Source organism: Miscanthus floridulus, chromosome 10 (genome assembly GCF_019320115.1).
Source record: "Miscanthus floridulus cultivar M001 chromosome 10, ASM1932011v1, whole genome shotgun sequence".
Lineage (NCBI taxonomy): Eukaryota > Viridiplantae > Streptophyta > Magnoliopsida > Poales > Poaceae > Miscanthus > Miscanthus floridulus.
The window spans coordinates 108,914,750-108,984,327 of NC_089589.1; the positions used below are offsets into that span (position 1 = coordinate 108,914,750).

General features: G+C 46.4%; 5 protein-coding genes and 2 pseudogenes across 21 annotated transcripts in view; 5 read left to right on the top strand and 2 right to left on the bottom strand.

The window, feature by feature from the left end:
• Positions 1 to 1,173: 1,173 nt before the first annotated feature.
• Positions 1,174 to 17,147, top strand: LOC136486951 (putative protein phosphatase 2C 76). 15 transcript variants are annotated; one of them, XM_066484044.1, is made up of 20 exons: positions 1,176 to 1,588; positions 2,500 to 2,749; positions 2,849 to 2,958; positions 3,045 to 3,179; positions 5,243 to 5,516; positions 5,974 to 6,344; positions 9,321 to 9,397; positions 9,601 to 9,748; positions 9,988 to 10,168; positions 10,891 to 11,116; positions 12,175 to 12,603; positions 12,784 to 12,841; positions 12,958 to 13,045; positions 14,178 to 14,249; positions 14,756 to 14,839; positions 14,951 to 15,094; positions 15,822 to 15,900; positions 16,200 to 16,282; positions 16,367 to 16,443; positions 16,663 to 17,147. In XM_066484044.1, exons 1-19 carry the CDS (start codon positions 1,267 to 1,269, stop codon positions 16,395 to 16,397), a joined length of 3,162 nt encoding a protein of 1,053 aa, XP_066340141.1. In that variant the 5' UTR covers positions 1,176 to 1,266; the 3' UTR covers positions 16,398 to 16,443; positions 16,663 to 17,147. The 15 variants fall into 15 exon arrangements, 7 of the variants coding, with proteins under 7 accessions (XP_066340142.1, XP_066340141.1, XP_066340137.1 ...); XM_066484040.1 differs by having other exon boundaries at positions 1,177 to 1,588; positions 16,389 to 16,443; positions 16,663 to 17,145; XM_066484041.1 differs by having other exon boundaries at positions 1,177 to 1,588; positions 9,324 to 9,397; positions 16,389 to 16,443; positions 16,663 to 17,144.
• A 972-nt stretch (positions 17,148 to 18,119) lies between these two features.
• On the bottom strand, positions 18,120 to 21,478 carry LOC136485290 (protein LIKE EARLY STARVATION, chloroplastic-like). 2 transcript variants are annotated; one of them, XM_066482198.1, is made up of 4 exons: positions 20,836 to 21,478; positions 19,229 to 19,878; positions 18,841 to 19,037; positions 18,120 to 18,706 (listed from the first exon to the last, which is right to left on the bottom strand). In XM_066482198.1, exons 1-4 carry the CDS (start codon positions 21,416 to 21,418, stop codon positions 18,328 to 18,330), a joined length of 1,809 nt encoding a protein of 602 aa, XP_066338295.1. In that variant the 5' UTR covers positions 21,419 to 21,478; the 3' UTR covers positions 18,120 to 18,327. The 2 variants fall into 2 exon arrangements, with proteins under 2 accessions (XP_066338295.1, XP_066338296.1); XM_066482199.1 differs by having other exon boundaries at positions 19,229 to 19,897; positions 20,836 to 21,455.
• Positions 21,479 to 22,630: 1,152 nt separating this feature from the next.
• LOC136489253 (protein FAR1-RELATED SEQUENCE 7-like) lies at positions 22,631 to 22,936 on the top strand. The gene has a single exon (XM_066485943.1). It carries the CDS (start codon positions 22,631 to 22,633, stop codon positions 22,934 to 22,936), a length of 306 nt encoding a protein of 101 aa, XP_066342040.1.
• Positions 22,937 to 27,956: 5,020 nt separating this feature from the next.
• LOC136487419 (protein FAR-RED IMPAIRED RESPONSE 1-like) lies at positions 27,957 to 29,358 on the top strand (annotated as a pseudogene).
• A 4,984-nt stretch (positions 29,359 to 34,342) lies between these two features.
• On the bottom strand, positions 34,343 to 55,337 carry LOC136489254 (protein Rf1, mitochondrial-like; annotated as a pseudogene).
• Positions 55,338 to 57,120: 1,783 nt separating this feature from the next.
• On the top strand, positions 57,121 to 59,893 carry LOC136485291 (uncharacterized). Its single transcript, XM_066482200.1, has 2 exons — positions 57,121 to 57,607; positions 59,307 to 59,893. The coding sequence occupies exons 1-2, from the start codon at positions 57,416 to 57,418 to the stop codon at positions 59,667 to 59,669; spliced, it is 555 nt and encodes a 184-aa protein (XP_066338297.1). The 5' UTR covers positions 57,121 to 57,415; the 3' UTR covers positions 59,670 to 59,893.
• A 3,236-nt stretch (positions 59,894 to 63,129) lies between these two features.
• The window catches only part of LOC136485292 (beta-carotene isomerase D27, chloroplastic-like), a 6,562-nt gene continuing 113 nt past the window's right edge, over positions 63,130 to 69,578 (top strand). Inside the window, exons 1-9 of one of the 2 annotated variants that reach the window (XM_066482202.1) lie at positions 63,130 to 63,256; positions 63,468 to 63,882; positions 63,965 to 64,330; positions 66,478 to 66,617; positions 66,800 to 66,892; positions 67,165 to 67,226; positions 67,796 to 67,902; positions 69,127 to 69,216; positions 69,300 to 69,578. The exon at positions 69,300 to 69,578 is cut by the window's right edge and continues 113 nt beyond it. In XM_066482202.1, coding sequence (XP_066338299.1) covers positions 63,985 to 64,330; positions 66,478 to 66,617; positions 66,800 to 66,892; positions 67,165 to 67,226; positions 67,796 to 67,902; positions 69,127 to 69,216; positions 69,300 to 69,340 — 879 coding nt within the window. In that variant the 5' untranslated portion in view covers positions 63,130 to 63,256; positions 63,468 to 63,882; positions 63,965 to 63,984 and the 3' untranslated portion in view covers positions 69,341 to 69,578. The other variant, XM_066482201.1, reaches the window with a different exon arrangement.

Below are 69,578 nucleotides of genomic sequence, written 5' to 3' on the forward strand. Positions count from 1 at the left end.
ATTTCTATATCTTTGCATTTTTCAACAGCTTTTCTATATCCCGTGTGCAGTCTAGAGAGCTATCCTCGCTCTCCATCTTTAGCTAACGAGAAATTCGAAATAGAGAATATCTATATTTGGATATTCAAATAAAGAGACTGTTGAAGGATATTTTTCATTAAAATCTTTATTTCTGTAAATTAGAAAAAATATAAAGAATTTCTTGGAGATGCTTTAAAATTCCTATATGTTCTAGAGTCTGTAATAAAGTGACTGTTTTATGGTGCATGGGCGTGTTTCGTATGTGAATTAGTCCCGGAGACAAACATGGCGTTGGTTTTTAAAGAAAAGAGGGTTTCCAAGATTAAAAAAAATCCTTTAGGCCTTTATCAATTATAAAATTCCCTTAACTCCCTTCAATTTTCTTTGATTTTAGGATCAAACGAACAGGTCCTTACTAGATTTTAAGATGCTCTTAATTCACCAATTCTTGGCCCAATACCTTGAATCAAAACGGGGCGCAGAAGGATCTCGCATAGAAGTAAGGTTGGATAACGGGCCGGCTCGGCTCGTTTTGACTCGGCTCGTTCTGGCTCGTTAAGATAACGAGCTAGCTCGGCTTGGCTCGTTATCCTAACGAGCCAGAAAACCAGTTCGGTTCGGCTCGTTAAAAGCTCGAACTGGCTCGTTAAACTCACGAGCCAGGTATAAAAAAATACACAAAATATAATATTTGCATTTATCTAAAGTTTGAGAATAATAATAATACAAAAGAAATGCATCTAACAACCTTAAATTGAATAAAAAATTTAAAATGTGCTAATATATATAAAAGTATAATAAAATACTACAGTATTCATGCATCTAACAATCTTAAATGATACTTTTTTCCCTGAAAGCTTGGCTCGTTTAGCTCGCGAGCGGCTCGCGAGCTGGTTCGAGTTGGCTCGTTATAGCTAACGAGCTAAAATCTTGGCTCGGCTCGACTCGTTACGATAACGAGCCGAGCCGAGCCGAGTCAAGCCAGCCACGAGCCAAGCGAGCTAACGAGCTTCGAGTTTTTCGTCCAGACTCACCAAAACGTAAAGAGACGGAGAAATATCACGTGCGGCCTGGGTGCTGAACGAACAACGAAGCAAGAACAGTGCAAAGTTGTCAAAAAAAAAGAGAGAGAGAGTGCAAGATATAACCTCTCTCAAAAAAAAAAATCACAAATTAAGAAGCAAAACACCGTTCTGAGCTCGGCCCCACCATTTCTCCTCCTCCGCCGGCGACTCTCCGTCGCCGATGCCCTTGCCCGTCTCCGGCCGCCGCGGCCTCCCCATCCTACCGCTCCTCCTCCTCCTCATCCTCTACGCGCTCCCCGCGCGGCTCCCGCGGTGCGCGGCCGAGTCGGCGACGTGCCTCGCCGTGTACCGGGAGGGGGGCGCCCCCGCGGTGTTCCAGTCCGCGCACTGCCCGCGCTGGACCCTCCCCCCGCACGACGACCAGGGGGATGGCGGGGGCAAGAGCTCCCCGATGGGGTGCCACGTGGCGGCCGACCGCGGCCGCCGCCGGTCCCAGGAGGACCGCGCCGTCTGTGCCCTCGGCATCCGCATCCCCTTCGTAGGTACTGTACTTACTCCCAACTTCACAACGTGAACTGGATGCTTCAGTTTGTAGTGCTCAAATCAGCCAGTGACTTGGAGGGATTCTGTGAACTTAATTGAATTAGATTTCTGGGTCGTTGCTTTAGCCTAGTAGTATACTGCAGCACCACACAGTTATTTGCCATTAGCACCAAGCTAGAGATATAGGCCGAAATGATCTTCTAGAGCTCAAATTTAGGCTGTAGTTCAGTGTGCTTGTATTTGCCTTATGTTGCTTGACATCTTATTCGAAGGGGTTGATAAGATGGAAAGCACTGAAGTCCAAATTGGATGCTGATTTCCAGATAGTAACACTAAAAGCGTTCTGGAGGTTTACTGTTCAAAGACACACATGGTAGCTGGGTGTCAAATTGTAACACTGAATTTGTCGGAGGCATTGTAGAGCAATGCACCATAGATTTTATTTCATCATTCTGAATTTGTTAAAACATCTTATGCCTACCAGTCACATAGTTTACGTACTTCTGGTTGTGCAATGGTAATGACTGATGAGTGCCTCATGCAGTCATCCCTTGGGATGACATATAGCTGCTGTTGTTTTTTGCTGGAATACGCAAGAGAGCTACATAAGTATGTCATTATATTAAGAAAGAAAGGAGTTTAGAACCTGTACACACACACACAAAAAAAAACACATTACCTCAACCTAGAGATACCAGACTCCAAGGACTAGCCTCCAATTGGCGCAAGGGCAGCTAGGTGAGACACACCTCAAACCCTGGCCATGCTACATATGGCTGTTGCACGCTCAATTGATAGTTCAATAGAATGTTATTTCTCAAAAGCATTTTAGTTACTCTAGTTCAATGTTTGGCTCCATGCACTCTATTTGTTTTTAATTTATCTTAGCTAACCCACTAACATATTACAGAGCAGATGAGGATTAAGGAAGTTGATGTGGGAGTGGTGGCAATATTTGATGGTCATAATGGAGCTGAGGCTAGTGAGATGGCTTCTAAGCTTTTTATGGATTACTTCCTGCTCCATGTTTATTTTCTTCTCGATGGAATATACTCCATGCTGTTCAGAAAATCTACTGGGAAACTGACATATCGGGAAGTTACTATTCTTAATAATGTATTTAATCTGTACAAGGATGACCAATCCAACCATGGAGAGAGGTATGTTTTTCTTTTCATACGCCAGTTTTCGTTGATATGTAGCATAATTGTTCAAATGATTCATGGTAACCAAACTTTTGAACTGATGAAAAATTGCAGGTCATGTTGGACATCGCCAGCTATTCTAGACCGGTCATTTCACATGGAAATCCTGAAGGAATCACTAATGAGGGCAGTTCATGATATTGATTTAACATTCTCCAAGGAAGGTCTCATGTTTCATCTGTATAGTTAAATTTTGTAATAAAGCTTCATATGTCAGAAAAGGATTCTTCTTCGTGTACAATGCAGGAAGCTTTACAGAACAATTTTGAGTCTGGTTCAACAGCGACCGTGGTCTTGATAGCTGATGGACAAATTATAGCAGCCAATGTCGGAGATTCAAAAGCTTTTCTGTGCTCACAAGGATATGATTCGCACCATCGAAATAGTTAAGTTTCATTCTTCAGTTTTTTAAATTTCAGATGTACCAGCCGAGTTGAATATTGACTCACCTTGACTAGATGGTTCTTGTTTTATTTTTGTCGATGTTATTCCTTCCCTCCCTTGACCCTTCCCCTTCATCTCTAGATGTCATATTCCTTTCAACAATATATAGGTTATAAAAGGGTACTGTTGGCCCTTGCCTGCATTGTAAATATTAGCCCATTCTTAAGAGTCTTAGTCTAAGAATATGATATGGTTTTCATGGCTGGGTCCAGATTGCCTGTTTAGTCAGCCAGAGCCCTTTGTGTTGTGGTCTGGTTAGCTTCTCATGGTTAGTAGGTGGTAAGTAGGTATGAGATTGATAAACAAGGACTCTATAATTTTATTTCTTAGGTAATGAAATTCAGGTCCACCTGTTGTGGAAAAAGATTGCCCATGTTTAGGATTTGATATTCCTGTTCAAGATGCCACTGTGCTCTAGCAACATGGGGAAAATGTGCATAAGAGCTTTGATGTAAAGTCAACCATCATAAGCCATCGAAGATAAATCACACTACTATTTACTTATTAATTCTGGTAACTGTGCATATCCAAGTCATTGTATAGGGTATTTCTGGGCACTGTGACGTCATCTGCATTTTTTTGTCGGCATGACCTTATTCCTGTGCAAGATTCTCTCCAACACTGCACCATATTCTATCATAAGGCCTAAAGGTCACATCCTTTTATGTTATCAGCTGCACTTGCACCGATTTATGGTGAAATGGTCCATGACGTGACACTGCTTAGCTGCCTTTATTGGATACCTAGTTTGTTCTTGGCTTAGATGCTTTACAACAACAACAACAACAACAACAAAGCCTTTAAGTCCCAAACAAGTTGGGGTAGGCTAGAGTTGAAACCCAACAGAAGCAATCAAGGTTCAGGCACGTGAATAGCTGTCTTCCAAGCACTCCTATCTAAGGCTAAGTCTTTGGGTATATTCCATCCTTTCAAGTCTCCTTTTATTGTCTCTACCCAAGTCAACTTCGGTCTTCCTCTGCCTCTCTTCACGTTACTATCCTGACTTAGGATTCCACTACGCACCGGTGCATCTGGAGGTCTCCGTTGCACATGTCCAAACCATCTCAACCGGTGTTGGACAAGCTTTTCTTCAATTGGCGCTACCCCTAATCTCTCACGTATATCATCGTTCCGAACTCGATCCCTTCTTGTATGACCGCAAATCCAACGCAACATACGCATTTCCGCGACACTTAGCTGTTGAATATGTCGTCTTTTCGTAGGCCAACATTCTGCACCATACAACATAACAGGTCTAATCGCCGTCCTATAAAACTTGCCTTTTAGCTTCTGTGGTACCCTTTTGTCACATAGGACACCAGACGCTTGCCGCCACTTCATCCACCCTGCTTTGATTCTATGGCTAACATCTTCATCAATATCCCCGTCCCTCTGTAACATTGATCCTAAATATCGAAAGGTATCCTTCCTAGGCACCACTTGACCTTCCAAACTAACATCTTCCTCCTCCCGAGTAGTAGTGCCGAAGTCACATCTCATATACTCAGTTTTAGTTTATGGTGGAATAATTTCAGCTTGGTCATGGATAACAATTTGCACTCCCTCCGTTTGAAATTACAAGGCGCATTTTCTTTCATTAGGACAAGCCTTTGGCCAACAATATCTTTGTCAATATATGATTTTTGTAATACAAAGTTGATGTTATTATATTTGTATTGAAAAAATACTTACAATTATGATTTTGTATCACATATTGGTAGAGATTGTCGATCAAGGTCTTGTCCTAATGAAGCAAACGAATTGTTTCTTGTAATTTCAAACAGAGGGATTAGGTTGCAATCACCAATCACCCAGAACCAATACTGGCTTGTGCATGAATTGGATATAAGACATAGCAGTATGCTCAATATTTTTTCATTAATTATAGATTTAGGGAAGGAGAAATGATCCGAAGTCATATTTTTTTGTGATCATGATCACATATAGGTTATGCATTTTTCTTTGTATATTTCATTTTCCTTATTTTATTAGCCTGTGTTGTAGGGATTTGGGTGAATAATAATATGAAGGCTTGCATTGTATCAGGGAAACGGAGAAGAAAGAGAAACTCAATCAATCATGAGGAATTTGCTTTGGCAAATTATGATGGACCATTGTATCATGCAAGGGAGTTGACCAAGGACCATCATCCTGATAGAGAAGACGAGAGAAGCCGCGTGGAGGCTGCTGGTGGTTATGTTCTTGAGTGGGCTGGTGTATACCGAGTTAATGGTGAGCTAGCGCTATCAAGAGCTATTGGTGACATTCCATACAAAAGGTTAACATGCAATCTATTGACCTTCTCTCCATCTCTGTCTCACTTGGCTGCTTCCCCAGTTTTGTTCATGTATTACAGTTTGCTTGTTGAGAAATCTGTATATAATAAAATTACATGGGGCTAAAGCTGCCATCCTTCCTCAAGAGTACTACAATGAAACTGTTGAGTAATAACTTGCATGGGGGGATGGAATAGAGATTAAGACTCTTTATAATATCTGAAGTTCTAAATTCCACGACAGCCAAAATGGAACATATTTCAATACCGAGGAGCATCTGCATGTTAACCGTTATATATAATGTGGTATTGATTGAAAACAGATATAAGTCGCCCCTGAGGCAGAGTGCTAGTCCCATGCTAAGATGGAATTTCTTAAAATGTTGATATAATATGCTATTTCTCCATTCAGTAGAGTTAGATGGACAGGCTGACGTGATCCTTCTAATTGTTTTTGCAGGTATGGTGTAATATCAACACCTGAATTGACAGGGTGGCAGATTCTGTCAGAAAATGACACTTTTCTTATTGCATCATCTGATGGGGTCTTTGAGAAAATGACTATGCAAGATGTTTGTGACCTGATGTTGCATGCTAAATTTCGTGTTAAACATGATTTTGGATCTTCTGCTATGACACAACATAATTTGGCAGATTATTTAGTTCATGTTGCTTTACAGAAAGGCACAACAGACAATGTGGCTGCTGTAATTGTTCCATTGGGATCACCTGGTAGCACTGGTACTACATTAAAAGATTGGTCCCAGTTTGAAGAAGATCTCAAGACATCTATTTCTCCAGTGTTGAATATTCCATATGGACTGAAGCCTGGTAGTCTCACTGATCATTGACTGTATTTTGTTAATTGTATTTGTAACCACTCCATAAATTCGTGCATTTCCATATTATTTAATTATATAATAATTGAATTTGTTTATAATTTGGTTTTTACTTGTTGCAAATGACCCTAACAATTTGTTAATATTGCGCATTGCTTTTTTCTGCTATCCAAAGTCACATTGTAGTCAGTTGACCCAATTCCCTGTTGTTAGCAATATAGGGGCAATCTTTATAGGAATGCCATATTTCACAGGAGAGCATTCATGCCCCTTCTATGATAATTCTGTGTTGGTATCCTCTTCGCTCTTCTGTTGCTGCCATGCTGCTGTATTTTTCTATTTTCTTTCCATGTCTGTAAATCCTTGCTCCTTAGTTTACCCGTTTGACTATGTCATTATACATAGTACACCTTAAGTTGAGGTCAAACTCCCCTCTGAGCTCATTGTCCTTTATTTACATGTATTTTATTTTATTTTATTTTATTTTATTTTGTGGCTAGATAACACTTTCTTTAGAAAGAGAGAATCTCATCTAGTGACCTTCAGTAGCGGACAACACTCTAGCCAGATTGACTTTGTCCTCACAAGAAGAAAGGACAAACGAGCATGCTTGGGTTGCAAGGTGATACCAGGGGAGTGTGTTGTTTCTCAACATAAGCTTTTGGTGGCAGACTTTCGTTTTCAGGTGCGTGCCCGTAGGGATAAACAAGTTAAGATTGAAAGAACAAAGTGGTGGAAACTGAAAGGGGAGACGCCAGAGGTATTCAGGGAAAGGGTTATCAAAGAGGGCTCTTGGAAGGAAGAAGAGGACATAAACAACATGTGGGAGAAGATGGCAACCAACATTCGGAAGGTGACCTCAGAGGTGTGTGGAGTAACCAAAGGAAGTGGAGGCGAGGCTAAAGATACTTGGTGGTGGAACGAGGAAGTCCAAAGGGCTATTAAGGAGAAGAAAGAGTGCTATAGACGTTTGTACCATGACAGGAGTGTGGACAACATAGAGAAGTACAAGGTGGCAAAGAAGACTGCAAAGCGAGCTGTTAGTGTGGCAAATGGTAGAGCGTACGAGGATCTTGACGAACATTTGAGTACGAAGGAAGGAGAGAAGGACATTTATAGGATGGCTAGGGTTCGTGAGAGAAAGACAAGGGACTTCAACCAAGTTAAGTGCATTAAGGATGAAAGGGAGCATCTCTTGGTGAAGGAGGATGAGATCCGACATCGATGGCAAGCGTATTTTGACAAATTGTTCAATGGTGAGAATACGGACACAACCTTTCAGTTGGATGACTCTTTTGATGACACCAATAGGCGCTTTGTGCGGAGAATCCAAGAATCTGGTGTCAGAGAGGCGTTGAAAAGGATGAAAGGAGGTAAGGCGATGGGACCGGATGGTATCCCAATCGAGGTGTGGAGATGCCTCGGGGATATAGCTATAGTATGGCTAACCAAGCTGTTTAACCATATTTTTCGATCGAACAAGATGTCTGATGAGTGGAGAAGTATATTGGTACCGATCTACAAGAATAAAGGGGATATTCAAAGTTGTACTAATTACCGGGGAATTAAGTTGATGAGTCATACTATGAAGCTATGGGAGAGAGTTATCGAGCATCGCTTGAGAGCAATAACGCGGGTCTCTATGAACCAATTTGGTTTCATGCCCGGAAGGTCAACCATGGAAGCCATTTTCTTAATAAGACAAGTTATGGAGCGGTATAGGGAGAAGAAGATGGACCTACACATGGTTTTTATTGACTTGGAGAAGGCTTATAATAAAATACCAAGGAATGTTATGTGGTGGGCTTTGGACAAACATAAAGTCCCAACGAATTACGTCGGGCTCATTAAGGACATGTACAACAATGTTGTGACTAGAGTTCGAACAAGTGATGGAGACACGGATGGCTTCCCGATTAGGATAGGACTACATCAAGGGTCAGCTTTGAGCCCTTATTTGTTTGCCTTAGTGATGGATGAGGTCACAAGGGACATACAAGGGGACATCCCTTGGTGTATGCTTTTCGCGGACAATGTAGTGCTAGTTGATGAAAGCCGAACAGGAGTGAATCAGAAACTGGAGTTATGGCGGGAGACTTTGGAGTCCAAAGGTTTTAGACTCAGTAGAACTAAAACTGAGTATATGAGATGTGACTTTGGCACTACTATTCGGGAGGAGGAAGATATTAGTTTGGAAGGTCAAGTGGTGCCTAGGAAGGATACCTTTCGATATTTAGGATCAATGCTACAGAGAGACGGGGATATTGATGAAGATGTTAGCCATAGAATCAAAGCAGGGTGGATGAAGTGGCGGCAAGCATCTGGTGTCCTATGTGACAAAAGGGTACCACAGAAGCTAAAAGGCAAGTTTTATAGGACGGCGATTAGACCTGCTATGTTGTATGGTGCAGAATGTTGGCCCCACGAAAAGACGACATGTTCAACAGATAAGTGTCGCGGAAATGCGTATGTTGCGTTGGATTTGCGGTCATACAAGAAGGGATCGAGTTCGGAACGATGATATACGTGATAGATTAGGGGTAGCACCAATTGAAGAAAAGCTTGTCCAACACCGGTTGAGATGGTTTGGACATGTCCCACGGAGACCTCCAGAGGCACCGGTGCGTAGTGGAATCCTAAGCCAGGATAGTAACGTTAAGAGAGGCAGAGGAAGACCGAAGTTGACTTGGGTAGAGGCAATAAAAGGAGATTTGAAAGGATGGAATATACCCAAAGACTTAGCCTTAGATAGGAGTGCTTGGAAGATAGCTATTCACGTGCCTGAACCTTGATTGCTTCTGCTGGGTTTCAACTCTAGCCTACCCCAACTTGTTTGGGACTTAAAGGCTTTGTTGTTGTTGTTGTTGTTGTTGTTGTTATTTTGTGGCTAGATGATGGCAAGGAGTTATTCAGTTGTTCATGAACTCCTTATACTTGGTTTTACTTACGTGTATTTTCATATGGCTAGCAGATGATGGCACTAGTTCAGCTGTCATTGACATGGGATATTTCAAGCGTTCATCAATAAAGTTCCAGAGGTTCTTGGTAAGTGAGGAATATAGTTATCTTTTATCTTGGGAGTTAGATTTACCAATCGATACAAATGCATTATACAATTTTATGCCATGTGAGTTCATCTTTGTTGTTATTACCTGTTTCATTTAGTATATAATTTCTTGTTCAGTTTCTGTTTTTTTGTGACGAGTTGGATGATGCTATTTGGGTTCCTTTGCTTACTTTAAAATTAGGTTGAAGCAAAACCTAAGAAGCTTGGTTGTTTCTATTTATCCGAGAGTCTGGATGAAGATATGGACTACATATTTAGGGTACCGGAAGCATACCAGCGTGAAGAAGACTTCAATCACATGCCAGCTGAGACTGTCTTATATTCTGATGGTTAGTTGCCTGTTTTATATACTCATGGGTGGGTCTTTTTAGAAATAAGTCCTTTCTTTTGTGTGTGTCTGTGTGTAGTGGTGCTGTGGTGGTGGTGGTGGTGGGGAGGGGGGTGTCCAACACCGCTGAGCACCTTTTAGAAACAGTCAATTGCCAAATTCTGATGTGATGATTGACTTGTTTGATAGTGTCTTTATCTTGTTCATGACTTTGGTTGTTCTCTTCTACATTGTATACAGGTAATCTTGAAAAATACAAGGACAGACACTTTTGCTTGTACCTTGGTCATCAAGATGGCGAAATGGGGCGGTGCAATGGTCCTGAAGCTTTTGCAAATTTTTTTGGTCTACTTGACTCCCTTCCGCATAATGGAAGCAAATCAAATGGTTCACACTCCTTTGGCAACACAATAGATTTCAGGTACCTTTCCATTTCTCAAGGAACATTCTGAATACTTATTTTGAGGGAAACTTCCTGGGTAGTTGCTATGTTTTCAATTGGATAGCCTTTTGTACCTTGTTTTATCATGATTTGTACTTAGCATACCTGGATATCACCAATTTATGTTGAAGTTTGGATTCTTTATTTTAGTTGTTTTCTATTCATTGGACTTTTCACTTGCTTAAATTGATGTTAAATGAATGTCAAACTTGGTTCCATGTCAAGCAACCTTGAGCCATTTTGACATTTCTCTAGTTCCATTAAACATAGCAATAATTTCTTGTCAGATGATATGCAAAACATTAGCTACATATCCAAATGGAGGGGCATGTTTAAGGGGTAAACTGCAAGGCAGAAAATTTGTTGTTGTCTCAGTGTAACATACTAACATTTGTGAAATGACTATCCTTGAGTAAAGTGGAAGAGTTATTGCATGGACTACTTCTGATGAGCTTTATTGGTCTCATGAGTTGTAAGCATTAGGATATAGACATATAGTTGATATGTGCTGTGGGATAATGATTTGGTCCTTTGCAGCAACTTACCTGGAATGTGCTTGATGTTCTCCTGTATTTAATAGTGCATGTGCAATTGTGCATTACATTATTCAACTACATTGCTCGGCATAATGTACAGTGTCATGATAATAGTACAAGTCTTTTATTCACTAAAAGGAGATTTCCTTTTTTAACCATGTCCAGATACAAGCTTAAGAGAAGATTTGATCGTGGGTCATACGGTGAAGTCTGGTTGGCATTTCACTGGAATTGCTCTGAAGATGCAGATGTTCATAAAGAGCCTCCACACTTTACCACTATATCTAAATCAGAGATGTATAATTGCACAAGTTCAGACACAATGTCATCTGATGAAGATCATGTTTCAGGCACAGTAGATGGTGATTTATTCATACTAAAGCGCATAATGGTAAATTAAATCAGTTGAACACCTGTCTTTATCGCTTTTTGCCATATGGGGTTCCCTACATAAGCACCACATCTGCATTAGAGTACATATGTTTAAAGAAGAGAACTTAACTCTTATGCATTAAGCAGTAATAAACTTGAAAAATATGCCCACATCTAGCAGTTCAGCCTGCTCGTGCATGCAGTAGGGAGGAGCATTCGCCAGTTGTATGGCAAGCTGCCCTTGCTTATTACCTTTGGTCTGGCCCTTAAAAAAAAGGACGTACCCAGTGCAGAGAGCTCCCGCTCTGTGCGGGGTCTGGGGAAGGGTGTTAGTGGCAAGCCTTACCCTCGCCTGTGCAATGCGAGGAGACCGCGACTCGAACCCGGGACCTTCCGGTCACAGGCAGTAAGACTCTACCGCTTGCACCAGGCCCGCCCTTCTGGTCTGGCCCTTCTGGTCTGGCCCTTAAAACTTTAAAACTTTAAAATTATGGCATCCTACAGAAACTTTTCAAATATGCTTGTCGCATCCTACAGAAACCTTTCAAATAAGCTTGTGGCCATGACATGTAAGCTCTAGGCCTCATTTCTTCACTTGGGAAAGAGTTGCTCCTTGACCAGTAAAAAAAACTAACAGAAAAATCACATGTGAAGTAAAGTACATCTGTTCTGCCCAAAAGGGTACTCAATGGTGTGGTTCAGTCCAGAAACTAGCCTGTCAATTTCTTTTAGCTACTTCTTGCTGATGCTGGGAAACTGGCAAACTGCTGAAGAAAACATATAATTATTATTGTCGATTTATTACAATTCAGGTTATTTGTGATTCTGCAGTGTCTAGCTGATTTATTCTTAGTCAGGTTAGGTGTGCAGTAAACAAAATTGTTTTCAATTCCAATTCATTTGACTCATTGGATTGTTTTTTTCCTGGAACATCTGTTATATTTTGAACTACTTTGTTATTCACAAAGCAAATATTTGCTAAAAGAAAACAAACATATAAAAGAGGATTTCCTTGAAACAGTACTGATGCTAGAAGAGCCTTATTGTCCCGTCTTAAGCCCTGATTGAAAACTGCAGGTGGAGAGGGGAAATGCGGCTTACTTGAGTGGATTGCGTGAGAAATACTTTGGGGAATTATTTTCAAATGCTTCCAGAACTCTTGAAGGTTTGTTGAGGACAGAATCATCGACTATCTCATTGGACATGCAATACAATCCTGATATCCGTTTAGAAAGGAACATGTTGGCTACTGAGGAACCACTCAAGCACGTGGCTAGGTTTATAGAATCTTTTGAATCAGAATCAAGGGAAATTTGGCTGGTGTATCACAATGAAGGCCGCTCATTATCAAAACTGATATATACTGCCGAAGAAACGAAGTTAGTCACTGGCAACAATAATGAGACGGTCAGACATATTCAAGTTCTGCACCCATCGAAGTGGTGGCATTGGTTAAGGACAACAAAAGCTGGGCAAAACCAAATGCAAAACCTCTTATGGCAGCTGGTATGTTTATGCTGACTCTGGTTCTCCTGTGAACTGAATGCTATGGAGTCATTTTAGTTTCTTCTAGATGTAAGCTGCCATCAACAGGCTAAAAATAAAAAGAGCAACACTTGTTCTGCAAATTGCTTCTTATTGGTGGTTTAGTATACTAACTTATTTTATTTTTTTCCCCTTTCCTAGTTGATGGGACTGAAGGCCTGCCATGATCGTAATATCACTCACCGGGATATCAAACCTGGTAGAAATGATATTGTTGTCTATTCTTTCTTTGTTTTTTATAGTTCTTGAATCTTTTTCTGTAGACAATTTCTATTAACTAGTCATGTTAACATTGCTTATTTTACGCCATGGAAGAGAACATGATCATTTGCTTTGAGGACATGGAGACTGGAAAGTGTCTAAGAGAGGTTCCATCTGAAGCAAAGCAAAATAAGTTGAACATGTAGGATTCAAGAAGTTCCTACACTCATGTCCTTTTTACAATTTGGCAAAGTTTAATCTTTACATAGGAGTTTCATGATTATTGGTAGTTAGCTGTTGAGATATTGTAAATGTATTATTGGGTAGCTGACTTTATTTGCAGAGGCACTTCTCCAGCTGCTGAGCCAATTGCCCCCCACAGAATTTTGTGAAACACCCTATATTGAGTGTCTAAGGTTAACAGAGTATATATAGATTTGAACCCATATGTATTTCAGTCTTGCTCTGCCTCGTAAGTCTTACTTAAGGATGCTGAACAGTAGTGTGTACTGTAGCAGTAGGATTATGGCAGGGGTTACCTTCTAAAATAAAGAGATCTGTTGCCAAGATAATTTGTTACTTTCCTATTTAATTGGGTTTAGTTAGATATGGTTTCATAGGAAAGCAAGGATTGTATTCTTAAGTGTCAAGTTATGTGATCAATCACTAATTGTTTACGGTGTTAGAGCCACGTAGAGGTGAGGAAACAGCAGCAGAAACTGTAGTAGTTGATTCCTTTCCCCCGTTTAACCTTGATCAGACTGCTCAAGCCACCCTTTATGGAAAGGGACCTATTCTTAAAGAAATATGAAATAGTCCAAGTTTAGGCATGATTAAAATCTACTAACAGTTAGGAGACAGGACCAAACCTTACCTCGATGAGAGCAGCTTCACCCTTATCCTGGTCCTCAGGCCATAACCCCATCAATTCACATCATTGCCTCAAATTACATTAGCAAATTATTTGAGAAATTTGTAACTTCATGTTAGATCAATTTAGACCTCAACATCAATATAAGATCAATTGTAAATCACAGATTTTTTTTATTTGATTTTTGGCTTTAGTTTTTTCTTGGATCTCAGTTTCTCAACTATTCAACTGAGTAATATTTTTCTATACAATTTGTCTCAATTTCATTAAGTATAGAGGTTAGAACAATTAGATTGCGTGTGCCTTCGCGCACTTGCTTTTTTGTGTGTGTGTGTGTGTGAATTGCGATTCTAGTTTGAGACATCGTTTTCTGAAACTGTAATAGTCACCGTTGCCTGTCTTAAATTATAAGAAAGGTGTTGCATTCTTCTTCTATTAATAAATAACAACTTCCTGTACACAGGCGTCTGATTGACTTTGGCAGTGCCATTGATGATTACACGTTGAAGAATCTTTATGGTTCAGGCCCTACTCGGTGTGATCATTTTCCTTCCCTTCCCTTTCCTTCAGTATTTAGCTGCAGCATAAAATTAGGATGATCTTGATTTGAGTTGTAGAATTATGCAATTTATGATCGGGAGTAATTTAGGGTATCTTACCTGGATTTCTTAATAAGTCCAAGGGTTCATTATTTAGGTTTTCCCAAGTCAATTTTTTGTCCTATTCATTTACCCACCCTGCCACCCATGCCAATGGTCAATTGTGAACTATGTCCTTTCTTTATCAACTTCCCTGATGGACATGTTTGATCCTGGACTATTGAACTTTTGGGTAATAGGGTTTTGTACTCAAATGAACGAGGATTAAGCCAGATCAAGTAACTGAACAGTATTTATCTAATATTTGGCAGTGTATAGAAAAATGTGTTCCTTGCTACATTTTCAGATGTGCTTGTTCTTGAACGTGGCATTAGACATGGGTTGCATGGCACTACTTTGACTTGTTTTGATCCATTCTATTCCAATTGTAATGCAACTCCAGATCTGAACAGACATTTGAGTACACTCCTCCAGAGGCACTCCTTAATTCAAACTGGTTTCAAGGATCAAAAAGTGCAAGGCTTAAGTATGTCTCTTTTACCCACTTCTGTTACTTCTACGAATTCTGGTATGTACCAGTGTGTTTGACATACAGCTGCACTATGATTCACTGAAGTTCTCGTTTTACTATGTACAGGTATGATATGTGGAGTGTTGGAGTTGTCATGCTAGAGTTGATGGTGGGTTCTCCCCATGTTTTTCAGATAAGCGACCGCACACGTATTTTAATGGATCAGCGTCTCGAAGGGTGGAGTGAACAAACAAAGGAGCTTGCATACAAGTGAGGCAATGTTAATCTCCTCTCTGGGCGTGTGTGAAATCTGGATTAGCAAAGCTGATACAGTTTGCAGTTGTTGTTCTCTTACTCTCTTAGCAAACTTGAGAACATCACAGAAAATTTCAGTTTTTATGAAGTACTCCCTCCGTTCCATTTTATCTGGCGCAAGTTAGAATGACACGGTCTCTTAGATTACACTTTGACTATTCATTTGCTTTATATTATATTATTTATTCTTATAAACTTATAATCATTGGATAGTATAATTCCTTATAAATCTGATCATATAAAATATGTATTATAATAGTTAAAAATTATTAGCCTAATTATTGGTCAAATTTTTTAAAGTTTGAATCTTGATATGCGTGTGCGCCAGATAAAATGGAACGGAGGTAGTATTATGAACTGCATATTTCTCCTATGGTTCTTGGGGTATCCCAAATTATTGGTACTGATGAAAATCATAAAGTCTACTGCCTTCCCTTTTAGGTGAACAGAACACTTCAAAATTTAGGTGCTCGTGTCATATATAGGCAACCTAACACATTGATGTTTGCTCTGTTGATATGGCATTGACATATCCTCTCTAGCCATCATAGTCAATTGGCTATATTAAATGAAATTAGGAAGTGAGGTGTTCCAAATAGGTCTGCAGTACGAATATGTAGAATATTCTTCTAGAGAAAAAATGATTGCCATAATATTCCTTCATTTCCTGTTCTGATGTTAGGTTGAGGTCATACATGGACTTGTGCATTTTAGTCCCAGGGATTTCCTCACAACATCATGGCAGTGGTGGCCCAGAACAGGTCAGCAACTCCATTATCTGCTTATTACTGTGACTTATGCTCGTACTGTATTTTATTGTGCACAGTGTTTCTCTTATTCTAAAAAATGTAAGATAAATTGGCACATTGTTGTGTAGTTTCACTTCCACATTCATATGTTGTAAAAAGGATGTATTTTCTTGGCAGATCTTTTTTATGCTCCTTATCCTTAACATTGATCGATAACCCATGAAACCCTCGTTACATATCTGCCATAGTATATAGCTGAAGTTTCAAGGCTATGTGACAGCTGATGATGGCTTTCTTTTACTTTGTTTAAGGGTCAATTTGGGTTAGCTTCTTGGAAATGCTCTGAAGAATCATTTGCACATCAAGTGAAGATCAGAGATCCTCTTAAGATTGGGTTGGTGTTTCTTTTCTTGTCCACATTTTCTTTGCCCCAGAATACTTGGACCATCATCATTTTCATATCTAATAGTTTCATCAGTGGCATTGCTAATGTTTTCCAGCTTTCCTAATTTATGGGCACTGCGATTCGCACGCCAGCTACTTGTGTGGCATCCTGTAAGTTTCTTGAACCCTGCTCCATAAATTTCCTTAAGTAGTTGACATTTCTTAACCCTATCAAAATTCATGTGGTTAAAAAGGCGAATAGTGGCTACAGAAGAAGATAATAGTGGCATCCTGTTATGGTTCTCATTCTTATTTTTACAATTCCTTTTCATTCTTTTACTTGATCTGTTCCTATACCACCAAGGTATAAATACCTATGCTATATTGCAGGAGGATCGGCTAAGTGTCGATGAAGCTCTAAATCATCCTTACTTCCAGGAGCCAACGTAAGGAGAGGGGATTAGTGATCTAACCTAGGAATCTTTAACTCAGTCCTTCCAAGTTTGAGCTGCATCCATTTGGTCAGAGGAATTCGTGAATCGTTTGTAATTACCAACCTGGTTGTGTCATAAGATGTTGTGAATATAACATGAAACAATAGATAGTAGCATATGTGCAAGTACATGTGTAACCAGCAGCGTAGATACAGGGCTGAAAGGAACAGAGACAGCTGTGTAACGGTGAAAATAGTGAAGAGAACCAGCAGCGTAGATAGATTCTAGGACCAACCAAAAGCGCCCTTGATCGCATTGGCAGGATATAAGACCAGTTAGGATGTAATGGTGCTAATATTGTTCTCCAGTTCTCACCTATTGAATTACTACAATGTACAACACCTCATGCGTTTTAAAAAACCAAAAGTCACGAGAGTAAAAGATCTGTTCAGCATCCTAGTTCAGCCGCTTGGTTGTGCATAGGCACCATGGTGTCGCGGTGTCGCCCAGAATCTGCACTGCGCATACAGTATGGAATCGATGCATTCATGTTTGCCGAACTGCATCTAACTTGTTACTGGACCATTCAGGCGGTGTTTAAATTCAGGGAGTAAAATTTAGAGATATCACGTTAGGTGTCACATGGGAGTGTTTGGATAGTAATAATAAAACAAATTATAAAGTCCTTAGTAATTTGTAAGACGAATTTAAAGGCGGTGTGCCCAGCGTGGAGAGTCCTCGTTCTGTATGGGATCCGGGGAAGGATGTTAGTAGCAAGCCTGGTCTATGCAATGTGAGGAGACCGCGACTCGAACCCGGATCTTCCGGTCATAGGTGGTAAGACGAATTTATTAAGTCTAATTAATCCGTCATTAGCACATGTTTACTGTAGCGCTACATTGTCAAATCATAGACTAATTAGGCTTAAAAAATTCGTTTCGCAAATTAGTCACAATGTGTGTAATTAGTTATTTTTTAGTCTATATTTAATACTCAATGCATATGTCCAAACATCTAATGTGATAGAGAGTAAACTTTAGAGGGTGCAAGGTCTCAGTTTCAAGACCGACAAAGCATTCCAAACAATTTAAAGCATATTCAGCCAGCCAAACAATTTAAAGCATATTCAGTCTCTGAAGTTTGATGTTCCATGCGGCTTCATTGAAGCAGAACTCCAACTTGCTACCATACCATCGAATAGCACTGTAGCACAGCTTCATGATTAGCCAAACACATTCCCAACAGTGCACGGTATCTTCAGAAGTCAGAACTGTTGCAGAGCTAATCTGCTTGGGAGATCAGGAGGTAATGACGCTAAAGATACATCACAGAAACAGTCACAGTAATTGCGAGCATTAGATTTTGGGTAAAAACTAAACAGCATAATCTTTCTAGGACAAAAGAAAAGGTAAATGTTTCAGAATATACGGTAAAATTTCTATAAATTTCTCTATTCATGTCGGTCTGAACACTCACTCAGTTCAGGCATCAGGATTCTGATTCACTTTGTCACAACAGCACATACTGAAACCAGCCATGTTATTGTAGAAACGAGATTATGCCATCAGCCTAAGCGTCTCTGAACATCTACTACTATACTATAGCACGATCTCTTCAGACTTCATTTTCGTGGTGGCGGCTGCCTCTTCACGGACCGGAGCTGCGCCGAGTTCTCGAAGCAGTGGTAGAACCCAAAGTGCGGGAATCGCTCGTACCACGTGTCCTGCGGGACGTGCGTGTCCCAGTGCTCGCCACTGCTGCTGCGCCCATACTTGTGCACCCACCCAGACCCGTTGTGCTGCTCACCCCAGGTGCGGTTCCACCGGTCCCCATACTTGCCCGCCCACCAGGTCTCCCCCTGCTTGATGCCATGGCCATTCGGGTCGAAGTGCTCGTCCCACTTGTCACCCCATTTAGACCATCCATCGCCCTCCGAACGCTCAGCCCACTTGTCGGTGTACTTTGTGCTGCCACCAAAGCCATCATACTTCTCGCCCCATCTACAGTGAAGACAGATGGTTCGATGGATTTGATTTGAGCATGCAACTCATTGCATATGAGCATAATGATCTGATAGTGGAATGTTTCATTGATCAAAGTGATTCAGTTCATGATAAATAGTGGAAGCTCTTACCTTTCATGCCAAACATGGGCATGACCGACATCCAGCGGTGTGTTTGGATCCAAGCTGCACCATTTATCAGCCCATTTTTCAGTTTTACCGGTCGAGTCATAGTGCTCAAACCATTGCTCTTGCCACTGCTCCCCTTTACCGTTCTGTCCCCACTTGTCTGCGGTCTTCTCCATATGCATAACCCCACATGTGTAATCCTGCAACAAATGCAATACTGAGTTTCTACTCTGGGGACACATTAACTTAGCAAATGTAACCACAAAGGAAGCAGATTGAAATACAGCAGCTGCAGAGTCACGTCTAAATATGAATCTAGATGTCTCAAGACAGGTAGTCCTAATCGGCAATGCATGAAAATTTATTGCTACCCAATAAGCCAGAAATTTACCTGCCACATTGACTCCTTCCAGTATTCCCGCCAAACATTGCCCGCAGCATCACGCCCAGACTTCTCCGAACCTAATTCTTTATGATCAAACCGGTCTGAGGCCTCCCAATATTTGTCTTCCCATTCAACAGCACCATCAGCACTAACTCCCCTGATTACGGTCCACTTGCAAACTACACCATCAGGCCTTTGTTCTACACCTGTTTCCTTCCACCACATTGAACCATCTAGATGTATTCCATGTGATGATTTCTCAGCGCTTTCACTAAGTGCTCGAGCCACCTCAGCTGCATTTTTTGAGAACTGTTCTTCAAAGGTATCCTTTTTGTCAGCAGCCAGATCAGCCTTGGAATCCACATTCTCAGGTTCAGCAAATGATTGGAAAGGAGGAAGAGATCGATCTTCCTTCTTTTTGAAGAAAGCTGTCTCAAAAGGGAGTGTTAAAGAATCTGCTGATAGTTCCTTTTCCATCAACAGATCAGGCTGACTGGAAAAGGTATCCATTTTCTTGGATGGCTTTAAGCCAGTACTGCTTTCCTTTTGTTTACTGCTATCTTGTACTGGAGGTAACCATGACCAGAAATCTGGACCTGGAGTACCAAGCTTGGAACTTGACTGCTTTGAAGGAGATGAGCCCCCAGAGTCTGGCACTGAATGAATCACAGATTGCTGATGTCAGAGTGGAAGATTAAGTTTACAGGGAGCTGGATACAGTTGCGGTAAGTAAAACGCTTTGGCTAAATGTACTGCATAAGGCTAAAAATATCCTTCATGTACAACAAACAGGTAGATTCTGATGCTACTTGCAACTAGAAATTCCTTCAAGTGCATGAAACTTATGACCGAAAATTCCAAAAAAGTAGTATATTAGTTTTTTTTTCTCGAATAAAAGTAGTATATCAGTAGTATAATTATTTCTTCATCCAAATCGTCCTTCAGAGAAAAGAAGCTATTGTGGGAAATTTGTTTACTATAATCTCTCATACTGGATGTAGGAAGATACATAGAGCAACAACTTTTCAGTATATAGAGGACTACCAAACGCTGTATTGGTTAATTAGCAGTTAGTGGTAGTTCTAGTTATATTCGCTTGATACAGTAGGCCCCAGGTGGTTAGTTGGCACTACTTCTAACCATGTTTCCATGGCGGCAGGCCACAGATAATGAGACAAATAAGAATTAAGCATTTCACTGAACAAAAATCCTATTTGATGCCGAAATTGTCTCACTTAGTGATGATAAAATAAAGAGTATCCATCTCTCCTAAACAGTTGCTTTGCTTAGTGATACCTGAAAGAAAGAATCATCAAGATCCTTCGGTTATCCAACACATTTTGCATATTCCAGTTTCCAATTTTTCTTTTAAGGATTCATGGCTTGATTCTTTTAAGAATTCCCCATTGACATTGTCATCCCTAGCTCCCCCTAAGCAATACATGATCTCTTTAGTGTTTATTCACTCATACCTGTCAGATTAGAAACGGAGCTCATTTCTGCCTAATAGTAATGGGCTTAAGGCTAAAAGCTGGAATTGTAAAAAGGATCACGATGAGTAAAAGGCGTGCCGCGTGATCTTTAGACAACCTCACGTGAGTGGAAACCAATACCTTCCGCCGAGGGCGACAGCTGTGCCCGCGCCGCCGGCCGGGAGCTCCGATCCGATCCCCTAGCAGCGCCGGCCGCGGCCGATCCCACCTTGGCCGTCTCCGCCACCTGCGGCGGCGTCGGGGGCGGGGACGGCGGCGAGGCGGGAGGTGGCTCCTTGAGCACGGCGCGTGCGGCGGCGAGGGCGGCCGCGGCGCGGTCGATGACCTGGCGGCGCTGCACGCGGTCGCGCTCCTCCCGGGGCACCCGCAGCATCTCCTCGAACCGCGCCGTCCGCCGCCGCACGTCCTCCACGGGGGCCCCGGGCGCGGGAGGCGCGTCCGCCTCAGCGGGGGGCGGCGCCTCCTGGAGCCGGCGCGCGAGCTCCGCCGACCGCCGCTCCCGCTCCACCGCCTTCCTCCACATGTCCAGGTACGACCCCCCGCCGCTGCCGCCGCCCGCCGAGGTGGCGGCGGCGGCCGCGGCGGGGCGGAAGCGCGCATTGCGGTGCTGCGCGCTGGCACTGGCTCCCCCGCGGCGGCGGAGCAGGAGCAGGCGGGGCGCGGACGAGAAGACGGATACGGATGCGGCGTTGGAGGCCGCCATCGTCGTCTATCCGAACGGGTCGGGGTCGGGGTCGGGGTCGGGGAGTGTGCGGGGTGTGGGTGTGGTGTGGAGGCCGAGGAGGGAAGAAGAAGGGAAGAGTGAGGTGGAGGGGAAAAGGGTGTGGGGTGTGGGCCCGTCTCTGCTGACGTGGCACTGAGCAAGTGGAGGAGATTGTGGTGCGTGTCTCGGCGTCCCACGTGTCGTAAAGGTCAAGGAGCTTTTGGACCACGGTGGGCCATGAATTGCCTGCGACGGGATCGGGTTGCTTCGCCATGGAAATGGACGTCTGCAAATCCAAATGGGCACCATATCAGGTGCAAAACAAACGATCCGTGGAAACTTGCAAACTAAGACCACCCACAGTGTATCAAATATCGATGCTGCAGAATGTTGAAACGAAGAGAGAGAAGAATTCAGCATCGATGCAACACATTGCAGGGGGCGGTGCTAGAGCCAGAAAACTCAGGCATCGAGGCATGTAGAAGCATCGGTGCTGAAACGAATAAAAAACTATTTCACGAGCTGTTTCAGCATCGCTCACGTTGTGGGCAGTCTAACTATCAGGGACACAGGATGCCAATCCGGTGGATGGGACGAGAGGTGGGGCGATTTTGCGCTTAAGCCCTCCCACCTTCCAGGTTTTTTCCGAAAAACTCCCTGCCGATTCAGTCGTCAGATCGTTTCCGCCGCCCCTGCGCCCAGCCAAGACAGTTCCTCGCGTGCCGCCAGTCCAAGTCGCTCGTTTCTCCGATCGAAGACGATTGCGGCGCTCCTGGAGGATGTGAAGAAGCCGATCGAAGACGATTGCGGCGCTACTGGAGGACATGAAGAAGCCGGTCAAAGACGATTGCGGCTAGTGCAGGCGATTGCGGCGCTCCTGGAGGACGTGAAGAAGCCGATCTTCAAGACCACTCCCGGTACCCGGCCCCTTCGTCGTCCCGACCACCGGTACATCTTCTTCATCTGCCTGTGTTCATGCCGAGATGCCGATGCACATGTTAGCTCAATCGTCGTGGCTTGCGTTGCAGGGACGGACGGGTGGGAGAGCGCGCTGACGAACCCGGTGTCCCCGGTGACCGCATCGTGTCGTCCTGATCGGGCAGTTCAGCGCCTGTGCTTCGACGTGGACGTGGTGGAGAGCGACTGGTGTACTTGCCGAGTTCGTTTTTGCGTGTGTTTCTTATTGCCGGAGAACGTACTCGGATGTCGACGATGCGGAACGACGGCGACAGCCAACAGCACCAAGAGCTGCAGCAGCCAGGGAACGACGCCCTCTCTAAAGCCGTCGCCGTTGATCATTTGAAGCCTGTGGTTGGAATGATGTTTGATACACTTACAGATGTGGAAAATTTTTACAAATCGTATGCACATGAAGCTGGTTTCTCTGTTCGTGTTGGTCAGCACAAGAAGCAAAATGATAAAATATTATTCAAGCGTTATTATTGTTCAAGGGAAGGGTACAGAAAGGAGAACATCAAAAATGTTATTGACGAATCCGGAAAAAAGAGAGACGCATAATGTGATGGAAACCAGATGTGGTTGTGAGGCACTATGGTAGAACCGCCTAATCTAATGCCTCCCAGGAGTGCTCGTCTTCCATTAGACACTAAGCACTTAAGGGAGAACAACAAATTACTCGGTTCCGTCGGGCACACCCCAGGAGAGAACCCGAAAATCCACATTTTTACATCAGGATCACAAATGAGAGAATAAAGCTTACATCATTATTAACCATTTCTTACATCACTTTACATGTACATCAGAGTATAACATTTATTATTATAACAGCGGAATGTAATCACATTATCAGAGTTGTGAACAAATTAATGTAACAATGGAATATAAACATGTGATCAGAATTACAGCAAAAATAATTATCTATTCATGGCAGGGTGAAACATTGATAAATAAACTATGACAACAGATTGTAAAACTTTTATTTATAAAAACATTTAGTGAGAGTTATAAATAAAAACTATGGTCGCAGCGTACAGGAATCCTCGCTGAGGCCACCAGGAGGTATCCACACAAAAGGGTTAGCTCTAGCATCCACCTATCACCTGCAACAGGTGGAATAAAACCCTGAGTACTCAATTGTACTCAGCAAAACTTACCCGACAGGAGGAAAGAAAAGACTCCAAGGATATGCAAGGCTATCTGTCTTGTGGGTTTATTGCATTTGTAGGAAGCATTACTAAGCGTGCGTCCTTATATTCGATTTTTATTAATAGCCGCATTGATTCATTAACTAACCATTCCATGTAAGCACATGTGCTACTTTTAAGTAGGTGGTAAGCAATCAGATTTCCTTCTTCCATTTCCATCTTTTATCTTTCAGTTCTTACTACGGTGCTAGGCACAAAACAAGCCGTACCGGATCGCCCGGCGATTCGTGAATCAATGCCCCCAGCTGGGTACCCCGAAAACACACGCCCCGCTTGTACCCAAGACACAAGCAGGACCAACCCATCACTCTCCTGTCCTGGGTTCCTAGGTCCTTGTCCAAACTGGGACTCTAAGCCTCCGCCCCTGAGTCCCGGACTAAGTGCGGTGCAAGAACCTCCTCCACCAAAAAGAAACCCTGACAGTCGGTCCGGAAAGAGCCAGAACCCACAACAAGGGAGCAACAAGTCTTTCAAGCGCCCATACCCAAGTATGTGCTCGGGATAATAAGTCTATGACTTGCCTCGAGTCTTATGCAACGATCGGTCCTTAACCGACACAGACAGGAAAAGCAGTGTAACTAAGCTATGCCCCACGTCCACGGCGACACAACCTCTTACACCCACCAATACCTAAACCATATCCCTGCCCGGTCACCAATTTCCTTTCCACCATTTATATTTTCCAAGTGATAATAATTCAGTAACATATTTCCTATCTCTCGCGAGTGACAGGCAATCACTCGACTTCTATCGGAGTCCTGTAGCATAGCCATCTACACGATCCTGTCATACTAGTAAGACTCATAGGATAAAGATATATATATATATATATATATATATATATATATATATATATATATATATATATATATATGCAAGTGGGTTTCATTCAATTCCTTAAAACTTAATGCACAAATATAATTTAAACTGCATAAAAGTAGGGGTTATGCACCAGAGCTTGCCTGGGTAAGATATATTAAAAAGTTAGTATTTGCATCTTTAGATCATCCACCATCAACTGAATAAAAACCCATTGTATCATCTCCTGGAGAGAATACCATTACACCATCTTCGGATTCCCAATCATCCTTCAATTGATCCGTTGATCCATAATCGTACCTATATGATATGCAATGCGATGCAATGCAAAGACATAATTAATCGACTGCAATCGTGACTCGTAAAATACGATTTACGCCACTCAAGCTAACGAGCTGGTTCTGAAGACGACCGTACTTAGGCTACATATCCGTGTTGATGAATAAGACGTTATTTCCCAACGAATGTTTTAGTTATATAAACCCAAGTTATTTCTTTATCCCATTCTATCGATTTAATCATTATTCGAAATAGGGTATCATTATATATTTAGCAAACTAATTATTCTGGAGCTACAAAACTACAATGAGTACCTAATATTGCTAGGAGCCTACTGTATAAATTTCAGATCCAACACCGTTACAAATTTATCACAACAATTCCTACAAGTTATCCTTTTAACAATATTAATCATTTAAAAATAATTAGAGCAACCCTAAAAACATACCGAGCATATGTGAACAAATACACTACTAGGTAGATCATGATTTTAGAAACTTAACAAAATTAGTTTCCTAATTTTTGGATTCCTATACTATTTTATATTAACTCTACAATTATCCTTGTAAGCTAATTTAGAAAACGCTCTACCAATCGGAAAAGGGCCGGCGGCTTGGCTCGGCCCGCAAACACGCGCGGCCTGCTGGCCAGACGCGGCCAAGAGGGACGCGCGGCCCAGGTGGGGAGGGAGCGGCCCAGCAGCACGCGGGCGTGAACGGCCCAAGCGGCAGGGTGCACACGCGGGCACCAGCGGCCCAACGCGGTGGCACTGGCGGCCCAGACGTACGGTTAGCGGCAGGCCGGCCCAGCGCGTGGCCTGCTCGAATCGGAATCTAGTGCGGGTGCTGGCGTTTTGCTAAAAGGTCCCCGTTTTCTTTTCTATTCATGACGCTACCGATAGCACTATTCAATTGAGTTAAGAGCTTTATATCAGGAACCCTAGAGTTATTCGAATTCTGAATTTCAAAGGTCCCTGGCTGGACTTATAGAGGCCGCGCAACTCCGGCCAAACGCCAACGTATACGGCCCCCACCGGCGACAACCAACACTACCAAATGACTACACACGTCAAGATCAACCGATCAAGGCATTTCACACACAAAACGGTGCGGTACCGCAGCGGGGACGCGTGCCGTGGCGAGGTACGGCCGTGGGTATGTCGACGCCGACGACAATAGCCCTTCTGGATGTGCTGCATCACCAAAAATCTCTTCTTAAGTTACCAATGCGTGCGCACCGACAGGCTGTGCGCGCTCCCACTTGGCACCAACGCGTCACGTCGCCAACGGAGAGGTCGCTGGCCAGATGGGGACGAGCAACAGCACGAGGGGATCGATGTGAGCTCATATGAACAACTAATTGGAACACCACAGAGGGATAAGAGTTTCCCCCCAATCGCGCTCTGTTCCAGCGGCGAACTGACCGGCGGCGACGGCGATGCCACGCGCGCGCTCTCTGGTGGACGATTTCCACCACGGTTGACTACAGCGGCAAGCTAGGGACCTTGGGCACCAGCGAGTGCAAGGAATTGGAGGGAGGCGCTTCGTGCACGATGAATTTCAGAGGAGAGGGAGGGCGGTCATGGTGACTAGCAATGACGACACGACTTAAAGGCGCAGAGCTGAGTCGAGTAATCAAGGCGTGGGGTAGGGGCGCACGCAGCACAACGTGGCCCGTGCGGCGCGTCGGTTAGCACGGACAGCACCAAAAAGATGTGCACGTGCGTGGTCAAGAGCAACAACGGCGCGGCGGGCAACACGACGACGACAAGCATAGGGCGAGTTAGGCGGGTTGAGTAGCAAAGGACATGCTCTACAGCGGCCGAGGTGACAAGAGGGCAAAGGCACAGACCTACGCCGATGCGAGTGAGCAACACCACGGTCGGCAACAGCTTGCGCACAGCAGGGAGCGGATGCGACCCTGCCGGGCCCGGCGTGCAGTCGATGGCCACCAGGCTGGCCAGCGGGGTAGGGCACGGCAGGAGGACAACCAGGCGACCGGGGACGGCAGCGCGGCGACAGTGGCTCGGCTCGGCCAGGCGCTCAGCCGGTGGGCCAAGCCACGGCGCGGCCAGACAGCAGATGCGCTGAGACGCGTGGTGACCGCGGCCACGGGCTGAGCAGCCGACACCAGTGACGTGCATGTTTATTAAAGCGATGCCAAGGCTGCCCACCAGTGCAGTTAAGGTTCGGCCAACCTCAGTAATCCAAAGTCCATGCCACCAGCTAGCTAGGGAAACATTCGGCGCAACCCAAGAGCGACTAGGGAAAAAGATACGGGAAGGCCAAGATGAGTTCGTCGAGCAGCGCGCCGGTTCACGAACAGCACACCGAACGTGGTTCTTTGCGTGTTCTAACGAGTTTTCAAGAAATTCTTGGGGTAACCCCGCTACATCAGACCATTCTACGATCCACTCCACGCCAAAGTACTCACCATGGAGCAACTAGCGATACAAGAATATAAAGTTAGTGTTTAAGAAATTTAGCTAGAATTTAATTGCTAACACGTCATTGTCAATCATTTCCGACTTAGAAAATTATAACTTTTAGTTTCAAACTAACTTCCAAGAACTACCCAACTAGTTAGTTCAATATAACTCGGCACGAGTGATACTTTTAAACATCAGTTAAATGTTAAAATCCGAGAAAATCGTTTCGGTAATTTTTCTTAGGCCTAAATCGCGATGCTAAACAAGCTCGTAACACCAGGGGTATTACAGGCACATATTGTTGTCAAGCTTGGCAGTGACAAGAAGTATCGGATAGCTTCAATGGTTGAGGAGCATAGCCATGGTTTTGTGTCACCAGATAAGAGGCACTTTCTAAGATCCAACCGTAATGTTAGTGAGAGGGCAAAGAGTACCTTGTTCAGTTGTCATAAGGCTAGCATAGGCACCTCACAGGCATATAGACTTCTCCATGTCAGTGAGGGTGGGTTTTAGAATGTTGGGTGCACGTTGAGGGATTTGCAAAACTATTACCGTGACCTCAAGAGCAAAATCAAGGATGCAGATGCACAAATGTTTGTGGCACAACTTGAGTGAAAGAAGGAAGTAAATCATGCCTTCTTTTATGACTTCATGGTGGATGAACATGGACGACTTGTTCGTGTGTTTTGGGCATATCCTTTATGCAGGAAAAACTATAGTGTTTTTGGTGATGTGATTTCGGTAGATTCAACATACACCACTAATCAGTATAACATGATGTTTGTGCCATTTACTGGAGTCAATCATCACTTGTAAAGTGTTTTCCTAGGGACAGCATTCTTGGCAAATGAAAAGATCGAGTCATATGAATGGTTGTTTAACACCTTTCTTAAGGCTATGCGTGGAGTAGCACCTCATCTAATCATAACAGATGAAGATGCGAGCATGAAGGCTGCTATTGCTAATATTCTACCAGATACAACTCACAAACTTTGCATGTGGCATATCATGGAAAAGGTTCCTGAGAAGGTCGGGCCCTCTATAAGAGAGGATGACCAATTCTGGGATAGATTACACACATGTGTTTGGGGCTCCGAGACTGCAGATGATTTTGAGTCAGAATGGAATTCTATCATAATAGATTTTGGACTCATGGGAAATGATTGGTCTTCCACAAAGTTTGCCATGCGTCAATCATGGATTCTGGCATACTTTATGGACATACCTCTAGCAGGAATCCTTAGGACTACGTCACGATCGGAGAGTGCAAATTCTTTTTTTTAACCGTTTCATTCATCGAAAATTGACCTTTGTTGAGTTCTGGCTAAGGTTTGACACAGCTTTGGAGTGCCAACGACAAGAGGAGTTGAAAGCCGATAATGCAAGTCTTCACACCACTCCTAAATTGATAACACCATGGGCCATAGAGAAGCAATGTAATGTGATATATACACATGAAGTCTTCAGTAAATTTCAGGAACAAATCGTAGTTGCAAGAGACCATTGCATTATTCAAGGCATTACAGAGTGTGAAGATATAAAAATTGTCACCATCAGCAGTATATCTGGAAAAGAGCGAGTGGTTCAGTTTAACAAGTCAGACATGTTTGGTAGGTGTTCCTGTAAATTTTATGAGTCCTATGGCATCCCGTGTCGTCATATCGTACAAGTGCTTAGAGCTGAGAAGCAAAGTGAGATACCATCTATTTATATTATGAAGAGATGGGAGAAAAGATGTAAAAGGTTTGTATTGTATGATTTTTTCTATGGGTGTTTTGTACAATAGTACTGATCAGATATTCTATTGTACAGGGATCTATTCTTTGATGAAGAAGGTAACCTGCTAGATGAAAAGCCTGAAGATCCTATGGAGGTGTCAATGCGGAAAAAAGATTTCAGATTCACGCAACCAGTTTGAAGATCTTATCCAGATGGCCAAGAACTCTGAACAAGGGATGGACTTTTTATTTCCTAGTTCATCCAACCTAGTAGAACCTCTCCAAAAGATCACGCCTGCTATGAGAGTTAATAAACAGGATGAGTATGAATCTTTCCTTGGTAGTAAAATCCCAAATCAAGTCGATATGCATCCACCAAATGATATCAAGTTGAAAGGGAGATGCAAAAGAATTAAGAAGAGCAAGGAGATGAAGGCTGCAAGTAAGGGTAAAAGTAAACGGACGTGTGGAAAATGTAAGCAAGTAGGGGATCATGATGCACGCACTTGCCCAAACAATGTTACAGGGTGATATTTCAAGTTCGTGTAAACACTTTTTTTACTAGTGACATCATTCAGCTTATTACTGCCAATTTTCGGTGTTTCATTGCATATACAACATGGACATGGAGTTCACTGCAATTTGATCATTTGGATCATATTTGTTTTCGTTTGTGATTAGAATACAGTCATTGAGAACTTCCAAAACAGGTCCATCTATGTGCAAACAATTCCTGCTGATTAACAATTTTCACAATTACAAGTACCTGCACAAGAACTAGCTACCTTCACAATTTTCACAATCACAATTACAGTATCAGTTGCATCTTCTTCACCAGCAAGATCACTACCGAAATATTTATTTGAAGTGAAAGTAGGGGTAGAGATTTTGTGGGCATGGTACATCTACAAATTCTATTGCGTGTATATAGGCTGCAGATGCATCTTGGAACTGTCTTGTTTCTCTGAACTACAGTTATTCATGCTCAATAATGAATATGGTGAAGGATTTTATTCTGTACAGACTTTGCAAGGCATCATTGGCAGTTAAATAAATATTTAATGACCATATCATAGCCTGACGTGTTGAGATAACTGTTTTAGCAAGATATCCTATTGATTGCTTGTCACTACTAGCTAGCTATATATCTTGTTAGTTATGCAGATTTAGAATTAGATTGCTAGTTAATCATGTTGATTCATGCTATATGTTTCCTGCTGCTTGTAGTTAACCTGCTGATTCATGCTATATGAAACATTAAATATGATTGTGCATACTAAGATTAGTGCTATTGACCCCACATTCTTTATTGATTATATATTTTTTTGCAGTCAGTTTACTTGGAAGAATGAGCATTGTAGGGGACCAGTAACCAGTACACCAAGCTTGTGATGTGTCGTATACAATCACAAATTAGAATACAATTTCTGCAAATTTCTGTTCATTCCAGAGATATCACAAATTAGAATACGATTTGCCATCTATACAATTTCTATACTCTTTGATGTGTCCTATACAATCACAACTTGCCCAACTTGCTACCACCTGCAAGGTTTACAGAACACCAGGCAAAGCACGATTTACAGCACACATGCTTCAATGCATCTCATGACAGCACAGCTTGAGAATGAAGCGATCCTCCCTGTTCTGTTCCTCTCGCCAATGCACCTCAGGATGAGCCCAGCTTCAGAACAATGCACCTTGCTCTCGCCAATTCACCTTGCACCAGCATGGCAGTCAACGGATACAAGCCCTACGGAGAAGAACAATTTTGAGTCACCATTCCAGCAGGCAGCAGGGGCGGAGGAAACAATTTTCAGAATGGAACAATTTCAAGCATGTGTGCTGAGGGCCAGGGGCGGAGGAGCCCTCACCAGGCGATGGAGGGCCAGGGGTGGCGGCGCCCTCACCAGGCCGGAGGAGGGCAAGGGGCTGCGCCGCCCTCAACAGGCCGGCGTAGGGCAAGGGGCGATTTTGCCCTCAGCAGGCCGGTGTAGGGCAAGGGGCGATTTTGCCCTCAGCAGGCGACGCCGGGCAAGGGGCGGCGGAGGATAAGGGGCAACGGCGCCCTCACCAGGCCGGAGGAGGGCAAGGGGCTGCGCCGCCCTCAGCAGTCCGGCGTAGGGCAAGGGGCGATTTTGCCCTCATCAGGCCGGCGTACGGCAACGGGCGATTTTGCCCTCAGCAGGCGGCGCCGGGCAAGGGGCGGTGGAGGTCTCTGGCGGCGGAGGACAAGGGGCGGCGGAGGGCAAGGGGCGGCACCGGGCAAGGGGCGGCGGAGGGCTGGGACGATGGAGGATGCAAATCGCCAGGGGGCGGCGCTGTCTTGGCCGGGCGCAGGGGCGGCGGAAACGATCTGACGACTGAATCGGCAGGGAGTTTTTCGAAAAAAACCTAGGAGGGGGGGGGGGCTTAAGCGCAAAATCGCCCCACCTCTCGTCCCATCCATCGGATTGGCATCCTGTGTCCCTGATCGTTAGTTTGCAAGTTTCCACGGGTCATTTGGTTTGCACCTGATATGGTGCCAATCCAAATTATTCGAATATGTATCCTCTAAAACGTGCAATATATTTGTATTCGTATCCGTTTCTAATATGGATACTATATAGATGTATCCGTATTTGTTTTTTAAATCCGATTTCAAATCCGTATTCGATAAACATGTAGAATATCCGACATTTATCCGTATCCACGAAGAACTTGGTGTAATGAATATATTCAAAAGTTTTCTTTTCATGACTAGTGACTAATTTGTTTAATTTTAATATTATTAAGATGCAATGAAACTATTTATTAGTATATCTATAAGAAACCTTCAAAATTAATTTAATACTATTAAGGATACATAAATATTAAATTGTTTTTAGTATCTCTAATTTGGTTTAAACCTAATATATTTGTTGTTGCAAATTATTTTAATACTTAAGTTTATTTTTTCCAATGTAAATTATTTTATATAATTTTTAGGTTCATGATAAATATTATATAAATAATGATTGATTAATTGATATATTTATTTATTAAATATTTAATGGTTACTATATTATTAGTTATGAGCTGTTCTTCTCTATGTTATATACCTACATACTTTATTCTCCACTTGCACAATAGTTTTGTAATTACAAAAAAAATTGATAAAGCAAAATGGCTACTCATTGCCTACCATTCTTATTTAATTTTATTCACTTAACCTACTATTTTGTTTAATATTATCCATTATAATTTATTTCACTACGATATCGGAGATAATTAGAAGTGTACTGGGGTACTTTGATTTTTATTTCACTTTGGTTATGGACAAACTTAGAAGTAAGACTCTATTCATCTATGTTGAATTTAATAATATCCACTTTGAGTTGAATTGGGTCAATATCCGAATAGAATCTGAATCCAAGATATTCGTTTGTATTTGTATTCAGCAAGATCCGTATCCATAAATCCGATCCGTATCCGGCAAGATCCGTATCCATCCCTGCTTCGCTGTGATAGGATGATTTCAGCATTTGTCATCACCCTACCAAAAGTCCAAAACAGCCAATTTTTTTTTTTTAAAAATAAGTTCACAAGTTTAACATCTGGTCCTTTATTTTAATTTTAAAAATGGCACTTTCACCAAAAAAAAAAGACACCGTACCTAAGATGTGTTTGATTGCTAACCTATACAGTATGTTTCAGAGAATACAAAGCTAAACTGTAGTTATTTTGACCAAAATTAGCATATAGTATTTGCTCGGATGCTAAATTTTGTATTTGTCCATCCTAGTCCATTTTAGTGGTTAAAACTGACAAAAATCATCATAGCTACTAATTTGATGCGCGACTAGTACTAGTTCAGTTTAGTAGTCGAGTAAAAACCAAACAGCGTCTCAAATAACCAACCTTGCCAACTTTTACACCACGCGAGTTGTTGGTTTCGCTTTCGCCCCTATTGGGCTATTGCACCGACTCCCACATCGTTTGGTCGGTCCCGAGTCGCGGGCTCGCGGGCACGCGGCTCGCCTGGCAGGCTGGCACCAATACGCCCCTCTCCAACGCTTGGTCCTCACAGGTGCCCTGTTCTGCGTCATGACTATGAGCAGAGACCCCAAGCTCCTCCGTCCGACTCCAGTCCGAGGGCTGCTTCTGTTCTGCGCCATGACATGCCGAGCACGGCGGCTCTGCCAGGTCGCCAAGAGAGCTCAACGCAAGCTCCATACTCCATCAGAATTCAGAATTCACCAGCCATAATCTCATTCTTCATAAGTGCAACATCAGTTGTGTTAACAGCCATGATAAAACATGCTACAAGAGAAGATCGCACATCAGTTGTGTACGGAAAGCACACAGTTTGGAGAGTAAAACATCACCACTGCTGCACCATCCGCCGAGCGAATATGCTTCCAAAAACATCAAACGCTCCTTCATCAGGCCATTTACCTGAACATTCGGTACATAATTGTTGAATCAAAACTCAAAAGGCACAGAATTGTTGAATCAAAAGTAAAAGAACATCTGAATATCAAGCAGGTCAAATGAGAAGAAATCTTCCAAGAAAACATGCACATTAAGTGAACTAACTGTTTTAGATAAGATCACATTTAGCCTACCAGTGACAGGTGCGTGAAAGGACTGATTCCAAAAGAATTCATTATATCATGCCTCATGATCACAAGTGCTACATTCTCTGTCATAATTCAGAAGTCATTCTTCATAACTGCAACGTCAGTTGTATTAGCAGCCATGATAAAGATGCTAATGCTACGAGAGAATCTCACATCTACTTGACTTTTAGGGCCTGTTTGGAACGCAGGAATAAAAAACACGGGAATAGGAAAAAACGTAGGAATGGGGTGAGTGTGTAGTGGTAAAACAGAGGAAAGGAAAAACGCGGGAAATAACTAGAAAGGATGTTTGGAACGCAGGAATCCATAACACAGGAAAAACGCAGAGAGAGGCGTTGAACAGCCGTAGGAAAGTTTCCAATGAGCTCAGACCTCATTTTCTGATTCCTCCAAAAATACAGGTGTAGCTGCCGTTCCTTTGGAAAGTTTCCTGTGGTTTCCTTTGTTCCAAACGATGAGAGAGACGATCATTCCTCTGCACACAAAAAGTTGCTCCCAAAAGAAGGAGCCTGTGGAAATGAAAGGGAATTGGTGATGGAGTGTGCAACGTTCGCCAAGCACTGAATATATGAAGTCAGCAGGGCCGGTAGTTCTTTCTTGGCTTGGATTCCTTCGCTTCCGAAAGAGGTTCATCACGACATCAATATCAACCGGAGGAGATCGTATGCAAGAAGCTCTTTCCAACGAAAATTTTTCTTCGAAAGGAGTACCAGCATGAACCTGGGTCGCTCAAGAGGTACTTTGTGTTATACCTTAGACCTTACCAGATCCAATTGCTGTGCAAAGCTACTTGGAACGAGTTTCCTGTACGTTTCCTATGCTTTTCCTTTGATCCAAACGAGGCCCCAGGTGCAAACAGCAAGTCAAGAAGGATTTTTCTGGAGATCTATGCTTCTTGTAAGATTTACTAACAATCAATACGGGTTGGCCCCTCCAAGAAAATGATACTTTGCAGGGAGAAATTTTATGTGTTCTCGACAAGTCCCTTTGCTTGAGAAGAGATCGATCAGCAAGGTTGTGGTTGAATGTTGAAGTGAGAAATTTCTCTCATCGATTTTGGACAGGTAAGTTCCAGCCCTGACTATTTCGCGTTTCTCTAGTAACTCCCTGACCACATGATTCAGCAATCGAGAATTGGCCTCACAGCCAGCATTCTCCATGGATGAAAACATATCTTCTGCCTCTTCCACCAATCCTTCTTTTATAAGATTTGTCATCATTACACTGTAAGTCACAACAGAAGGCAGCAGCCCACTTCTTGAGATAGAAACAAACAGATCCTTAGCTTCTTCAACTCGCCTAGTTTGAAACATTCCAGATATCATGATATTGAGAGTTTTGATATCGATCTTTGCATTCATTGCATGCAGTTCTTTGAAAAGCAAAATTGCTTTATCAGAGCAACTGTTTTTAAAAAGTCCACTAAGAACTATCATGTATGTATCTGTGCCCACTGATATTCCACTTTCAGTCATTTCATGGAACATTTCCAATGAAGAAACTGTTCTCCCAGCCATGAAGCACGATGTTGTATAAATTAGTTGAAGGCTTTATTCCCTTGTGCAAAATTTCTCTCAAAAGACTCAATCCGTCATCGATCCTTCCAACTTTACTATAGCCATTAACGAGTGTACTGTACGCTACAACATCTGGCTGAATGCCAGCTGACACCATAGCATCAAATACTCTTAATGCTTTCTCCATCTTGCCAACTACTAGACAGTACCCATCCATCAGCGTACTATACACCATAATATTAGGATGCAGACCAATACTTACAGTCAAGTCAAATATATTTTGTGCGTCCATTACCCTTCCCACTTTGCAAAGGTTGTTTATTATCGAACTGAAGAAAACAATGTCAGGACGCATACCGTTATTCATCATTTCCAAAACCAATTCCTTGGCTTTCAGCAAACCACCATGAGTGCAAAAACCTTGAATCAGGCATTGGTAAGTAGATATATTGGGTGCTACTCCTTGATCAATCATTTGATTGAATTTTTCCACAGCATCATCCATCTTACCAATTCTGCAAAGCGTAGCGATCACTGTCGAATAGGTTACTACATTCGGTTTCACTCCTTGCTCCCTCATTTCATTGAAGATACTCGTAGCCCTATCTAGCATTCCACTATTAGCATATGCCTTGATCAGCACATTGAAAGTATGGCTGTTACGTGCAATACTGTCAGATAGCATCAAATTGAAGAGATCTGCCATATCAACTAGGCATCCTTTAGTAGCGTACCCATTGAGCATAATTTGGTAGGAGAAAATATCAAGTTTTTGGCCCTTCATTGCCATTGAGTCAAAAACATCTCTAGCATCCTTGATTTTTCCATGCTTACAAAGGGAAGCCATTAACGAGTTCAAAGTAACAACATTCGGTAGGATGCCCCGACTTGTCATTTCTTTAAATACCCTCACTGCCTCCTTCCATGGGCCCGAGAGGAATATCCATAGATCAAGTTATTATACGTCCAGTTATATGGCTGAACGTCTTTTGTCGTGTTCATAAACCCGGGGTCCCCAATAGACCCGCTTCCCTACAAAACTCGGCCCAGCAGACGGCGCAGCGACAGCACGCGCCTAGGCCGGCCCAGATACACAATGACAGACCAAGACCACGATCCGGTTCCCGACCGGCACCTTCGGCCAGGAGATCTGGTCGGAACCCCGACTGGAAGGCCTGGCCATGGTGGGACCGCAGTTCGACTCTGACCCCCTTTCTCCGATCGAGGATATGCCGGACCTCTGCTCGCTGCTCTTTCCCGACCGACACGATCGGGGCCGACTGGGAACGACCGACCGGGGATGCCCGCTCGGTGTGGGCCCGGGGAGCAGGCGGAGCAGATAAGGTAAGACGCTCAAGTCAACCGCAATACCGAGGACCGTACCCTGCCATGCCCCGCGCACCTACAGGACGGTGCCGTCGGGCCATGTCAGACGGACATTGTACAGCCTGCTAGACGCATCAGAGTATAAATAGTATTGTGGCGCGCCGTCGTTTGCCGTACCAGGCGAACACTGTACAGCCTGCCAGACGCGTCAGAGCATAAACAGTGTTGTGGGTGCCGTCGTTTGCCGTACCAGACGAACACTCTGTAGCCTATCAGATACAACAGAGCATGAACAATATGCATGGGCGATGGCGGCGTAAACAGTATGGCGGGCGACGGCGGCCATCCCGTACCCGATGGCATGGGCAACAAGACTAGGCAGCGCGCCCGTATACACTCTCTCTCTTTCTCTCTGACTTGTAAGGTCATCCCCTTCAACTATAAAAGGGGATGCGCTCTCTCCTAAAAGAGGACTCGAGGACTCGAGGACTCGGTGACTCGATGACTCGACGGCTACATAGGCTACCGAACATGATCTCAACAGTCTCAACAGCTCGCAAGCTCGGGCACACAGAGACGCACACAGAGCACACGCTCCAACACTTAGCATATGTTTGAGCCCCCGTCACTCTCTTCCACTCAGACTAGAGTCCGACCAGACCTTTTATACCCCCCACTTCTTTCCTCACTCGTTTGTAACCCCACAGCAAACTTCGAGCACCTGGGCTCAGGAATAAAGTCACCAACCGACCTCAACTGGACGTAGGGCCCATTGGTTGAACCAGTATAAATCATGTGTCACTGAATGTTAGGCCACATCCGATCACAACGCATGACAAAACTACAAATATTTACTTGTTGGCCACATTTCGCACTCATAGTTGTCGTGGGGAGGACGCCGTGCGTTTTTTGGTCATCGGAGGGCCCACCTTTCCACTATCTTCGGCATGGCGGGCTCGAGCAATACGATTCGCTTTGGCTTGCTGGAGTTTCCCACGCTCCCACTTGTTGGGATGTGGGTTCCTCCCGTCTTCGAGCCGCTCCAGACCTTCCTCTTCAGAAGTCTAGACTTCATCGCCGACCAGCTCGGCGTACTCTGCCTCCGCGAGGAGGCGCTCTTCCCGATGTCCACTGGAGGAGGAGCACCCTCCACCGGCCCTAGGTCGCTCGACGACCTCGATGTCGAGACACACGCACTCTGCCTCGAGCCCATGCTGGGCTCAAACCCCACGGTGAGTAACATAGATATTATTCTTTACTCACTGATTAACACCTTCCGCCAGCTCTCCGGAGGAACCCCGTTGTCCCCACCGCGACCGCCATGTGACCAGTTCCCCTATGGCTTCGCGTCCCCCATGGACGCGTGCGCGCGGGGCCCTGGAGGATGCTGACGCCGCCTCCTCTCATGTCCGAGTTCGTGGGGATGGTGGGATACGCCCCCGCCTCCTTCCACGACCTTGTCGATGATGAGGTCGAAAGCGATGGCTCCAGCATCGGCGACGTCATGACACCTGGCCACCCTCTGTCCCGGGAGTGTGCTATGGCGGACGCCCTGGGACAGCTACCGGAGGTGGTGGAGTCTCTACAGACTCACACCCCTCCAGACCGCCGTGCGTAGGCCCTGGCGCATGCGTAGGAGCACGGCAAGGAGTTACGACAAAGGCGGCAGAGCCAGCCGCCACCTACGCCGGCGCGCCCGGCGCAGCAAGCTGTGCCACATGAGCATAACCCAGTGAGCGGCGCTCAGGGTCATGCCCGTCAGGTCCAGCGTAACATCTTGGACGGAGGGGACGATCTCCCTCAGTTTGCTCAGGCTGGCCAGAACATCGCTGCTGCGGCGACGCTTCTGCGCGGCCTCCCTGAGCCTGCTGACCCCCAGGAGCAGGCGATCCACCAGAATCTTCGGGCGCTGGTGGAGACCACCGCCGTTCAGCAGGAGAAAAGCTCTGCGTCGCGACACCGGCACGTGGCCTCTTGCCTAGCCAGGGGACTAGGGCCGCACTAGTCGAATCACTCCATCCACTCACCACAGCAGTTGCCGGCACGTGGAGCAGGAGGCCGCGGCTACGCCGCAGCCCAACCCGGCGCCCGCTCCACACCGACCACCTGTGCGTGAACGGATTGGGCCAAACCATGACGCTCGTAGCGTCATCAACAATCGACGCCACGCCTGGCACGATGATGACATCCATCAAATCGTGGCGAGAGCAGGCGGCGCGAGCCCTGGCCTGACCATCGAGGACTGCGAGGACACGTACCCCAGGCATGGTGGCCAACCGAACGACCGGAGCCCTAGCCCGGATGGCTCGGGGCCACGGGCCTTTGGTCACCGCATCCTAAAAGCGTCGTTCCCACAGCGCTTCCAACCGCCCACCAACGTCGCCAGGTACACCAGGGAGATGAACCTCGGTATATGACTCGAAGACTTTCGGCTTGCCTACCGAGCCGGAGGAGTGGATGATGACTACTTCATCATCCAGTACCTCCCCATCTACGTAGGGGTGCATGTTCGAGCATGGCGCGAATTTCTTCCGCCCGACAGTATCCGCGACTGGGCGAATCTCAAGAGGGTCTTCGTCAGAAATTTCTAGGGGACGTATGTCCGTCCTAGGAATTCCTAGGACCTCAAGAGCTGCCAGCAGGAGCCCAATGAGTCCCTGTAGGATTACATCCATAGGTTCTCAAAGCAGTGCAACTCCCTTCCTGATGTCATCGACGCGGACGTCGTCAGCGTGTTCCTCTCTGGGAGAACCTGCAAGTCCCTGATCCACAAGCTCGGCTATGTGAAGCCCCATACCACCCGTGGCCTGCTCGACATCGCCACGAACCATGCCTCCGGCGAGGAGGCGGTCGGGGCGGTCTTCAGCGGCGGTTGGGACAGGGGCAAGGCCAAGCGCGAGGACCAAGGCGAGTGCCCCTCCACACAAAAGGGTAAGAAGAACAAGAAGGATTGGTGCCGACCGGCCAACCTAGCTTTGGTCATCGTGGCCGCCCGCGCGAGCAACCATCCCCAGCAGGGCCAACCCGACCACTTCGACAAGCTCATGGAGAGTCCATGCACCAACCACGCCTATCCCATCAAACACCTCTACAAGGACTGTGAGCTCCTCAAGCGCTTCCTGCGGCAAGCCGCCAAGCCAAAGGAAGGGAAAGGCAAGGAGGAGGCCAAGAAAGGAGGCGCGGTGGGCAAGGATGAAGATGGCTTACCCGACCCCGAGGAATGCCTCATGATCTTTGGGGGATCCGACGCCATCCACTCCAAGCGCTAGCACAAGGTACTCTACAAAGAGGCATGCACCGCCGAGTCAGCCATCCCCTCTTTCCTTAGCTGGTCAGACAACCCGATCACTTTTGATCAGAGAGACCATCATTCCCATGTCCCCCGACCGAGTCGCTACCCGCTCATCATCGACCCCATCATCCGCAAGAAGCGCCTCACTAAGGTGCTGATGTACGGAGGCAACAGCCTCAACATTCTCTACGTCGACACCCTTAACGTCATGCGCATCCCCCGGTCGGAGCTCCGCCCAGTGAGCTCTCCCTTCCACGGCGTGATCCCAGGGACGCAGGCATACCCATTCGGGCATATCGACCTGCCCGTCATGTTTGGTGACCGCGCTAACTTCCGCTCGGAGGTCTTAACCTTCGAGGTAGTGGACTTTCCAGGGTCCTACCATGCCATCTTGGGGCGGCCATGCTACGCCAAGTTCATGGCGATCCCCAACTACACCTACCTCAAGTTGAAGATGCTGGGGCCGAACGGCGTGATCACCATAGGTAGCACCTTCTTGCACGCCTACACGTGCGACCACAAGCATTACGAGCTCGCCACTGCCATCATCAACTCCACTGAGCCCCCGGAGCTCGGGAATTCGGTGACTCCAGCAGTCCCCGACCACAATGGGTAGACCTCCTCAAGCACCTTCCATCCGATTGAGGAAACCAAGGCGGTGGAGATCGACCCCAGCAACCCAACCAAGACAGTGTGGATCGGGACCAAGCTCCCGACCAAATAGGAAAGCGAGCTCGCCGACTTTCTACGCACAAATCATGATGTCTTTGCGTGGAAGCCTTCTGACATGCCGGACATACCGAGGGAGGTCGCCGAGCACACACTATGCGTCGTCCCAGGCTCAAAGCCTACCAAGCAACGCCTACATCGCTTTGACGATGAGAGGCGCAGGGCCATAGGCGAGGAGATCGCCAAACTTCTGGCAGCCGGATTCATCAAAGAGGTATACCACTCCGACTGGCTAGCCAATCCTGTTCTTGTGAAAAAGAAGAATGGGAAATTGAGAAAGTGTGTTGACTATACTGGCCTCAACAAGGCATGCCCAAAGGACCACTTCCCTTTACCACACATAGATCAGATAGTTGACTCCACCTTAGGGTGCGAAATACTCTCCTTCCTGGATGCCTACTCAGGCTACCACCAGATCATGATGAAAGAGTCTGACCAGGTCAAGACTTCAGTCATCACCCCGTACGGTTTGTACTGTTACGTAACCATGCTTTTCGGTCTGAAGAACGCTGGCGCCACCTATCAACGGTGCATGCAGCGATGCTTCGCCGACCAAATTGACCCGCCCGACCAACCTGACCAAGTCGAGCGGCCAAAACTAACAATCGCCGTCTATGTAGATGACATAGTGGTGAAAATGGCTCAAGCTAGCGACCTGATCGCAAACTTGGCCGCCACATTCGCGAACCTCCGAAGGTTCAGCGTCAAATTGAATCCCAAAAATGTGTTTTCAGGGTTTCGAAGGGGAAGCTGCTCAGATACATCGTGTCTAAGCGCGGCATCAAAGCCAACCCCAAAAAAATCATGGCCATCTCTAACATGGGCCCTATACGCAATGTTAAGGGTGTACAGAGGCTCATTGGCTGTTTGGCCGCCTCGAGCCTGTTCATCTCCCGACTAGGCGAACAGGGGTTGCCTCTCTACAAACTTCTCAAGAAGATAGACGTATTCATCTGGACAAAGGAGGCATAGTAGGCTTTGGAAAGCCTCAAAGCATCACTGACGTCGGCCCCAATCCTCGTCGCTCCCGAACGGGGAGAATCCCTCCTCCTCTACATCGTGGCAAGCAACCATGTTGTGAGCACCACCCTTGTTGTTGAGAGGGAGGAGCCGGGACATCCCCCTGGAGGTCCAACGACCGGTGTACTTTGTTGGTGAGGTACTCGCCGACGCCAAAATTTGTTACTCCCAGGTTTAGAAGCTCCTGTACGCTGTGCTGATGGTGACCCGGAAGCTCCTGCACTACTTCACCGACCACGAGCTCATGGTCATCACATCGTACCAACTCGGGGAGGTCGTCCGTAACCACGACGCCGCTGGCCGCATCTCAAAGTGGGCTCTTGAGCTCATGGGTCACGACATCAGGTATGTCCCCTGCACTACTATTAAGTCTCAGGCTCTTGCCGACTTCATCGCCGAATGGATGAAAGTCTAGCTCCTGACCCTGGACGTCACCCATGAGTACTGGACGATGTACTTCGATAGGTCAGTCATGGCGATCTCCCCGGATGGGAGCAAGCTCCGCTACACGATCCGTCTCCATTTTCCAGCCTCAAACAATGCCACGGAGTACGAGGCCCTCATCAATGGACTACACATTGCCGTCGAGCTTGGCGCCACACGGCTGTATGTCCGCAGTGACTTAGAGTTGATCATCGACCAAGTCATGAAGGAGTCCTCCTGCAAGAGCCCTCTCATGGTGGCGTACTACCAGGAGGTACGCAAGCTTGAGCACAAGTTCCGAGGGATCGAACTGCATCATGTCCCTCGAAAGGACAACGACGCCGCTGACTTCCTCGCAAAATTGGCGACAAGACGGGAATCGCCCATCGACGGGGTCTTTGTAAATGACCTCCATGAGCCGTCTGCCCGCATCCGAGAGGATCCGACCTAGACGCGCTCCAACACCAATCTGGCACTTGGGGGCTTCGACTCCCCGACGTGCCCCAACCCCGACCGAGCGCTCGGGGACTCCGACCTTGGCGCCCCCATGGCAACGTCGCACGGCGACATCACCGTGATGGCACTCGATCCGGCCGACTAGAGAGCACCACTGCTCGCCTACCTCCTCGAGGAGGTTCTCCCACCGGAAAGGACTAAAGTGCAATGAATCGCTCGATGCGCCAAGACATTCGTCGCCATTAGTAATGAACTTTATAAGTGAAGTCCGTCGGGAGTGCTCATGAAGTGCATCCTGACCGATCAGGGGAAACAACTTCTCCTCGAAGTCCATGTTGGAATCTATGGACATCATGCGGCCCCAAGGTCGCTGGTTGGGAAAGCCTTTCGCCAAGGTTTTTACAGGCCCACTATGCTATGAGATGCAGAGGACATGGTCCATAGGTGTGAAGGATGCCAGTTCTACGCTCGGCAAACTCACTTGCATGCGTAGGAGCTTCAGACCATCTCCATCACCTGGCCATTCGTGGTCTGGGGCCTCAACTTAGTCGGACCCCTCAAAAAGGCCCCGAGTGGCTTCACTCACCTGCTCGTGGCGGTGGACAAGTTCACCAAGTGGATAGAGGCGAAGCCCATCACCAATATCTGCTCGGAAGAGGTGGTCAAGTTCTTCCTCGACATCATCTATCGGTTTGGTGTCCCTAACTATATCATCACCGACCACGGAACAAACTTCACCGGGAAGAAGTGCCTGGACTTCTATGATGGATACGGCATCAGGATCGATTGGGCCACGGTCAGACACCCATGTACTAATGGTCAGGTCGAGTGGGCCAATGGCATGGTCCTCCAAGGACTCAAGCCATGCATCTTCGATCAACTCAAAAAGTATGCCGGGCGATGGGTTGCAGAGGTCCCAGCGATCCTCTAGAGCCAAAGAATGACCCCAAACCGGTCCACGGGGTTCTCATCTTTCTTCCTGGCATATAGAGCCGAAGTAGTGTTAACATCCGACCGTGATCATGGTGCCCCAAGAGTAAAGGCCTTCGACCGAGATCGAGCCACGAAGGGTCAGCAGGACATGGTCAACTTGCTCGAGGAGGCTCATGAGATGACCGTCATCCGCTCCGCTCGTTACCAGCAAACTCTCCGCAGGTACCATGAAAGAAAAATCAGGGGGAGGATCCTCGAGGTCGGTGATCTCGTACTCCGGAGGACCTAGTCAACCAAAGACAAACACAAGCTCTCTCCGCCATGGGAAGGACCATACGCGGAGGTCGAGGTGATCCGACCGGGCGCCTACCGGCTGAAGGACGACAATGACAATGTTCTCACCAACACATGGAACATCAAACAGTTATGTCATTGTTTCCCTAAAGCTTGGTCTTACCGTTTATTTCTATTCAATGCTTGCTCCTACAGCGCCCCAGCCCGAGCACTCTCAGCCTGGGTCGCTCAGGGGCTCCACGGGGGTGCTATACCACCCCCTTTTTTTATTATCATGTAGTAACACTTTTCGCCCAAACAAAAGGGCGTCACCCAAACGAACGGGCATCCTGTTCCTTTGATTACCCTACGTAACTTGCGCTTTAGCCTCCCTACCGATCATACCCTGCCACGACCTATGGTTACGAGCAGCTGAGCCTCACAGGCCATGCTCAGGTTCTTAAGGTTGTAGCCTATGGGTCAACGGGCAGGTGCGAAAAAGAAAAGACAAAAAACAAAGCTACGCAAGGATAAAAACAAGGGCGGACGGGACAAGCTTCCCCTCACGAGTGAATCCATCACAAAATGAATTTAAAATATTCACGAATGTAAAACTGTTCACACGGGGGCTCCCCCACGAATTCATCTTTTACATAAACTGACTATTTCTACTCTAACTCTATTGTGGCCCCCCGACTACGTTGGTTGACGGTGCGGTTGGCGAGGACGAAGGCAGCTCGGTTGTGGGCGGGATGATGACGCTTGCTCGGCTGTGATCGGGACGACGTTTGGCTCGGTTAGGGGCGGGACGACGCTCGCCTCTGACCTGGCCTCTGCTGCCTCCGTAGGTTGGACGACGTCTTCCCGGTGCACATTTGCGGCCATGGTCGAACGACGAGCCTCCATCACCCACTACGCGGTGACCTGCTCAGCGACCACCTGTGCGTGCAGCACCAAACTTTCCCCCAGCGCATGGATCTCGTCTATGCTCCACATGTCGACATATCCTCTGCAAACGGCCGTAAAGTCCAGATCAGGATAGTGGGTCGCGACCGAGGTCAGCACCCTCGATGTCTCATAGAACATGCCGTCGGAGATGAGCGCCCGAACTTCATTTGGGACCTCCGCCAGTTGGATGACTGGCGTACTAATGCTCAGTCCAGACCCAAACACCTCAGAGACCACCACCTGTGCAATGTTGCGAAGCTAGTCGAGCTCTCTCATGAGAGTGCGTCGCTCCTCAAGGGACTAGGCTAGCGCCTCCGCGCTCTAACCGATCGCCGCTTTGACCGTCTCTAGCTCTTGCTTCAGAGAGCCGATCTTTCCACCTAGTTTTGGAAATGGACGACAAATTCAGGAGTAAGGAAAAGAAAAATTCAAGGCATCAACCGAGGGCAGAACAGGTATGTACCGAGGTGGGCGCTTTTGAGAACAGAAAGCACATCCTCTTGCTGGGTCACCCTCTCGAGCAGCCAAGTGTTTGACTCCTCTGGCCCGAGCATCTGCCCCTGGAGCACGATGACCTCCCGCTCGGCGTCCGACCAGGCCTTCCGCTCCGCTTCCAAAGCCTCCAGGGACTTCCTGAGCGCCGCCATGATCTCCGCCAAGTGGGCCTTCGCCGTGTCGAGTTTCTACTCGGCAGCAGTCGCCCGCTCGATCACACGTAGCTCCTCCGTCCGTGCTCCCGTTGCCTCAACCACACAGTCTTGGGACTCACGGCAGGCGGACTCTAGCTTGTGCCTGAGCTCATTGACCCACCGTAACACCACCACTTCTTGATCCATCCGACCGTGCTCCTCCCGGAGAAACCGGGACTTACGGATCGACATCATCTCTAGGTCCTGCAAGAGAAGAAGCAGGCGTGCTGAGACAACCGTTTAAATGCCAAGGAATCAAAGACAACACCAGGAACACAGAAAACTTACCTCTACAACACGTGGCAGGTCGATAGTCATGGCCTGATGGACGAGCTCAACCCTCTCCAAGGCCTCCTTGAGCTTCGCCTTGGTAAGGGCAAGATTGGACTCCATCGACAGTCCTCTCTCCCCGAGCAGGTGTCAAAGCTTCACCTCCTCCTCATCGCGAAGGACGAACTGGGCCTTTCCTAGCATGATGGGGCAAGGCCACACCTACTCGCGGGTCGCCCCTGACCCACCGGAAGATCCAACCATAGTAGTATTAAGCGATGACCGGATCATCACCAACTCCCGGGACGGCGGGATGGCTGGCGGCTCCACCCCGGTGTCTTCCTCGCCGTCAAAGGGAATGTCCACCACCAGGACTCCACAGATCGCTGGTGGCTGCTCGACCTCTGGCCTGGCCATGACTCCTCTGGCCCCCTCTGGCTCTGACTAGGCGGGCGAACCATGCGCTCCTCCGCCAAGCGAGACAAGGAGCCTAGCTTCCCTCCTCTCCTCCTCCGTAACCGGTGGGGGAGGGACCACAATAGTCACCCTCAACCCGGCCTCTGCCGACACCATGGGGATTGCTGCCATCACCGCCACCGCTGCCGCCATACTCACAACCGGTTGGGAAGAAACGACCCTCATTAAGGAAGGTCGCGTCGCCGCCAACCTGCTTCCGCCGTCGCTCGTCGTGACCCACTGTAGGCTGGGCCTCCACTCTTCTCGCACGGGAGGTGGGGAGATCTCCATACCAGCCGGAGCATGGCCGCTGCAAGAGAAGGCACAAACACAGGTTAGTCACACCCAAAAACTCAACTATGAAGGCAAAGGGAAGCATGAATACATACCCAGACGAAAGCGGCAGAACCTTGAAACCCTGATCGGCTGACGATGAGCCGACCGAACGAGGATCGCTCGGGGGGTCAAAGTCCACGCCCCCTCGGATCGACCAAGGGTAGGGATGACACGGCCGGTCCCCGTTCGGCTCGCGAACGGTCACGGCCACCAGCTCACGGTGAGACCACTTGAGCAATTGGTGGGGCATCTCCCCGTTGAGGGCCATGCACGCGTGGCGACCCCAAGGGAATGGGCGAACGATCGCTCTCCCCCGACCTACTAGTGCGCTCCGTCACACTCGGAGCAGGGGGCTGAGAAGCCGATGGCGCCTCTGAAGGGCGCGGCGACCACGCCCGCTTCGCCTCTTGTTTGAGGGCGGCGTCTTCACTCGCGGCGCGCTTCCTCGACTCAGGAACGTCGCCGCACGTCTCCGTACCACGCCCGCGGATGATGGGCATAGCCGTGGGCTCACGGCGCTCCACCAAGGCCACGACAGCGCCCCTATCTCCCTTATCCTCCAAGGAACTCGCGTCATCACCCGTCTCTGTGGGCTTCTCCGACTTGAGCTCCGCCTCCACGTCGCTCCGGCTCTCACCACCAAGGACTCGCCGGTTGATCTCCTTCCCCTTATCAAACCTCCTACGGACCTTCTCGGTTTTCTTCTTCTTCTTGGCAAGCGCGGCCTCCCACTGGGTGGCTTGCCGAACCACGCCTTCCAGCCCTCTTGAAAGATGCGGTCGGGATTTATAGCCTGCGAGTCCCTTCGAAAAACGGGCAACTCGAAATCAATCAAAACAAGAAGGAAAAGGTCACGGGAAAACTCCTCCTATTCCTGGTGTCCCTTCGAGGGAGTCTTCATTTCTTAACTGCTGTGCCCGACCAAGATATCTCCAGACTTCATCTTTCGACAACTCCTCCGGCGATGCGCGGTCGGGATCCATCGGGCCAGAGTATTCCCACATCGGCAACGTCCTTTGCCCAGCGGGGCAACCCGACAGCGAAAGAAGGTGTGGAAGACCCACAACCCATCGAGGCCATTCCGCACGAGCTTTCGAAGCTCCAGCTCGAAGATCGCCAACTTTTTTTTGTTGACGGGAAGGACCCCACGTCCAACTTTTCCTCTTCTCCGGCCTTCCCCTGGTAAACGTCGGGAACGGCGCCTCCACTGGGTTCCTGATATAGAACCACTCGACATGCCACCCTCGGTTGGAATCGTTGGGGGAGTACACGGGGTAGGGGACCGACGGCTTCGGCCTCTTCTGTAGGGCAAACCCTCCAACCAGTGCGGTTCTGGGCGATTTCCCCTCAGATAGGGCTCGCTCGATGAAGACTCGCTGGAATAGATCCACATGCGGCTCCATCCTAAGGAAGGCCTCGTAGACAATGACAAAGCCGGCGATGTGTAGCACCCCAGTTGGGTTGAGGTGCTGCAACTCCAGACCCCACTCGTTGAGGAGACCACGCAGGAACCAATGCGCGGAGTACCTGAGCCCGCGCTCATGGAAGGCGAGGAAGGAGACAACCTCATTGGCCTAGGTTCACGGAACAACCTCCCCCGACATAGGAGCCCTCTAATGCGCCACCTCCTTCGACGGAAGCAGCCCCTTCACGGCGAAGTCGGCCAGCACGGCCTCATCCACGTTGGAAGGCCTCTAGTTCAACATCGCACCTCGGATTTACGAACGAATCTGTGAGTTTTTCCTCTCCCTCTCTCTACTCTCCTCTCTCCTGTAAACCGCCGCGGCACATGAACAGGCTTGGCAAAAAGAAGGAAGGAGAAATGGTAGCGGTTGAAGAAAGGCAAAAGAATAGGAGGAAAACCCTCTCCCTTCCCCCAATTTAATACGGAAAGGCGTGCGGCGGGACGTGGCCCTGGCTGATTGGACGCGGCCTGCCCCACAAAACGTCGCCTGGCTAACAGGACGTGGCCTAGGCGGGGCCACCACTACCACAACCTGAGCATGGGAAACGAGGCGCAACCACACGCAAACGACCCTCCGCCTTCCCAGGTAGGGTTTGGAGGGGGCCACCGACGGAATCTCCATCGAGGAGAGGCCAGCGGGTCACCCGAGTCGATCGGACGGCTTGGGCGGCTGTCGAGAGACAGGTAAGGAGTAGTGGGATGCCCCATGTGGGTTATGCCGACTCCGTCATAAACAACGGACCCGGATTCCACTCGAACATATCCGATAGGAGCTCCCCGAACCTGTCACTCGAGCCATCAAGGTAACTTTACCAAACCCCGTTTTACTTTTCCAGTACATAAGCATTCATTCTCATGCATGCATTTATACATCCAAATCATTGCATATGTGTGGGGGATATGACCCCCGGTACCCACAAGATAAGACATGGGCCGTACCACCAAAGGTGGCCCAACCCACAAGATCAAGGCATGCATGGTACTGGTCGACATGCACCGCAAGATATTGTATAGTACCAAATAAAATACTTTCCTTGTAACCCTACCTCTCCAAAGTATATAAGGAGAGGCAGGGATCCCCTAGTCGACATCTATATACATCTCATATTCAATACAATCAACCAAACACACAGGACGTAGGGTATTACGTCGATCAGACGGCCCGAACCTGTCTAAATCGATGTCTCTGCGTCTTGTGTCACCATCTAGTTCCTGATCACGCGCACCTCTACCAATCAATCTACCATCGTGGGTTGCCCCCTCGGTGGACTACCGATGATATTCTATCAACAGTTGGCGCGCTAGGTAGGGGCGTACGTGCTAATCCCGTGACGAACCAGATGGACTTCAAGATCAACAGCACGTTCTTGACGAGGGCTCCCGGAGTAGCGTTGCTTCGCCGTGTTCACATTACCAGATCAGTCTCAGGGTCTCCACCTCCGAGTGGAATTCAGGGCACCTACAGTCGACGCTGTCCCGTGGCGTCAAGATCGTGTGGATTTTGGTCTGGTGTCGGTGTAGCCGAGCATTGCCAACCAACAAGCAGAGCAGCCACCAAGGGCCACGCCCTGCGCGTGGGATCAGAGGGGAGGCGGCTACTCAGGACACAGACTACTCGTCATCGGACATGCAAGCCAAGCCAATCAACTTGTACATGCCTCACATACATACGACAAGACATACAAGCCAAATTAGGATATCACGACAAGACCTCCATCAAAGATTTCATGCAGTAACCAACAAACAGGAGACGTACGGATGCAAATTTGCATGTAAAGATGCATACACGGCATACGGAAATAATTTCCTTGGCCACTCGTTTGTACTTTTGGTATCCGACTCCAACGGGAAGCGAGCCGCCCAAGGTTTCTTTGAGTGCCGGGCTTCGCAATGATCATCTGCTGCTTCGACCACCTGCTGCTTCGCAATGATCATCGCCGCATAGAACAATGCCATGACGATCGCGACCGCCGCCATGACGACAGTTCGGAAAGCTCGAGCGCCGGGCAACTTCGTCAACGCCGACCAGATAATGCCATACACCGCCGACTAGACGTTCTGTCTAAAGCTAAGTCATGCTTTAATATTTTTCTAAATATTCTCCAATCTTCGTATATCGCCATAATGTTTCTTCGAGTTGTTTTCTCCATGTTTGCTCTCCAAATGATTTTCTTTCATGTATACCATCTTAAAGATGACATACAACTAAGTCTAAGGCGAACCCCAAACAGTCATGTTGATGCTCGGATGTCCCCAGAGACGGCCCTATCTCCGGCTCCTCCCTACACATGCACGAGTGTCTGCCCTCTGCGTTATGGGTGGTCGGCAATGGCTCCTTAGCGACGCTTTGTTCTTCCTACACGCACACAGGCTCCATGCTCCGCGTTATGGTTAACAGGCTAGCTAGGGCTGGAGACTTAGCTACACACTAACTGGTCGGGCGGTTTGTATTAAATATAAACACATCTTCATAATAACACTAAGTGTTCACACCAATTGATCATCGAGTTGCATACGTTATTTCATCACCATTGCTAATTCTTCTCTGGAGTTCATATATTTTTACATCATGTACTACCTGGTCTACATATTTGTATTGTAGGATCATCGTCTAGGTGATCGGACCACCTGGTGCTCGGACTTCTCCACCGATCAACTGGTCGAACCGCTAGGTTCATGGACTTCGTCGCCGACCAGTTGATCGGAATGTTCGCCGGTAGCTTCTACTCAATGCTCACTTCACCACCGACCAGTTGACCAGACTGTTCGTCGCTCGTGCTTCATCATCAGCTACACTGGGGGCTTACCAGCTAAGCCGGGGACTCCTAGTGGGATCTTGCTATGTCTCATCGGTGTGCTATCAAGCTGCTCCATGCTGTTTGGATCAGGGTGCTGATCTTGGGCAGCACGTCTGGGGTCTTAATACACGCATGTCAGATGACGTCGGCAAGCTTTCAGACTTCTTTTCTTTGACCTTACTACAAGATTCATTCTTCATCTTCTAGCAGGCTCGGGGACTAAGAGGCTACACTTCACCTGGCGGTGAATGTAGTGCTTATTTCTTGATTTACCCTCCTTATTGACGAAGTCTAAGTGGTTACACTTCTCCTAAGTTGAAGAATTTTCAAATTTTATCTTGAGCCCCTTATATCCTTCTAGCAAGTCTTACTTGGCTAAGTCCGAGGTCTTCTAACCAGTTAAACTGGTCGACATTGTCTTTCACTACCTAGGTCACCAGTTAAACTAGTCGGCTTCGACTTTCACCGTCCAGGTCACCAGTTAAACTGGTCGGCTTTGACTTTCACCACCCAGGTCACCAGTTAAACTGGTCAGCTTCGACTCTCACCACCCAGGTCACCAGTTAAACTGGTCGGTTTCGACTTCCACTGCTTGGATCACCAGTTAAACTAATCAGCTTCACGTCAAAGTGCTCGGACTTGTTCAAGACAGCGTTGCTCAAAGGATACAAGGCGCTCGGGGACTAGCTGTGGGGGATATGACCCCCGGTACCCACAAGATAAGACATGGGCTGTACCACCAAAGGTGGCTCAACCCACAAGATCAAGGCGTGCATGGCACTGGTCGACGTGCACCGTAAGATATTGTATAGTACCAAATATGATACTTTTCTTATAACCCTACCCTTCTAGAGTATATAAGGAGAGACAAGGGTCTCCTAGTCGACATCTACATACATCTCATATTTAATACAATCAACCAAAGACATAGGACGTAGGGTATTACGTCGATCAGACGGCCCGAACCTGTCTAAATCGCAGTCTCTGCGCCTTGTGTCACCATCTAGTTCCTGATCACACGCACCTATACCAATCAATCTACCATCGTGGGTTGCCCCCTCGGTGGACTGCCAACGATATTCTATCGACAATATGCAATCATTGCATCGTAACGCTTCGCGTCGCGTTACGAAGCGGTAGTCGTCTCATTCGATATGAGCGGCAATCGATCAGGGTTCGAAGGCCGGCCCGTGAAGGGCTTAAGGCCGCCTCACGTCAAACAGAGCCAGGGGAGAAAACATAGATGAGCCCGAGCAGCCCTCGCCCGACCCACTCAAGAGCGGACAGGGTCATCTCCACCTTGTCGTTCGATCCTGACCTCGAGCCGTTTTCACAGAATCTCCATCGAGTGGAGGCCATCGAGCCACCTGAGTCGCTCTTCGGAACGACTCGGGCATCTGTCGGGAGGCAGGTTAAGGAGAAGTAGAGTACCACATGAGGGCTATGCCGACCCCGTCATGAATGATAGACCCGAATTCCACTCGAACATGCCCGTTAGCGAGCTTACCGAAGCCCACCACTCGAGCCATCGAGGCAAGTGGCGTCAGCTCAACCCCTCCGGTTGTGGAAACCGCAGACGGGGTGACGTAGGAAATCATGCGATCGACCCCGACCGGCCCCTAGTGGCTCGGGGGCTCAAGCCGCCAGATCCTGACTCAGGAACCCGTCTGGCCCCTAGTGGCACAGGTTGCGGTCGGAACGGACACGGTCGAACACCCTGACCTGAAGAGACACAAGAGTCCACAACCCCAAAAAAGAGTACCAAGGTGCTCAGCCTCCGAACGACTCCCCAGCCGGCCACAGGCTTAGGGGCTGCACCCACCGGGTGCGCTCGTGCGCATCCGGCAGAAAATGGATTACCAGCGAGTCTCCTCCTCAAGGGCTGGGCGCCTATGTCTGCACGGTGCGCCTCCGTGGCCTTCGCCAGTCCCCTTCTCAGGGGCTGGGTGCCAATATCCCTCCAGCGTGCCTCCGCGGCCTTCGCCTCTCCTCCCCACGGAGGCTGGGCGCCCGTATCCACTCTGCGCGCCTCCGTGGCCTTTGCTAGTCCTCCACATGGAGGCTGGGCATCTAAATCCTACTCGGTTACCCTACGCAGTACAACAAACCAAGGGGGGAAAAACACCGAAGTTCCAATAACATCCCGCCTCCACGGCACAATGGGCACAAGAATTACAAAACAAATACAAGCTTTCATTAAGCTAAAAACACATGCCGCTGGCTTTTACAATATCATGCAAAGCGTGTGTGAACAGCCCCTTCACAGCTTCACAGAAGTCCCAAATGGGCTCGGGGGCTCCTGTCGGGTTCATAAACTCGGGGTCCCCAATGGACCCACTTCCCTACAAAACTCGGCCCAGCAGACGGCGCAGCGACAGCACGCGCCTGGGCCGGCCCAGATACACAATGACAAGCCAAGACCACGATCTGGTCCCCGACCGACACCTCTGGCCAGGAGATCTGGTCGGAACCCTGACCGGAAGGCCTGGTCGTGGTGGGACCGTAGTCTGATTTCGACCCCCTTTCTCCGATCGAGGATACGCCAGACCTCTGCTCGCTGCTCTCTCCCGACCGACACGGTCGGGGCCGACTGGGAACGACCGACCGGGGACGCCCGCTCGGTGTGGGCCCGGAGAGCAGGCAGAGCAGATAAGGTAAGACGCTCAAGTCAACCGCAATACCGAGGACCGTACCCTGCCATGCCCTGCGCACCTGCAGGATGGTGCCGTCGGGCCATGTCAGACGAACACTGTACAGGTTACCAGACGCATCAGAGCATAAACAGTATTGTGGGCGCCGTCGTTTGCCGTACTAGGCGAACACTATACAGCCTGCCAGACGCGTTAGAGCATAAACAATATTGTGGGTGCCGTCATTTGCCGTACCAGACGAACACTGTGCAGCCTGCCAGATACAATAGAGCATGAACGGTAAGGTGGGCGATGGCGGCGTAAACAGTATGGCGGGCGACGACGGCCATCCTGTACCCGATGGCGTGGGCAACAAAACTAGGCAGCGCCCGTATACACTCTCTCTTTCTCTCTAACTTGTAAGGCCATCCCCTTCAACTATAAAAGGGGATGCGCTCTCTCCTAAAAGAGGACCCGAGGACTCGGCTACTCGACGACTCGACGGCTACATAGGCTACCGAACACGATCTCAACAGTCTCAACAGCTCGCAAGCTTGGGCACACAGAGACGCACACAGAGCACACGCTCCGACACTTAGCATATGTTTGAGCCCCGTCACTCTCTTCCACTCGGACTAGAGTCCAACCGGACCTTTTACACCCCTACTTCATTCCTCACTCGTTTGTAACCCCACAGCAAACTTCGAGCACCTGGGCTCAGGAATAAAGTCACCAACCGACCTCAACTGGACATAGAGCCCGTTGCCTGAACCAGTATAAATCATGTGTCATTGAGTGCTAGGCCACATCCGATCACAACGCACGGAAAACTGCAAATATTGGCCACATTTCGCACCGACACCTTTATCAACCATTTGTCAAAGTACAGTCTCTGCCTTGTCCATTGCTCTTGCCTTACACAGTGCATCAACAACGGAGTTATAAGTCACTAAATTAGGAGAAATGCCCGGCTGCACCATTTCATTGAATAGATCACATGGTTTATTAGCATTGCGCTCCTTAAAGAAGCCATCGATGACCATAGTATACGCAACCACGTCGGGCGAGCAGACAGCTTTCCTTTCAGCCATCATGCGTAGCAATTCATCTGCCTGCTTTCTGTCATTGCAGAGGCTCTTCAGAAGTAGTATGCAGTACGAGAAAACATCAGGCACATAGCCCAACTCAAGCATTCTGTGGAGAAGGATGTCCAGAGCCCTCGGGGATGTGGGTGGCTTGATGCAGCAATTGGTCGAACAGGTGGTGTGCCTCCTCAGGGCGGAGCGTCCCTGACCGCACGTGCGCCGTGGCTGAGGCGAGGGAGAGGTGGGGAGCGCGCGGCGACGGTGAGGAGCAAGCAGCGGTGGTGAAGACGGCGGAGGAGATGCGGGCACATGACCACATTGCGGCGTGGGATTTTGGGCGTCCTGGTTCCGCCGCTTGTCTCGCCCTCCGTTGAGAGGCCGCCCAGCGGCGCTAGCGCAGTCGCTGGCGGACCTCAACACGCGCAAGCGTCTACCATGTTTGGTGACGCCGGCTGGCCCGCCGCCGCCGGTGGTTGCCGTCACCGTGGGTTGCCTCCAACAGTGGAGGCCATGGAGCTGGCGCTTCGTGGATTTGTGGGAAGAGGAGTCGTGGATCGAGGATGTTGCGCGCTCGCGGTATATGAGAGGCGCCGGCGGTGGAAGGCTCGGGAGCTCGGCGGCGCGTCGCCGGTGAGGCACGGCGAACGGGGTCACGGGGAGAGTTTGGGCCTCCGGGGAATTGGGAAGTTGCTACGGAAGATGGATCTACATCCTTCACCGAGGGTGCCTAATAATTTCTACCTTTTTATTCATTTTTGTTTAAAATAAAATATACGAAATACTCCTCCTCTCCGTTCCAAAAAAAAAAGTTAATACTGATCTGTCCTAAAATAATAGCACATCTGTAAATTAGTGTGAGTAGAAAATTACATGTTACCCTTAATCCTCTGTATAGTGCAACTGACGTCTCTGTAGTCACATATAGTAATGATTGAAAAACAATAGAAAAAAGAAGCCAACAACAAATTTCTGTGAACCAGTGGACCCAGAGCTTCTAGAGCCTTCGGCGGTTTTTTCATTTTTATTGGCGAGTTGGTTTCTTTTTATCTCCTTGGTCTTGTGAACAGGGTTGCTAATAGTCTACAGTAATGATACTCTACACCATGCGTGACAGATGTGATAGCCTATATTATAATTTTATTTTGAAAAAAATTAATCACAGATGTGCTAATATTTTGGGATAGAAAAAGTAAATGTATAAAATTCGCATTAGTTGGTTTGCCGACGAGTTTGTCCATCGACCTGACTTACTCTCTTGTTCATGTTCTTTCCCTTTTCATGCTATTCAAATCTTGACCCAAACTAAATATAAGTTGCACCTTCTAACGGCGTGTTTGGTCGCGCTTCACTAACGACTTCACATGTAACTTCACCTCTCCGCCAACCACACGCGTTGAGACGCTCTGACTCCACGTGTGAAGCCCCACAAATCCTGTCGAGAGAAGGCATAGGTGGAATGCGAAGCTGAAAATTGTGGCTTCCCTCCGCTCCATCCTCGTATTTGTGGGCCCATAGCGAAATTGCCCCCAATGTGGTGGAGGGAGAGATTGAGGCTGGCCTGAGCGTGCTGTTGAGATGGAGCGGCGCCATCCGTCAGCGTTGGGGCGAAGTATGATGTTAGGCCTGAGCGGTGGAGAAGACAAGCCCAAGCGTCGGATCAGAGCGTACGCAGGGTGGTGAGGCAGAGGGCGGCGTCGGAGCCCAGGCGAGGAAGGGAGGGGAGGTGAGGCAGAAGGCAGTGTTCGAGGCTTCGAGCCTTGGTGGGGTGGCGAGTCTAAGCTCAGGAGAGGTGGTGAGGCCGAGGGCAACATCCGAGAGAGTGCGGCGGGCTTAGAAGAGAGATGATGCTGATGACTCGAGGAGGACGGTGAAGATAAGTTAGATATTAGAAGAGGTAAAAGATAAAATAAGAAAGAAAAAATAGAAAAGGACAAGAAAAGTAGAAGGGTATTATAGATATTTCATCATTTTCATCTACGAGAAGAAGCTATTTTACCACTCATTTTTTAAAGAACTTTAGTTTCACCTGCTCCAACAGCGAAAGTTAGAAAAAACTGCTCCACGGGTGAAACCAAACGCGCCCTGATTTTGGCATGGATGAGAACATTGAAGTGTTCGTTTACGTGAAGTCGATGATATGGTACGAGATTGGACACACGGTAGACTGTCACACCCGGTTTTGTTTGTGAACTGCAACCAGAAGCCATCGCACATGGAGACGGAGCTCGTCACCCGGATCAACTAGTTCTTTGGAAGGTCCTCTAGGCTGCTTGAAATTCTCAAATTTGCAGCGAGCAAGGAGATAAGTAGCTCGTGGATCAAGAGCTGTCATACCATGTTTATTCCATGCAAATTCATTTTAACATAGAGCTCTTGTAACATATACTCCGCCTTTTTTTTCTATGAACTTCAATGCAAAGTCTAAAGCATTTTTTTCTCTTTTTACGGAGTAGCAATTTGTATATATGTAAATAAAATGTGTGAGTTTTTTTTTGAGGGGAATCAAATGGAGAGAATTCCTTATTTGACACTGGGAAAATGAGTCGTTCCTTTCTTGGCCTTGAAATTTTCTTCATTCCCTATTTGACACTCACTTTAACTTTCATCCCTAATTTGATACTACCGTCAAATCCGTTAGCTAACGGTGTTAACTGGCCGTTAAAAAGACGTTTTTGCCCCTAGAAAAAAAGCGGCGAAGCAAATTTGAGAGGAAAAAAAACTGCGCCCGCCTCTGATGCATGCGCCCAACTGCAAAAAAAAAAGGCGTAGGTTTTTTTTTCTCTCTCAAATTTGCTTCGCCGCTTTTTTTTCTAGGGGCAAAAATGTCTTTTTAACAGCCAGTTAACACCGTTAGCTAACGGATTTGACAGTAGTGTCAAATTAGGGATAAAAGTTGAAGTAAATGTCAAATAAGGAACGAAGAAAATTTCAGAACCAGGAAAGAAACGACTCATTTTTTTCCCTGTCAAATAAGGAATTCTCTCGATAAAATGTGACGGACTTTAATCCTGCCCCTTGCGTCGGTCGTATACCGGCCCGGCCCAAAACACGCTTTCTTCCTTCTCCAAACGACGGAAGAAACTTCCTGCCTGGCACGAACGGAGCACGAATATCCATCCAACCGCTCCTCCCTCGTCCGACAGGCGACGACTCGATTCCTTCCCCTCCTCCTCCTCCTCGTCTCTTTCACCGGCGACTCCGGTCTCCTCCTCCTCCGCCGCCGCCAAGAGATCGATCCGACCCCGAGCGCCCGATCCCCCAATTAATCCACCCACCAACCGCCGGCGCGCGCGGAAGATTCAGATTTGGCCCCTCACCGGTAAGGGAGCTAGATAGCGAGGATGGGCGCGTGGATGTCGCGCGTGTGGTTCCTCATGTTCCCGGCGCGGGAGTACAAGCTCGTCGTCGTGGGGCTCGACAACGCGGGGAAGACCACCACGCTCTACAAGCTCCACCTCGGCGAGGCCGTCACCGCCGCGCCCACCATCGGCAGCAACGTCGAGGAGGTCGTCTTCAAGAACCTGCGCTTCGAGGTCAGCTCCCCCCGCCCGGTCCCCTCTCTCTCTCATTCCTCCCACCCGGGGCCACAGTGGGCCATAAAGCGCGAATTCGAGGCTGGATTCGCTGCGCCGCGGTCGCCGCCGGATCGGCCGCTGCGGCGGCCGGTTTCTCCGTTAGGCCAGGCGGGCCTAAGATCTATGCTTGTGCAGGCAGAGCCGTAGAGGGGAAAGGTGGAATTTTGTGTCGCTTTGGCTCCCCTTGTTGCGTTGTTCATAGGAGGATTGAGAATTTGAGATGTCCTGCTACCTACTAGCTGTGTTCAGGGCCATTGTAGGTATTTGAGGTTGTTCTTGAGAGTTCATGACAAATCGAGATCCTCTAGCTTGCGAATCGATAAGATGCCGGTGGTGCTGCATGAATCCATCAACCCTGACAGTACAAGTACACAACCCTTTGCCTGGTGCCCTTTAGTCTGTTTTTTACTTGTTATTAGAAGCGGAGTACTACACAGTTTAGGATTCAGTGGTTATGTGTGTGATCTGTCCTTTGGAAGTTGTTTTCCTCAACCTTTTAATCTAGCTGTGATGGCCACCTGACTATTGACAATGGACAACGATGTTTTCTCTGTTTCATCACGGGGATTATTCCAACCTGGTTTTCTAATTCCTGTTCTAGATCAAACAAGCAGCTAGTATTTTTATTTTTGTTTGGCTAACACATTAGTCAATTTGGTGATGAAATAAATAAATCTTGCCATTGCATATTTGTTTGGGTAACACATTAGTGAGTTCAACCTCCAGTTCTAATCTAGTGGATCTAATCATTGTTGTCGTTGTTGTGGCCTACTCCTTTAGGCTCAGCCTCCATCTTTGAGTAGGCTTTCTATATTTTTGCTAGTTTAAAATATTGAGTTGTTCATCATCATATAGTTGTGCTATATTAATCAGTTAAACTGTATCAAATTTACTAGGCAAAGATTTAGAAGATTTGAGTCCTTAGGTTACTCTCCATCTCCAAACTTTTAAATTTCCATAGACTGAAATGGGTATTAAAACATTAAAACTCTTTGTTGGCCTGTGCAAACACTGCTAAGAATATTACCTGTCTGTAATCATACCTTTGATTGGAGAATATATTCTTTGGGCGGCTGCATTGCAAAATGAAAAATAAAAAACACAGATGCTCAGACATTCGGCAACTTGTACCATCAAAGCACCACTTTATGGAATAAGTGTTTGCAATTTATAGTGCTACATTTATTTTCTTCATGCTTTCTTCAAGGAAACAAAAACATCTGTTCAGGGAGTTGCTAATAGAAAAATGACAAAGAATCCATAATTTTTAAATGCTTAAGACAGGACATGGTACAATGCTCACTTGTCTCCTGGAAAGAAGTATTTTGCTGCAAGTGGTGTGAACTTTTGTGACAATATTTAACATGTTACTTCTGTGGTGTCAAGGTCGCGTCTTTAGCTCTTTAATTCTGCAGGATAAAGGAGACCTTTGTTCTTGTTGCTCATCAACAATAGTGGCGTGTTACTTGTATATACTAACATTATGTAACAAATCCGGTAACAGCACATACATGTTTCACTTGAATACAAGCTCATTTCGTGTATGTTTTGTATTCTGACCACATGCAGTGCATTTTCCAGAGCCGAACCTATTATATCATAAGAGTTGAGCTGCCATACATACAGCTTGTGCTAACATACTGCTTGAATGAACCAGGTCTGGGATCTAGGAGGGCAAGAAAGCCTGCGAACGTCATGGGCGACATACTACCGAGGGACGCACGCCGTCATCGTGGTGATCGACAGCACGGACCGCGCCCGGATCAACATCATCAAAGACGAGCTGTTCCGCTTGCTCCAGCACGCGGACCTGGAGGGTGCGGTGGTCCTGGTGTTTGCCAACAAGCAGGACCTCAAGGACGCGATGCCCCCGGCGGAGATCACCGACGCGCTCTCCCTCCACAGCATAAAGAACCACGACTGGCACATCCAGGCCTCGTGCGCCATCACGGGCGAGGGCCTCTACGACGGCCTTGGCTGGATCGCGCAGAAAGTCGCCGGCAAGGCGACCACGAGCTGACGTGCCTCGCAGCATTGGTTGTGGTCCGTGAATGGATGGGTTTGTTGAAGGCTTAGGGGTGGCAGGGTGGGTTTGTTTCTTCCTGCCACCATGCCCCAATGCTTATTTATGTTTTTTTTTACGAAAAACGCCTTAAACTTTGTGCCTGTATTCCAATCAATCTGAATATATGAAAGTTGGAAAAAGGGATCAAATTTCCACGCCATCATCAGATGTGAGATTTTTTACCGGGCCCAGTGACCCTTGTGCAAACACCTCCAGTCAGTGAGCTTCATGAGTGGAGTAAAGCTTGCAGTGATGATAAATAAGAGAGAATAAAACCTTGCATTAAGGTGAGTAGTTGCCGCTGACCTGGGAAGAAGATACTCCTGTGTTGTGCCCAATTTGCTCCTGGAGACAGGCTGTCAAATGTTAACTCTGCCTCCCTCGTCGGCTTCATCTGTTGATGCGTCAGGTCGCTTCCAAGTGGGCTATTCCTTGGTGGGCACAAATGTCGTCAGCAAGCACGCAACAGAAGCAGCAGGGACCGCCGAATGATTGGTCTGGCTGCTGCGACCGTACACTGCAGTGATGTCACGCTGCATGTTATAACTTGATAAGCATGAGGTTTGCGTCTGAAGCAACAGTTGAGTGAAGGGCTGGCTGTTGCATCAGTGTACGAATTGAGGGGTAAAGGACCTTACATAGATAGACATTGTACTACGTCGAATTCACACCCAGGCCTTGTTTAGATCACCTCCAAATTCCAAGTTTTTTCACTCTCTCTCCATCACATCAATTTTTAGCCGCTTGCATGTAGCATTAAATGTAGGTAAAAAAAATAACTAATTGCACAGTTTAGTTGGAAATCACGAGATGAATCTTTTGAGCTTAGTTGGTCTACGATTGGACAATATTTACCAAATAAGACAAAAGTGCTACTATTCATCGGGTTGAAATTTTTTGCAATCTAAACATGGCCCCAACCAATGAACGAATTGAGGTGCTGCCGGCCTCAAGGTTCTGCGTGCAGCCGTGGCGGCCGCCGAAGCTGAACGACGAAGGTCGCGTCAGAAGGTCGATGCCGCGGCCCATATGATGCACATGCTGAGGACTAAGGTGCATGCTATTACTGCCCTTTGTGATAAGATGCCACCGTTTTCCGACATAGGACCCTTTCTGTCTCTTTTCTCTTTATTTTTGGAATTATTCTTTCAGGCAACAAACAAGGATTTGCTAACACTATGCATGTCTTTAGTATATATATATATATATATATTTTTTTAAAACATGGCAGGAGTTCTGCCTCTCAATTAAGATATGAATAAGAGTTTATGTATAGAATGGCCGAAGGCCTGAGAGCCCCAGAGGACGCACACCGAACACACTTTCTCCGCTACGGGAGCACGAGCATAAGTGGGGACTAATTGAAGTTGTTATTGAACACCCTCCCGTGTAGTCCAATGTCTTCTTTGGCTCTGGAGGCCACCTGCCTTGCGTCCATGGAGCTGTTCGAGAAAATCCTCATATTCCTTTCCTTCCAGATGTCCCAGAACATGTAGATTACGACCCCGTTAAAGTGTCACCGCCTTTGCCTTGGGATCTTGGCAGCCGCTTAGTTCCCACCAAGCACCGATTTCAATGGGCTGGGTCTGCGGCCGTATGGGATCGGCATCATAATGCTCCCAGGTTAAGATGAGGCCCTAGATTTCTTTATTAGCGAGGGGACATAGCAAGCACAAATGGAGGCTACACTCTAAAAGACCATCACACATGACACAATGCTCCTAGTGTAGCCAATTTCTTAGCTGCAAGTTGTCTGCTGTCAGGATTTTATTTTGTATGAGAATCCAAGCGAAGAGCTTGCATTTGTTCTCCGAGTGCGCTGTCCAAGTTAGTTTCGACCCGAATTGTCTGAAACTCCCTTGGAATTGCGGTATGCCAATCAGGTGGAGTATACACCATCAGGATCCATTTCCAAGCGATGGAATTTTGCATATCTGGCTCCATATCTTTGGTATTTGATTTTAATTATTATCTAGTTTTGAAATATAAAGGATACAACTCTAGCATAGTGCTAAGTCAGAATGTCTTAAACTTGACCAATTTATATAAAATATATTAATATTTAGCATATTAAATAAGTGCCATTAGATTTGTCATAAAATATATTTTTCATGGTATATCTTTTTTGAGTCATAAATATTGATACTATTTTCTATAATTTTTGTCAATTATAAAATAACTTGACTCAGATCAAATCTAGAATTGTATCCTTTTCTAGGATGGAGCGAGGTACTAGTTGTCATGAAAATCACATTCATGGTCCCATTTATTTGTTAGATATTATAACTATATTCAATTTTCTTTTAAAAAAAACAGTGCTCAAATTGCAACGACAGGTCATATGCGCGTGATAAAGGTTTATATATTTTGAGTTTCATACATGGTATAAGTTGGTTCAAAAGTTTAAGCTGTTCTGTCTGCGGCATCGATGCGCACTATAACTTAGATTACAGATCATCACTGCAATTTGCAATATCACCTTGTTTATGCTACTACTAGTGAGAACCACTGCAGGCATGTCCTACTATAGTTCCAGTTGTATGCATATATATTATATAGTAATCGGCAGTTTCAAGATTAGATGTTGGTATCCCAAATGCATGGCAGGGTGGTATCCCCAAATATTCCCCAGCAGATGTCGTTTGTCCATTCTCGCTTGTGATGATAAACGTATGACCGAGTACCAAGCTAACTAGGTTCACGAACCACCATTTCAATTGGTGGCATCGTGAATCCATAGAAGGGTCCAAATTAATGGTGATGCTAACATTATTAGCTACATCCGAATGCAATCTCGTTTTGAAGGACAAGGACGTGTGTCTATGGCAATGTTTTCCTAAACGGTAAACGGTCTTTACATGGTCACCCTTCGTTTAACGTTTAGACTGTTTACATGATGTTTAAACGAAGTTAAACGGTCTAAACGGTTTTATACTTTTTAAAAAAAATACATATAATTATATATGTGCATATAAAAAAATCAAGTATTCTAGCATTTATACATATTTATCCGAGTAAAAATCAATTATTTTGGTTTGTATATATATTTATGCATGTGAAAAGAACCAAATATAGATATTTATGCATGTAACATATCAAGTGTACACATTTATAAATATAATAAACTTAAGTATACAAATTTATCCATACAAAACTGAACTAGATTTACCTCGTGTTCGCCTAAACAGCCGTTTAAACAACTGTTTAGCCCGTTTAATACCGTTTATCTCCGTTCCGTTTAGGCCGTTTGGACCGTTTTTCCCCGTTTTTTGACCGTTTAAACAGTCAACCGTTTAATTTCCATTTACCCCCTAAACAAAACAGTTTACCACCGTTTACCGTTTAGTGGCCGTTTAATCATCCGTTTAGGCGAACACTGATCCATGGTTAGTAACATGTTGTCGATACTACATAGTAGGAGTATATGTATGATTGTGTTTGTTGCTTGTATATATATATATATGCACGGCCGAGCGAGTCACATCCGAATGCAGTTCTGCTTTTTATCCCCAACATGCATGGAGCCATTTGTAGGGCTGTAGGTAAGCTTACTGAGTCAAACTTGTTTTGGTGCTTGTAGGTAGCCTGTTCGGGAGGCCGTATCGTATCGTGGATTATTTACTGCTGGCTGGTTTGGTGTGAGAGAAAAACACTGTTCCTGGCTGGAAATTTACGATCGTTTACGAGCAAGCGAACAGGCTGAGGGTTATTATCTGACTAATTATTCATCATGTTGCACAAACAATTTTGCAGATAACAAACACCGAAGAGTAATGAGGAGAGGTGATGATGGATCCACTCATTCTATTGCACAATCCAAACTAAAATAAGCGAAGAGTGAGAGGGCGATGGACTAATAACTTCTTCGTCAAACCAAACACCCTATTAACCTCCCTATACAGTACTCCCTGTGAATGTTAGGTAATGTTAGGGAAATGCAGACTCGTGTACGGTGTGCCTAAATGGTGATGGCTTATGTGCATGTGCATGGTGTATGGCCGATGCACCTTGCAGCTGCAGCTAACCTCCCTGATTCCGAGCCCACCACACGGAAGATGCCGCCTCCCTGCTGTTTGGGCTCTTCCTCGCTCCCCGGCCTCTCTTTGCAAATTGCACCTTGCTCTCTGCGTTTAATATATCAAGTCAAACAAACCACAACGCCGTAGACGTGAGCTATATTACCGAGCACCTTCTCTCTATCGCAACTTCCCTCTCTCTCCCCTCCTCTCTCACTCACTCGACGCACGCAGGGAACGGAGTAACGGGAGACATGGAGGTCGCCACTTGCAGCATGTTCCTTGCTCACGCTCATGGCGTTGGCGTCCTACCACCACCAGCAGCAGCAGCACGCTCTGTGACGAAACAGAGCTACACCTACACGAGGAGGAAGCGCCTCGCCACCGTGCGAGCCGTCATGGCGAGACCGCAGGAGGTGGTGGCGGCGCCGGCGCCGGCGCCGGCGCCACCGGCGAGGCCGGCAGTGCCACCACCACCCGCGAGGGAGAGAACAGCGCCGCTGCCGCCAGCGCCTGCCACCACCACCACGACGTACCGCGACAACTGGTTCGACAAGCTGGCCATCGGGTACCTGTCAAGGAACCTTCAAGAAGCTTCTGGTACGTACTTTGCGCGCCTGCACACGTACTCATTCGTTCTCGCCACCATTGGAATGATCGAAAGTTTCTGCCTTCCATGACTGCGATTGCTCCACTCTCCGGCCGGACACGAACCAAGCCGACAAAGTTTGGGGCGAACAATACCATGCTTTATTATTCCAAAAGAGAGCTGCTCGCACGTAGTGTCTCGCGCACTGTTTCCCCTGCAAAAATACAGAGACATGTTTTGTTTCCCCTGTGCAAAAAATACAGAGACATGTTTTGTTGTTAAACTGTCGCGTGTCTTTCTCTCACTCTCTTGGGCTTGGATTCATCTCTGTCGTCGTCTCATCTCATGTGCTAGCAGCCTAGTACTAGTACTAGTAGTTTTGGCTTCCTTGTGCGCATAGGAGTAGTACCATGTCATCAATGGTGTCGATCGATGTTGATAACCATGTAAGCGACTGCACGCGATGTGACGTTAAGTTTTTTCTGTCCAAAACAAGCATAGATATATCCTCCTCGACTTCTAGGGACTAACCAGTGTTGATGGCTACTTTTTCAGCCTCACATAAACTTCTGCATCGACTTATATATATATATATATATATATATATATATATATATATATATATATATATATATATATATATATATATATACTTACTTACTTACTTCAATTAAATATATAGAAGGTATACAATTATATATTGCAATAAACGGGAGTGTGCATCAGCATATCAGCAAAGAGAGGTCCAAAGCCGCGATTCGCACAGGTGTGAGGTGCGCATGTCTAGGAATATAGTAGTGCCTGTGAATCCATCCTTAATCTTTGGGACTTCTTTCTTTCTTTTCGCTATAAGATATCCAGGCAGGGAATATAATGGTGGTCAACGACTTCCTTCCGAAGAAATTAATTAACCACAATTACCCAAATAAATGAGCATATATAAGCAAGAACACCAGAGTTAGTTAACACTTAACAGTAAGGTTGTTTAATTGGCCCAGTTTGGATCAAGGGGCTAAAGATTAGCCCTTCACTTTTAGCCCTTGGGGATCCAAATGACTAAATGGAGCATTAGCCCATTAATCCTAGCAAGGTAGGCTAAAGAGAGCTAAAAGTGCTAACATGAGATTTTACTCTCTTTCTCTCTCCTCTCTCTCTCACCTTTTAACCACCTTTTAGTCATGTATCCAAACAGGCCAAGGGGCTAAACTTTAGCCTCTTCATTTCAAGGGCTAATCTTTAGCCCTGGGCTAAACTTTAGCCCAGGGGATCCAAACAGGGCCTTAGTTATATAGAGATACACATGAAAAGATCATGGTGTTCTATTTATTAGAGTGTGTTTGGTTGTCTATACAGGCTCGGGCGTTCCATTGGAATCATGTACGACCATGTGTGAACAACATAAATATAGGATCTGTTTGATCCATTAACACCAACAATTAAAAGCTAAAGTTGTTCTCAAAAAGTAATTCAAAGCTAAAATTAGTACTATTGGATCCAAATAAACCTGCTAATAAATTTCCTAATTATTAGCTAGTGGGTTGCTAACTATTAGTTCCATTAGCTGGTTTGGAGTTGCTAATGAGTGATAATAGTTTATATCAACTCACCATCCAACCACCTATTAGCATATGGATCAAGCAGTCTTTTACTAATAAAAATTAATAGCTATTACCTATTAGCTAGCTAATAGCTAATTTTTAGTACTAAAGTATCCAAACAAGACATACTTACACTTTTAAAAGCCTCATACCTAGATTGTGCATTCTTTCGAACCCACTAGACCACTAGTCAGTACAAAGATTCTCTGATCTTTGGGGGTGGTAGCAGTAGTAGTAGATTAGGCGAGCATGTGGTACAACACTAGCTCCGATCTGTGCGTTACCTCGTCCGTTGGATATGAACTGAACGGCCGGCCTACATCAGCTGCAAAACACCGTGTTCGCCACGGTGTCCTCCACTGTTCTCCGCAGTGCCCTGTGTGCACCTACCAAATTAACAAGATCCCGGGCATGCCCTCTCATTTCTTTCCCACCCTCTCGCAGCACGGCGTTGACAGCGGGAAAAAGCATGAAAAGATGTTAAAAGAAATTTCTCTACAGTCATGTGATTGCTGCTCCTACCAGCATTGGGTTCATGCATGTCTGATGGATGTGTGCAGGGATGAAGAACGGAAAGGACGGCTATGAAGGCCTGATAGAGGCGGCACTGGCCATCTCCGCGCTGTTCAGGGTTGATCAGCAGTGGGAGACTGTGGCCAGCGCTCTTGAACGGGCCTTCCCCAGCTACATCCTCACAATGGCAAGCATACTTTTTATATATGCTCCCCGCAAAACTATTGCAAGCTAGATAAAAAAATACTTTCAAAATGGCAGGAGAAAAACACGAGGTTATAGACGGTTTAGAAAGTAGGGGGTTCTTTGAATATAAGGTGAATTTTGTTTGTATTTTACCTGACAGCACTTGCACCGGTGCGGATGCAGATAAAGGTGATGATGCCACCCTCGAGATTTTCTCGGGAGTACTTTGCCGCCTTCACCACGATATTCTTCCCTTGGCTCGTCGGACCATGTGAGGTATAATACATATATGCATACACATACTTCGCCTACTTGTTCAAACGCTCTTTCTCCTCCATGTGATATTTCTTTCAAGAAATGACAGTGTTATGGCCTGAACAGAGTATTGTTAAGGGTCAATGCTGAGCATACAGTGCATATAGTAGTGGAACATGCAGTCATGGATGGAACATGCTGCAATATGGTTTTTGCGTTCTTACATATATACGCAGCCCCAGCAGTGTCCATAAAGTTGTATGAGTAATCATTGTGTCACTGAACATTGCAAGGTCAGGGAATCCGAAGTTGATGGAAGGAAAGAGAAGAATGTGGTCTACATACCCAGATGCAGGTATTAATTCGTCATCCAGAAATTATTTTTGGTTGAATAAAAAAGTTAAATGCAGACTGGGTTAGTCATAGAAGTTAACAGGTACAAATATAACTGAAACAAAATAATTATAAATAGTCTGATGTGTCATCATATATTTATACTGGCCAAACGATTTCTGGGTCTAAGCACTTCGTAGCTAGTACAAATTCTTAAGATCCATCTAAACATGATTAGCTGTTGTGGGTTTGACATGTTACGAATCTGCACCGTAAATTAGCTTCAGCATAAACCTTTTGCAATACGTCAATCTTTACTCAAGTAAAACCACTTGGAAAAGGTATGGAAGAACTAAGGCTGAGATGCAACATGTACTGCACATGTCGTAATTGTGGCGATCTCGCAATCCTACTCATACTCCACAGACTAGCTAGAAAAATAGGGATACAGTTGAAAAAAGAAAAAAAAAGTACAGGCTAGTGCAATATACAATTCTACCCATGCAGTGCAACTACCCCAAAAAGAATTCTAGAAAAACCAATAGTAAGGTGAGTATTCCTGACTTTTTCTTCATTATCTTACTCTGACAGATTTCTGGAAAGCACCAACTGTGTCGGAATGTGCACGAACCTTTGCAAAATCCCATGCCAGAAGTTCATCCAAGATTCACTTGGCACGGCTGTCTACATGTCTCCCAGTAAGTTCCACTTGGTCTTATCCATGGAGCAATTACCTGAGAGAACAACATATAATGAGTAAATTACTTCAAAGTTTTAGAATCCAAGAAAAATAATCTACTCCAGCCCCTGACTAAAGTTGGGAGGAAATTAGTGGACTGTCACTCAAGCCAACATCATCTCAATGTCAGAAATTGTGTCAAAACCTTAACTGTAACGTCCATGGTCACAAGCCTAATTATTCTATAGCTCAACATTACACTGATTGCCACCAAACGGAAGGGAACTTAGAATATGATCTTTCCACTTTAAATAGTGCTGGTGAGGTCCTTATATATATGGACATTTCATGTAAGATGTCTCTACTCTGTAGCCACACAACTCGTCATACTAGCTCTGAAACGGAATCTTACCTCTGAAAGCAACGCGCCAAGATTCTCACATGAAAAATACAGAAGTTAGCTTGATATGTTAAATCTCATGATCCTGCCACGTACACCATCTGAACTGAGACACTATGCCTTTTTTGGGCATGGGAATCACAAGGTGCCATTTGGTGGACAGAAAAGATTGAAGTGGGACCAACATGTTTGCAGGTTGTAGAGCAATTGCAATCAAGCTGTACAGAGAAAATGGGGTAGCTCCTACTTGTAACTCTTAGTGGAAAACTGCTAATAACAGAGACAAGTTGTGAAATGATAGTGTCTATTCCAACCATTCCACAATGTAGTGCTTATTGCCAAGTACAGTACAGGCACCTTGACTTAACATCGCAGAACCAACATGTTTCAATGATCAGAGTATTAATCTCGCTTACCCCAAGCAATTATTTTGAACGTTGACTCATTCCTGGTGAATATTTCAACCAAACAAATCATTGTATCAAGGTCAAAAGATGTTGACATTTAATGACATCAGTCCACTAGTCCAGATAATTCGAGACCAATTTGTGTTGGAATTTGCTAGGCACTCTTTTTGTCCTGTCAAGTTGCTATCACCGATAAGTGGTAACAACCATGAATGTTAGCTTAATGGCACCGCTTATGGTCTGCAGGTTTATCTTCACTACTTTCTCCATTCTTATATATTGCAAAGCAGTGTTTTAAACCTTACTAAATTATCTCTATATCTGATTCATACAAAAAAAGAGGATACTAGCTTATGTTCTGTTCTAATAAGCCCTTTCTCAGGGGTAATGAAATATTATATTATGTACTTATGTCTACTATATTACCACTGTTCAGATTTTGAGGACATGAGCTGTGAGATGATCTTTGGACAGCAACCTCCTGAAGATGATCCAGCACTGAAGCAGCCCTGCTTCCGGACAAAATGTAAGCCTGCACTGAGATATCTGTACAGATTTAATCATATTTCCTCTTAAAGTTCTCATACCCTTTACTTAATCTATATGCAGGCATCGCAAAGCAGAACCGTCAAGTGAATTGCTCTATTTGATTTGAGAGGAAGAGGATATGTAAATTATTAGACTAATATCAGTAAAACGCCCAAAATTCCATGCCTTCATGTTTATTCCCTTAGTAAGCAGCATCAGCTTCATAGATTCTTTTTACTTGAAAACATAGCAGAAGGCAATTCTAGTATACATCAAATTGTTAGGAAACTGGTTGCTGATCAAGAGGATTGAAGAGGAAACACAAGATATGCCTTTGGAAAATCACAGCATTTTAGTGAA

What these genes read in the sequence shown, in the direction of transcription:
- LOC136486951 (XM_066484040.1), top strand. Translation starts at nt 1,267, where the DNA reads ATGCCCTTGCCCGTCTCCGGCCGCCGCGGCCTCCCCATCCTACCGCTC. An exon ending in TTTAACATTCTCCAAGGAAG is followed by an intron (nt 2,959 to 3,044) that starts GTCTCATGTTTC and finishes CAATGCAGGAAG; the next exon opens with CTTTACAGAACAATTTTGAG. An exon ending in ACAAAGGAGCTTGCATACAA is followed by an intron (nt 15,095 to 15,821) that starts GTGAGGCAATGT and finishes TTCTGATGTTAG; the next exon opens with GTTGAGGTCATACATGGACT.
- LOC136485290 (XM_066482198.1), bottom strand. Translation starts at nt 21,418, where the DNA reads ATGGCGGCCTCCAACGCCGCATCCGTATCCGTCTTCTCGTCCGCGCCC. An exon ending in GCTGTCGCCCTCGGCGGAAG is followed by an intron (nt 19,879 to 20,835) that starts GTATTGGTTTCC and finishes TGATTCATTCAG; the next exon opens with TGCCAGACTCTGGGGGCTCA. An exon ending in GGAAGGAGTCAATGTGGCAG is followed by an intron (nt 19,038 to 19,228) that starts GTAAATTTCTGG and finishes CATTTGTTGCAG; the next exon opens with GATTACACATGTGGGGTTAT.
- LOC136489253 (XM_066485943.1), top strand. Translation starts at nt 22,631, where the DNA reads ATGCGGAACGACGGCGACAGCCAACAGCACCAAGAGCTGCAGCAGCCA.
- LOC136485291 (XM_066482200.1), top strand. Translation starts at nt 57,416, where the DNA reads ATGGGCGCGTGGATGTCGCGCGTGTGGTTCCTCATGTTCCCGGCGCGG. An exon ending in TCAAGAACCTGCGCTTCGAG is followed by an intron (nt 57,608 to 59,306) that starts GTCAGCTCCCCC and finishes TGAATGAACCAG; the next exon opens with GTCTGGGATCTAGGAGGGCA.